At 36.5% G+C, this 72,089-nt stretch overlaps 1 protein-coding gene across 2 annotated transcripts; it reads right to left on the minus strand.

Moving 5' to 3' along the window:
• Positions 1–632: 632 nt before the first annotated feature.
• Far1 (fatty acyl CoA reductase 1) lies at positions 633–56,931 on the minus strand. Of its 2 annotated transcripts, none has more exons than XM_013034136.1 (13): positions 56,842–56,931; positions 40,535–40,661; positions 32,315–32,510; positions 29,538–29,713; positions 22,353–22,532; positions 20,228–20,405; positions 19,298–19,342; positions 19,050–19,168; positions 18,101–18,168; positions 15,787–15,958; positions 7,568–7,697; positions 4,727–4,854; positions 633–2,735 (listed from the first exon to the last, which is right to left on the minus strand). In XM_013034136.1, the coding sequence occupies exons 3-13, from the start codon at positions 32,501–32,503 to the stop codon at positions 2,573–2,575; spliced, it is 1,548 nt and encodes a 515-aa protein (XP_012889590.1). In that variant the 5' UTR covers positions 32,504–32,510; positions 40,535–40,661; positions 56,842–56,931; the 3' UTR covers positions 633–2,572. The 2 variants fall into 2 exon arrangements, with proteins under 2 accessions (XP_012889590.1, XP_012889589.1); XM_013034135.1 differs by lacking the exon at positions 15,787–15,958 and adding an exon at positions 16,275–16,446.
• Between the last annotated feature and the right edge of the window lie 15,158 nt (positions 56,932–72,089).

Genomic DNA, 72,089 nt, shown 5'->3' on the forward strand with positions numbered 1-72,089 from the left:
TTTAGATCATAAAAATAAATACTATAATGGGAATATAGGGATTCATTTGTTACTTTTTGGTTTAGAAAGGCACCCAATAAAGCTTCTATTTACTTCTTATAAAAATTATTGGTTTATATTTAAAGCAAACACACATACACACATACACACACACACACACACACACACACACACACAAATGAAAAATCCTGAACCAGTTCCTACAAACACAAAGAAGGGAGAAACAAGATTTCTTTTCCTCCCTGATTTCAAGTTTTATTACACAGATTCAAAGAATGCTTAGTCTATGCCAGCTTTAAGTCAAAGAACGTGTTGTGTTGCAATGCTTCTCTGCATTGAGATTTAGGACATATTGCCAAGTCACATTTAAATACAGTTATAAGGTCATCAGTTTACAAATGTATTTACCAGAGTTAAGAGTGAACGGGGGTGGGAACCCAAATGTTTTAGAATATAATTTTATCAAAAGGATTAAATGGAACAATTTTATAGGCTATCCTGCTATAGATAGTCATACAGAACTAAAAGTACTTCTGGAAAATGATACAGAATAGATTTCCAAATTCTTTGGTTCTACGAGGTGGGAATGAATGATCCATATATATTCTTTACACTACTTTTAGAACTGTAAATGCCAGGCTGACACAATTTATTCATTGCCTTTCTTTTGCAACAGAATCCTAAACAAACACAAAAATAATGCATGGCCTCAGCACCCACCTAGTGGCACTTCTATAATTTACATTACAACATCAATGAACAGTTTAGAGGATACATTCCCTCTGCACTTCATAGGCCTGCCCAATGTGTATATGATTTTTTAGCAAGACACAAAGACAATTCATCTGATTCTAGGTGGGGTTTTCTTGGCAGAAGTATAAAATCATACAAATATTAGCATGTTTCCAATATGTCATAGAACTCTAGTTTGATGGAGTAGTCACTGTCTATTATGTAGGCTACCTTAAATGGAATCCTCATTTAATCCATTTTACACACTGTTGTGGTCTCTCACACCTTTATACAAGGTATGGTCCTAGACCAGAGATTTTTTAGTATCATTCTAAAGAATACAGAGAATATATTTATATACATACTTTTTAAAAATAATGTTTTAAAGATTTACTATGCAAAATCTGACTTTGGCTTCAACATGGAAGCATTTTTTCTTTTTAAATATTTTACACCTGCATGGACAAAAGTGATTTCCTTTACATTTTGTTTTTTCACAATAGCAAAATAAACTTCTTATACACTGCATTTAACTTGACAAAATTAAGATGTAAAGTTACATGTAACTTCTTTTACTGTGAACTGACTTCTTTAAACATATTTAAGATACATTGCTGATGATTTAAATATAGTACAACTTGATCAGCTTATTTAGAACAGTGTTATGCTAAACAATCCATTAAAACAAATGTTAAAACAGTAAGTAAACTACTATTAAGATTTAAAGGGAATTATAATGTCTTATTAAAATATACATCAATGTTCTTGCTATTACTTGTTTCTATAATGCATTTCTTCCTAATGCTATTACTACATGCAGAGAAAATAAATGATATCTTTAAACTCATTGAATCATTTGCTACTTTATATGGTAAATAAAGTCTTTAATTTTATACATTATGCAGTATTTTATTTTTCTTGAAGGAGTTCAGCTTTCAAGGTCAAAATTAGTATGTGTTTACACACATAAGGACATGTTATTATTAGCTGCAAATACATTCTTCCATAGTAATGTACTTTCAGATTTAATTTGAAAGACAGTACAAGCTTTCTGAAAGTTCTGCTAAAATTTATAAAGGTAAGAAAGCCCAAGCATGGTGAATCCTTCCCCACTCCCTCCTCCAACAAAAGTCTCAAGAAATCCTGGCTCAAAACATGAACACAATCTCACAGGACTGATCAAAATGTTGTAAAGAAAAATTCTTATTTTTTATACTAACACAGTTGTATTGTATATATTTGATATGGATTCTTAAAAGCAATTTTGATCCAGAATAGCCTCTTTAGAATAGTTATTAAAGTGAGGAAAATGATATGTACCCAACATTTAATAAGAAAAAGAAAAATGAGAACATGTTGAACATGTTTTCCATGTCTGATACTATTCAGTAACTTACAAGATGAAGAGAAAGCAGTTAAATATTGAAGAATCAAATTCCTACCTAACTAATATTCCTATCCTACTGCTTTCCATTGCACTGATCATTAGAACTATATGTTAAGGCATATTTAATATGTTCCAGAATTGCACAGTTATACTGGTCAGTATTCTATCCCAACTTTTGCCCTTACACTACACCTTTCTTCCAAGGGATCAAAATGCTAAATCATGGTTTTGGTGGCTATTGTAGATTTGAGCTGGCATACCACAGTGTGTTCACTAGATTTATGAACATAAACATTAACACGTTACATAAAATGTACCATAATTTACTCCACGCTCAATCTTAAGAAGGTTTAATGTCTTGACAAAAAGTGAGATGATGACTTAAGTACATTTTACATTTTGTGCATTTAGACCACCATATGCATAGATGTTCTAATGCTAATTTCTTGGTCTTCAGTATCTCATAGTGCTGGATGCCCGGAAGTATGACAGAAACTTGTAACACAGACTAACCACAAAGTACCAGATGTTTCTTGCCATTTGCGATCTTGCAATAAAAATGCGCCAGATCAGAATCACAAGGATAGTGTTGAAACCATAACGTATGTTCCGCAACCTGAAAAGCAAATCAAGAAACATACTAAACAGTATTTTCTAGAATAAAATATTTTTGAATAGTAGTTGATATTCAGTTTTAAACTTAATCATAGTTCAGAATCATTCTGTAACTTGAAACACAAAAATAAAACTAAAATACATAAGTTAGAAAATTAATAAAATTCAACCAAATTTATGTGTGATCTGAACTGTGAACCATCAAATAATATACCTCAATAGCAAAGTCTTTTCATAACTGTATATTTGAAATACAAATTTATTCACTCAACAAATATTACTGGGCATCCTTTTGTACCCAGTACAATGATAGATAATATGAAATTGTAGGTAAGCTAAGTGGTGGTGGCTCATGCCTATAATCTTAGCTACTCATGAGTCTGAGATCTTAGGATTAGGGCTGAGCAGCCTGGGCAGAGAAATCCACCAGATTTTCATCTCCAATTAAGCAGCAAAAAGCCAGAGTGGAGCTATGGCTCAAGTGGTAGAGCACTAGCCTTGAACAAAAGAAAACTAAGGGATAATGCCCAGGCACTAAGACCTAGCCCTAGTACCAGTACACACACATGGGGAAAAAAATGGTAGGAAGGAAGGAAGGAAGGAAGGAAGGAAGGAAGGAAGGAAGGAAGGAAGAGAAGGAAGGAGGGAGGAAGGAAGGGAGGGAGGGAGGGAGGGAACTGCATGCCTTGAATTTCTGGAGTTTACCATCTAAAAGGTCATTTTAGACTGCTGACAATCACATGATAAAGCCTACTGATAAGTCCTCATTCAAGAGTGAAATATGTAATTAACTCTATAAAGGGAAGCTTTCTGTTCTTAAAAACACATCTTGCTCAGGATTCCAAACTTTTTTTCCTTTCTCAGGGATCAAACTCAGAACTTCAAACATTTCAAGTACACCCCTAAGTTCTTTTGCTTTCAGATTCTTTGTCATAGGTTTCAATACTAACTCTGCCCAGTCTGCCCTCAAACTTCAATCCTTCTGTCTCTGCTTTTGACCAGCTGGGGTTATAAGTATGGATCACCACAATCTGGCATTTTAATTTTTTGAGACAGAGTCTCCCTATGTAACACAACCTGGACTGAATTGGCAATTCTTCTATCTCTACCTCTTGAATATTTGGATTATAAGCACATGCTATCATGACCAGAAACAAAACAAAACTCTCTTTTAGTGGTTCTGAGGATCAAAATCAGAGCTTTACATATGCAAGGTAGGCACTTTAATAACTGAGCTACACCCTTGCCCCTTTGAATGGTTTGTGATGGTGTTTGAAAGAAATACAAATCTTGAAATATGTAATAATGCTATATAAATTCCACTAGTTTGGCCAAGTAGTTCAAGATAGAATACAATACAGAGACAACAGTGTAAAGAGCTCTGAATAGGGGGTCAATAGTTTATTTTTGCCAACTAATACAATATAACCTTGGCAAACCAACTTTCCTAACCTAAATATCCTCATTTATACGAGATCCTCACCTAAGAAAAAATACTACAAAGAAATAACCATTAAATTAACTTGCATCACTGAATAATGGATTATCAATGATTTTGAGACGTCTGTTTTCTGACCTTATTTTAACTCAGTATGTATTACATCTATAAAGAGATTAAGGAAATTCAAACTATTTTACAAAGAAAAAATTCTATGCTGAATGATGTAATGTTACATCTTTTCCAAAGAATATTTGAGAAGGGTTTAAAAATTCTTTAAATAGGTATCTTTTTCTTTTCTGCTAGTATCTTTACTTTTTCAATACCAACATATGGGAAGATTAGTGATTTTTAAACTAAAATTTATCTGAGCTTCATAATAAATATCAACAATTTTCAGCTAAATCAATACTGCCATAATTGCAATTCAAACAAAAGCACTTTTCCTAAATGTAGCAGATTAATACACTTTATTCAATATAAACATTTATCAAAAACAATTGTGCGATATTTCACAAGCAAGACAAGATGTAATAAAAGTGCATGAAACTTACTTGTTCAAATGTTTTCTAGCTGCAGGGAGGCCAGACATTTCTTCATTCAATACATATTTCTTAGTTCCCATGCAGTAGTTCTCTATATATTCTGCCCAATGCAATTGCCGTACATCAATATTGAAGGTCTACATCAACAAACAAAAAAATTACTTCCCTAATTTTTCTCACAACTTTTCAAAAATTCACTTTTTCTGAAAGAGAATCCCAAATGAACAATACTATAAAATATTTAAATGTTAACTTTTCCTACTGTACTCCTACTGTCCTAATCTATTGCAGATCTATAAATTCCATGCTACCTTATAAACATATTGATGTGTCTGCTTTTTAATTTATAGCCTTTCTTCTCTTCCTTTATTTCTTTGTGTATAATACAAATTATTTTTCCTACATAATAGTTTTAACATCAAGAGAAAAAAATTTATGAAAGTTAGCTTACAATTTTGGATAAGAGCTATTTGATCAATTGGTAGATAAAGTAGATAGATCCAGAAATCTTATAGAAATAACAACTCATGTCAAAATCAGAAAACTATCTAAAATGAACTATACAACTTGAGGGGGAAGAGAGTCCAGAGGAGAAAAACTTGAAGAAAATGAAGGAGGGGGTAACACTGTTCAGAAAGAAATATACTCATTACCTGACTTAGGTAACTGTAATCCCTCCTCTATATATCATGTTTACAATAAAAGAGAGAGAACTATCTATTACTTAGTACCACTGATCAATTGTGTAGTCAAATGATTTCTTGAGTGACAAGATTATTAGCTACATGCCATCATTTAAAGACAGCAAGTTCTAGGGGGAAATGCTATTATAAACATGAAAACACCAACATTGAACCAAGAAGGAGACTTGAATAAGCTGGGGATGTAGATTGGGGGCAGAGTACTTGATTAGCAAATCCAAGACCTTGAATTTGATTCCTTAGGTCTTCTATTAGGTCTTTTTCTCTTTTTATAATTTCATGTTTTCCCATTTACCTTAGCTGCAAAGAAATATATACTTTTGGAATTGTTTTATTAAGTTACTCTAGAGGTTATAGTATTTTTTCTTATAAATTGATATTTCATCTTTTCTTAGGTGCTATTATTATATATTTTAATTTTACTGAATGTTATGTCTATGTTGTTATATGCCATATGTGACATGCATTAATTCTGTGTACATATGTATCACGTTACATACACTTATATAGTACATACAAATTAATACTATCATACATAAAATTAATAATAGCTTCATAAGCCATTATTTTTATCAGTCTGTTTTAGTCTGCTTTGTGCTACTATTGCAGAAATTTATATATTTTTTATTATGAAGATACTGTACAGAGGAATTACAGTTACATGAGTAAGGTAATGCTTGAGATAGGTAATTTATAATGAACAGAAGTTAGCTCATAGTCCTAAAGTACATTGAGCTGACAGCAAAGCCTTTTATAACCAGCATTAATCCTATTCATGAAGGTAGAACCTCCTGTTAGGCCCTACTTCCAAAGCTTTGCATTAAGGATTAAGCCTCTACCATATTCAGAAAAAAAAAAATCAATAGTTTTTTTAAACCCAAACAAAACACATACACAAACACACACACACACACACACACAGACACAAACAGACACAAACAGACACACACACACACACACACACACATACACGACCAAGATTCTATGAGAATCAGATACTGGCAATCCTTTCGGCTTGAATTATCAAGAGAGAAATTTAGAACATTTATGTTTGGGGTTTCTGTTTTTGGTTGTTGTTGTTTATTTTTGCTGGTACTAAGATTTGAAGTCAAGACCTGAGTGCATTTCCTGAGCTTTTATGCACAAGGTTAGTGCTCTACCACTTTAAGACATAGCTCCATTTCTAGCTTTGTGGTAGTTAGTTGGAGGTAAGAGTCTCACAGACTTTCCTTCCTGGGGCTGGCTTTGAACTGTGATCCTCAGATCTCAGCCTCCTAAATAGCTACGATTATAACACCCAGCCAGGAAGATAGGTTTTTAAAAATCACATCCTGACACATTCATAGAGAAATAAAAGTATCAATCAAAGGAAAATCTAAAAAGATGCCAGGAATAAAGTTCTCTTTTAAAGAAAGGGAAAATTATTGACTTCCCAATTGCAACAATATAGATAAAACAAAAAATATCTTTAGTGTGCTGAAGTCATGTTAAAAAATCTAAGGTGAAATAAGAACATATCAATCAAAATCTGAGAAGTATGACTAACAATCCCAACTACTAAACCATATTGTAGTATTCTAGATATATTTTAGGTAGAAATAAAATGATCATAAAGAAGATCAGAGAGTAAAAACATTAGTAAATATATAATTTAAATAAAAAGTGAAGGAATAAAAAATTTCTAATTATAGGGCTTAAGAGAATTATAAACAATGTATATATACAAGGTTGACAGTGATAATTACAGAGAGAACATGTTGAGTTTTAAATATTACTCAGAAGACTACATTAGTACATATATTCAAATATCTAGGATAACTTCAAAAGGCACACCACATAGAGTTTAACTTTAAAATGGACAGAGTAAAATGGATGACAGAGTAAAAATGTTTACTAGACATCTTGAGGGTTTTTTTCCCCCAAAAGCTCAGAAAAAATGAGACATATGAAAGAAAAATACATAAAGATGTGTTTTGCCTTTGACACTCAAATACTTTATAAATTCTATGACAAAATAATTGTTATCTTCTCACCAATAATTATAAATGAAGATTTAATGAGAGATTACAAATAGATTAACTTTTTGTTGCAAAATAGTTGTGGAAAATCTTTCTGGTATGCTATTTATTTTCTAACAGAAAACACTTGCCTTTTTATCTTCAGGGTTTAGTTGATTCATCAACATATTGACATTATCAGTATTCCAAACCCAAGAATTACTTGTGAAATATTCAAGAAATACCATAGCTTTGTGAAGGCGAGTTATTGCTTTCATCATCCTGTATTGTAAGAAAAATTTACAGATTTATACAGTGTACATTTAGGAAGAATCCCATCACCACCCAGTTTACCAGTTTCTCCCATGTAGACATTAACATTAAAATCATTAACATATAATTCATTTTGTGTACCAAACCAGCAGGAAATACGAATATTTCTGCATCTTGGGAGGCCATCTTATAAATCCAAAATGAAAAAAATTAGAAGGTAGCAGCAAATGAATACTGCCTAGAGTTCTGCTGACATTTGGAATTCTCAAAGGATATATAATACCTTTAAGGTCAAATTTGCTATATGCTAATAAATGGATTCAATTAATTTTTCCTTGTTTTGTTTTCCTTAAACTATTTTAGTTAACATGAATTTACCAAGATTTCCTATGAGTTCATAACACACTTTGTTATAATCTGAAATCATCAGTATTACTGAAGCAAAGTATACAGAAATATTCGTTTGCCATTTAATCAATTCCATTTCAAAGGGGAATAAAAAAAAAACCCAAAAACCTCTTTAACTCCAATGGGTGTCACTCTCAATAATTGGATGTGCTTTGAAATCAATGACTCATGCTGAAAATTTTCTGAAATAGCTATTCACTCAATTTTCTACATCCCACCCAGATCCCTCCTTTCAGAAATAAGAGACTATAAAAGCTTTTTTTTTTTTTAAAGGGCAAGAGGCCTTAATCTTTTCCTTGGTCATTCACTGTAAGTCACTGAAATCATAACACTAATCCAAGCAGTGACATCTACACAATAGTGATTACTTATGACTAAGTAGGAATAGGACAGAAAAGACTTTTTGAAACTATATACATCAAAACAAATTAAAAAAAAAAACACCCAACTTCTGAAAACAGAAAAATAATTTGTGGAGAAATACTTTTTAAGGAATTTTGTTTACAATCTCACATTAATAATTAGCATGATATGTAGTCTGGACAGACCTCAACTCAGGGTCTTTAGAAATAGGAAACATGGAAGAAAATTAGAAATAGGGCACATTATGAGCTAAGCAACTCTGACAGGACATCAGTACATTAGAAACTCTCAACTAGAATATTTGAAGAAAACAAGACAATATGGACTATGTAAAGACAAAATATTTCCTCAAATAAAGTAATTGCAAAATAAAACTTCCAGTAAACATGAAAAGAATGATCGAATATCAAAAACTGAATCTGAACAGGAAAAATACATTTAGAGAGAAATTGGGATGGGAAAGCTGCATATATTTACAACTAAATTATACCATCACAGCCAATATAGTACATTTGAATCCCATCACAAACACAGATTTATTAACTAACTCCTTTTTCACTGACAATTTTCACCTCTTATCTAAAATTGAATGATAAAATTACTTTAAAATCAATCTGATTCAGTCATTCTGAGAGTAACTACAATTACAAAATAAGGTATTTTCAATCTGTAAAGCAAAACACAAGGGGGGAAATTGAAAGGATATATGTTTATCTATCTAAGAAATTTACAGTATATTTAATAGGCAATAAAAAGTACTAAACTGAATACTACAGGGATAAAAATATTTTCCTTTAGGGGCTGGGAATGTGGACTAGTGGCTGAGTGCTTGCCTAGCATGCATGAAGCCTTGGGTTCAATTCCTCAGTACCACATAAACAGAAAAAGCTGGAAGTGACATTGTGGCTCAAATGGTAGAGTACTAGCCTTGAGCAAATGAGCCCAAGCCCAGGACTGGAAAAAAAATAATTTCCTTTAGAGGAAGGTAATATCTTACTGACCATCTAATCTAGTTTATCAATCTCAGTTACAACAGAGATGCTGAGATAGATAATTCTTCGTTGTGAGAAGTTACCTTCTGCACTAAAAATGCTTCTAGCATCCATGGCCTCTATCCACTAGACAAGTAAAGGGAAGCCAGGAGCCAGCCCATCATTGGGATAATAAATAGCTCCAAATTTGTCAATTTTCCTCAATTGAGAACTGTATCATTAAACAATATCAGGTACAGAGAATTTAGGATATAGAATTTAAACTAGACAACCAAAGAACAGGGCCACAAAGTTTTTATTTTTTTTTAAAGTTTTTAACAGTGATGAAATGTTACATGGATTTCAAAACCTAGAAGTGCTAATTCTAGTATTTCAAGAACTATACTACCTTTTCATACATCCTGGTCTCCATTATTAATCAAGAATCCACATGATAGGTGGAAACCTATAGGTGTTTCATGCCTGTAATCCTAATTACTCAGAAGACTGAAACCTGGATGATTGTGGTTTGAAGCAAGCCTAGACAGAAAAGTCCACAAGACTCTATTTCTAAAATAAACAACAAAAAAGACCAAACTGGAGATGGGATCAAGTGGTAGAATGCCAGGAGTAAGCAAGCAAGCTAAGCAAGAACATGATACCCTGAGTTCAAACCCTGATACTGGCACACCAAAAACAAAACAAAACAAAACAAAAAACCACCAGGCTGGGGGTGTGGCGCAGGAGGTAGAACCAACTTAGCAATCTTGAAGTTCAGAACCCAAACCCTAGCACCACTTTAAAAAACATTAAAAATATGAGTAAAGTGGATTACATTAGTTTAAGTATAATGAGGTATTTTTAAAGATCCCAATGTAAGATATAAAGTCCACTACCTTGGATCAGCAAATATGTGAAAAAATTAAATAAATCATGAAGATTTTATACTTGAACGTTTGTAAAACTAGCTAAGTAAAAAAAAATATGTTCCTTGTTGCTTGTAAACGATAGGTCAAAATGACCCTGCTTTTAGAAAGCTTTAGGACAAATCTCAGGCAAGGTATTTTTTACTTGCTGTTTTCTATTTGAGGATGTGTTTCATTTCCAGATGTAACTATGGTTTTATCTCATCCTACATGCTTATCTAGCATGCCATGTAGGTTTCTGTCTCATTAAGAGTAGAAGGTAATATATCCATTGGAATGAAGCAAAAGTGACACTTGACTCTTCCGAGGTTTGGTCAGAAAAGCTGATAGGAGTTTTCTGCCTTACTCACTGGAATACTCACCCTTGAAGACTTCAGTCACCTTGTATGCTGTCCAACTCCCCCTGAGGCTGCCATGCTGTGAGGAAGCGTAAGCTAGTCCATGTGCAGACAACACACATGGAAAAAGCTCTCAGACTACATGAAGAAAGAAAGTTGCCTGTCCATCCAAGTTGCTTTGTACCTTTCTTCCTTACCAATCTATCCATAGCATACCTGCCCCAGTTCCTATCTAACTATATCCACTTACTGGATTTCTCAGCCAGAATCACCTAGCCAAATCCTTCTCAAATCCTGACCCAAAGAAATTATGACACATAAACACAATAATGGTTGTTTTAAGATACTGTGGTTGTGATGATTTGTCAAGTAGTAAACAGTAACAGATCTTAGTACTAGCAATGAGAGGGCACTCTACAAAAGAAATCTACAGTGAGAATACTAGCTCAAATTGTGTAAGGTCCTTGAATAGCTCATTTTTGAAATCTGGAAGGAACAGGAAAAGTGTTAGCGGAAGGTTTATAGGGCTTTAAGGAGGTTGTTGATGAAGGCTTCAAGTGTAAATAGGACAGGGGCTATGGTTCAGTGATAGAGTGCTTGCCTAGATAAAGTACTGAGTTCCACTTTTAGCAATGCATACAATGCACATGCACACACAGAGAAATATTGTTGGAAACTGGGAGAAAAACCCCAACTGTCACCCATGATAATATGGGAAATAGTAGAAACCATACTGATAAAACTTTACTTAGTGAAGATATACTGATATAATACAAATGCTCTTTAAAAATAAACTATTTGTTTGCATATATGTTTTTCATATAGATTTAACTTCATGAAATTTTGAGGAAGTATAAAATGCCAGCCAGGAATGCCTTAGAAATGGTTCTGAAAGCGGTGTGCACTGGTTGCACATGTGTATACATGTTTGTCCACATAGCCTAAGCTTTCCACTGGCAATGGTGCATTGAGATGAAGCAGATGAGTGGAGTTGTAATGCTTGGTGGTGCTGAACAGCAGCAGCATAGTTCACTTCCATCATTTCATAGGGCTTTGTTGAGATAAATATGTGAGAATACCAGAGAACTGCCCAGATTCTCACTTGGAAAAATTATTCTTTTCCTGTGTGGACTGCAACATTGACACTACTCTTGTCATCATCAGTCAGTTTGCCAAGACTGCACAGAAAAAGGTGAGTCAGTAAGCTATCTCAGGGAAGAATGACAGAAGCAACGGATTTGTCACTAAGCATATTGAAGGGCCATTTAGGGGAAGGTCATCAACCCACTGTTGGGTCAGTATTGAGCTATTTACCAAGTCTGTTGGTGTTAAAAGTAACAGATAAAATGTTCAAAAATTTTTATTCATTTGGGATTCAGAAACTCTAGGTTGTATCACATCAATTATTCAATATTCAATATGTGAAATTCCAAGCAGGGAGGGAGGGAGGCAGAGAGGGGTTTCTGAGCACAAATCAAATTCAAGGTAAGGATGTAAGACTCTTTTAAGATTTAGGATGACCAATGGTAGTGCCTCGTAGAAACTTTCAGACACACAAAAGGCTATCTCCGGCATGTAAAAACACAGCAAGCCAGGTATCAGTGACATACACCTATAATCCTAGCTACTCCAGGAGGCTGAGATTTGAGAATCATGGTCCGAAGCCAGTCAGGCAGAAAAGTCCATGAGACTCACATCCAATAAACTACTCAAAAAAAGTCAGAAATGGAGCTGTGGCTCAAATGGTAGGGCACTAGCCTTGAGCACAAAAAGGCTCAAGGGCAGCACCAAGGCCATGAGTTCAAGCCCCAGGACTGGCAAAAAATAAAAATAATCATACAGCAAAGAATCTTTATTTGAAAGGCAGGCTCTAAGGAGGCAAGCATTTTTGATCTAAAGGTGCTTTCCCATAGCAACCTTATAGGAGACCCAAGATGAAGAAATGTTCTCAAAAAGAATATGGCTTTGGTTTAATGGGATGTATTGCTTTAAAACAGATATACTAGAAACTCACATAAATGTCAAAGCAACAAAATTAATTTATATGTAAAGTAGAAAAGTGTACAAAAATAAAAGGGCTCTGTATCAGAAATCAGCAAACTTGTGTCTATACACTATAGCTAGACTAACATCTGTTTTGATAAAAGTTTTACCAGAACACTATCATGCTTATCATGTTGTATATGGCTGCTTTCATTTTTAACAGCAGAGTTGAAAACTAGTAATGGAAATAATATGACCATAAAGTATTTACTACATAGCCTTCTACAAAAAAAATAAAAATAAAAGTTTACTGACCCTTGTCCTAGACGCTAACTTTTTTATGGCAAGAATCAGAGTAAGTAGCCTATTTAGTTTTACACATAGACCATGTTCTTTTAATGGGAAGAGGGGGAAAAAACATAAATAGAGGCTGGGAAGGTGGCTCAGTGGTAGAGCGCTTGCCTTGCATGCATGAGGCCCTGGGTTCGATTCCTCAGCACCACATAAGCAAAAAGAAAAAAGCCGGTAGTGGTGCTGTGGCTCAAGTGGTAGAGCGCTAGCCTTGAGCTGAAGCGCTGAGGGACAGTGCCCAGGCCCAGAATTCAGGCCCCATGACCGGACCCCCCCCAAAAAAAAACCCCATAAATAGGGAAGAGCCAAGAGCCTTTAGAAACCCAGAGAGTAGGAGCCCCATTCTAGAAATTCAGACTCGACTTTAGAATTGTTATAGATCCGTGTTTACTGTGTGCCTCATACTTTCTTCATTTTGCAACAACATTGTCTGATGCCAATATCTTTCATTATATAGAAAGCATACGGACAGCTGGTAACTTGCTTTGAGTTAACAGATTTTCCAATTAATACTTGGAAACTATATTTGTACTACCACTCCTAAACAGCTTTATTTTCATCTGGATCTAACTTAAATAACAAAAACACTGTCCTCAAGCTGATGATGCAGGTATGTGGGTGGAGAAGCAACTGTATTTTCAAAGTGGGAGAAATGTGAATTCTGTGGGACAGACAGAAGTTTGACTGTAATTGACTGCAGCCTCCAATAATGTCTGAAATTACATTATCTGCTCATTTAAAACATGACCTTGACTGTTGTCTATATCATCTTTCCTGAAATCTAGGATTTAAAATATACTTACTACTAAGAAACAATGCAAAAGTGAAAATACGTAACTTTCTTAAGTAGGTCAAAAGAAGCACTGTAGTTTCTACTTTATTTGCTGAAGGTATCCCTTCCCCCATCCCTTCGACTGCCTTCTGAAGCCTTCTGCTGCCATTGAAGACATTTATTCCCTTTAAAGCTACCACTAGGCTTTGTAAAGAGCCTACATGGGGTAATCTTGACGCAACATAAGGAAATAAGTACAGCTGATTCCTTTCCAAATTCCTGAGAATAATAAAATGACCATTGTGATTTTAAGCACTAAGGTTGAGATAATTTGTTATGCAGGAATAGACTCCAACTCATTTAGTGGACTCTGGCTATTTTTTTTTTATTTACTGATAAGCTTTCTCTTAAAAGCATTGTGATATGCTAATCTATCTTACTTGTTTGACTTTTCTGTTTTACACTGTACTATTAACACAAAGACTATACACTGCTATCATTCACTAATCTTCATCTGATTGTTAGCTACAAAACAATGCTACTGATGAAAAATGTTGTTTTTTCAGAGCATTGTAGAAAAGTTTGAAAATGCTTTCTTTAAAGCTATTTGATTCAGTATTTGTCAATGTTAGTCATCAGCTCCAGAAGAAACAATCTTTGCCCATGCTCCTGACCTGATGCTCTCATCCAATTATTACACTAAAGAGTGGGGAATGTTAGCCCAATAGGCTCCCCTCTCATAGCTTAGCATGCTCTTTCCCTAGGCAACACTAGGTCCATTTAGTAAAGGCAGTAAATGATTAGCCTCTACCCACTAATCTGAGAAGGCTCTCCTTTGGGATAGCTATAACAATATAAGGCAGCAAGATCCCCTAAATCTCACAAGTTGTACAGGTCACCAGTAAGGGCACTCTTTTGGGGCAGCTATAACCATATAAGGCAGCAAGATTCCCAAAACCTTGTAGATTATAAAAGGTCACCTGAGACAATAGCTGGCACTTCTTCTCCCTTGTGAGAAGGGGTCTCGCCTGCCTCTTTACTGGCAATAAACGTTTTCTTTGTGCTTTATACCTGGATATGTGAGTGGTTTTTCTAGTAAAGTTTAATTTACTCTAACAATCAAATATTTCAATCAGTAACAAATAGGGTTAGGGACATGAACAAGTGAATCCACAAAAAATCCCTACAATTAACTCAAATCCTAATATATTTTAAGTGGCAGATAACTCACTTCTATTTTGTGAGCTGTTGATAAAAGTTTTATAATCAGCATCTTTATACATATTCAAATCCTGAACTCTCCAACTAACAGCAACACTGTAATGCCAATGTAGTTATAAAAATAAATGTTTTTGTAGCAGGTTTTTCCTATAATTGTGTGATTAAAACAGCAGAACTTTTTATATGAGGTTCCAATGGAAAAAAGTAAAAAAGAAAAAAGAAATAATGACTATTACAATGATAAGAAAATAACAAGTTTTCTGTTTAGCTTTTTTTTCTAACTATGCCATTCCCAATTTGGAAAATTAGTCAAAAACTGTAATTACCATATTATAAGCTGAATAGGCAGCTAAGATATTTCAAGATATTAATCTAGAACCATCCTTTTTTTTTCATATAAACTATGCCATCCACTTAAAGTGTAACAGTTTACCCTTAATCCCCTGTAAAAACTCATCCCTAGATTTTTAAGAGTGATAGGAAAAGGACTCAATTTCAGCTTATAATAACAATGACAACCCTGATGTAGGATATTTCTTATTTTTATGGGATTTTGGAGAAATTAATGACTCAATAAATTCACATCCATAATTAGTCTCCCCAAATATCTCCCATTTCTAAGAAATGTCCTAACATCCTGATTGTAATTGTGATTAATCAGGTTAGTAATGCTACAGGTAAAGCTCATGCTAGCGACATTTTGTCTCTCCAGCAAGCTTCTACCACCTTACCAATACATAGGGCATTTACTGCTATTCTTCTTACCACGGTTTCTGACCTGTCAACCTGAGTGCAAGATCGAGCAATAATGCAGGTACTGTATGTCTGACACCCTTCCAATAATGAAGCAATAGGTTGTTGGTATAGAATTTAATATTGGGGTGCCTGACCACTTGGTTTAAAGGATTCATCTTGAAGGAATGGTTTAGATAATAGCCTGTAGGAAAAATAAGCGTCAAAGCACTTTGAATATTATTCATTATTGGGAAAAGCACCTAAAGTTAAACCTAGAATTCAAACACATGACAATAGTTTATCATCCAAACTTTAGAATAAATTAGTGACTTACAACACTACCTTTGTTTTTGTGACAAAGCCTTAAATTCAAGTCTTCTCATTCACGAAAGGCCATTAAGCCTTATCATAAGCATAAACAGATATAGAGTTAATGTGCATTTTAGTGTAAGCATGGTTGTTTTAACAGTTGTTTTAACAGTCAGAGGAACAGATAAGACAGAGCTAGTCACCATTACCTTGGGCTTCTTCCAGTCATCCTGAGGTAGATATCATACAGGAATGCTGGGGCCTTATGGCTTACAGCAATCCAGTAATGATATAAAAGGTGATTGGAGGTTAGATTTACATTGGGCCGTCTGAAGGCCTGTTCGAGAGGATTCCTCTTGAAAGTGGAAATTACATGGTATTCTGGGGAAGAAAAGTTGTGTAACAGCTTTGATAATAACCATGTAATCAAGTTTTGAAAAAAAAAAAGTCATGTTTTTACACTGCAAAATATTTTCACCAAAGATGCCAGAAGGCAATCATTAAAAAAATAAACTTTTCTACTCTCTGTTGTAGCTAAGAGAATATGGGTATTTGATACTGACTCAAGAAGTCTTTGAACTACCACTATTTTAATTTGTTGAATGAATTTTTTCTAAAATTCACTCTTAAAAAATCTTTTTAATGTTTTACCTATGTCAGTTTACAATGTCACTCTCTATATTTCACTTTTCACGGGAGCTTCTTTCTTTCTGTTCCTCTTTCCAGATTCTTATTACTGTACTCACTTAAAAAGAAAAGGAAATTACCATCCTTTGCTTATGAATGATTAATTTGCTTAATTTTGCATACATCAAACAAGCTTAAAACAACCCAAAACTAAACTACTGTAATTTATTCAGGTTATTTAATGCCAACACAATCAAACTTGGTATCTTCTATGGTAGTACTTTAATGGACACATATATCGAGATATTCTCTAAAAAATAATGGTAAATTTGATTTTTCACAAGACTTTACAGCATAATAAACTCAAAGTATTTCAATATTCTTGAAATAATATTACTTAAAATAGTATAAAAGTACACTTTTCTTTTTCTTACATTCTCTAATAGTCAAAAATGCCATGGAAAAACCCTAGGAAAAATGTTATTAAATATTTACTTTTAAGAGAGCTGTGCATGGTGGCCCACGCAAGTAATCCTAACACTTGGGAGGCACAGGTCAGAAGATTACAAATTTGAGGCCAGCCTGAGTTACATGTCGAGACCAGCCCGAGCTACATAGTTTGACCCTGTCTCAAAAAAACACATAGGCTAGGGATGTAGCTCAGTGCAGCTTGCCTGCCATCTGTTAAGCCTTGGGTTCAAGTCCCAGTTTTTAGCTTGAAATTGTTCTGCAGGGATAACAAAAATTATTCAATTAGAAGTAAAATGAGAGCTAAATAAATTACCAAATAATTGATTTAGCAACTGACAATGATTACTAAATATTATAGATTTCACTTTAAATTTGAGTCACCATCCAACAATTAAAAGCGATTCTACTGAACACTCTTAAATTATTTTATCTTTATTTAAGAACTAGTTAACATATACACACTACTGCTGCAGATCTGTGAATCTAAACAGATTAATAAATGTCACCAGAATATATTCTGAAAAAATGTATTCCACTTCCTAACTCCTCTATTTATAACTTTATTGACCACTTGATATACAAACTCCTGTAGATGGAAGTGATATTGCCTACAAATTGGCACAATCAAGTTTCAGGCTGCTCACAAGGGAGAATAAAGCACTGTTCCCATGCCATAGACAATCTATGAGGTTGCTGCAGATGGCAAAAGGGTATAGTGGATAGGAATATACAGGATATTTTTATGAAATATTATGAAAATGTACCACAAAGCAGTGCTGCAGTGTAGCTTATTACTTCTAAAATGACTATTACAATTAAAACAAAAGGGTAATTTAGTGGCCTAAATGCCTCAAGGGTATTCTAGTACTAAAAACTCAATGATCATTTTAAATTGTTTAAGATACATTCTAACATTCAAAAACAGATAAAATCATACCAACTTCACCCCAGTGGAAAGGATTGGTGCTGCCTGTTGTACAATTATACACCATGATGTTTCTTGGTCTGCAAAAACAAAGATGAAAGTAATGAAACATAGAAGCAGACAAACTTGTCCAATCTAACTCTTACATAATATTAAAGTAGGAAAACACAAGGATGATGGGTACCGTTTCACTATTACATAAAAAAACTATCCTTTAAGGATTAGTTTTTATTTGATGACTATAACTGCCCTTTATCCCTCTTGTGCCCTAAAAAATAATAAATGCAGATTTTTTTCTTCCCACACTTTTCTTCCTTGCATTGTTATTAGTAGTGTGTTTCATTTATAAAAATAACAAATCAGAAATTTATAAAAATAAATCAGCTTTTCCTGTTTAATTTTCCTTGGAGACTAAGTCCCCTTTTACCAAAAATAAATATTCATAGGTTCATTTTCCTCCTTTTTTATTATTTAGTGACTTCAAAAATAAGTTTAGTAAGTTAATGGGAAACAAAGTTTAGTTATTACTTGCAAATGCTACTACTACCTCTTAGAAGGATTTTTAGGGGATAACAAAAGATCATAATTAAATGATGATTAAAGCTTCTCTAACTAGCTAACACATGTAACCATTGTCTATGAATTTCAATTCTTTATAAATGTCAAATTTATACCAAGTTTATATCACCCTTGGTGAGAACTTATTTTTCATTTTTAATTCTAATTAACTTGTGTATTCTTTCTTATAGTTTATGAAAATTAAGATTAATTCATTACTATCGATAGGCTGACTTGCTATTATTGCCTGTGATATACCAACCTGTACAGGTGGCAGTGATACTGCCTAGAATTATATAACTGTATGGTACTATCAGGACTAATGGGTTAATTAACATTAGTAGCTTCTTTTTCCCTTCTCAGTTACTATATATTTAATAAGCGACATTGTCACTTTATATACCTATTAACTCCGGAATACCAGGCTGCCGCAAGACTCGTGTTGACAACTACATCTACAGGAACAAGATCTGCAAGGGCATTGTTGGAGGCACGCATTGTTCGAAGAATTCCTTTCCCTGCCTTTGTTGAAATTAAAAACAACACCTTAAGATATATACGCCAAAGTGCGTGTGTGTATATATACATTCATATATATATACACACATATAAAGTTATACAAATATCAAATAAATCATGAAGTTTCCTTACCGCAATAAAGAGACCACTTGGTCCATTAAAGTTATCAATCCATCCCTAATGCCAAAAATTGAAAAAAAAGGGGAGGGAACTTAGAATTAATATAAACTTAGATTTATTGTTTGAAATCCAAACCTCAAATATACACTTAGTTTTCTTCCGTAAACCAGAAAAATCTAGATGTAGTCTATAACACTGTTTCTAGTAACAAATAGAAGTAGTTTTCTTTTGTGAATATAAATGATTAAATAGGGATTACCTACTCTTTCCTAACTACAAAAGGAATTTCAAAAGGACTGTATACCATCAATTACCTTTGCTAAATGAAGCTTATTTACATTTGGTTTTATGCTATTTATTAATACAGTACCCTGACTAGGAAAAAATGGTAGTAAACCCTCTGCCAATTTGCTGAAGAAAAGAGGAAACAGAATAATTATCAAAGCAACAAGAGATGCTATCATTTACTATCATTATATAGACCTAAGTATTTCCTGTATCTATTTATGCATTCATTTATATTTCTGCTTTCTTTTATTGTAGGAATTTTCAAATACCATAACATCTTGTTTCTTCTTAAGAGCAAGTTATCAAAAACAATCTCTTATACCTTTCTTGGCTTTTTGAGCAGAACAGGGAGAGATCTACCTCTTAGAGGGCCTACCTCTTTTCGGTAATAAAAAGAAAATGAAATCATGGTCTCTGCTACTTAAGACATCCCAATTTTTTCAATTTATCTTTAAAATGCTGCTCTATAATTCTATAAGCTCAAGACAGCATTAAAAATAAAAGCATTAATAATACTATGTCTTCCTATGATCAGTTTTTCTACAGTAAGCCACATTCAGCAGTACCTCTCTGAAATCAAACCACTAACTCTTTTTATTCAGTTATGATTTAAAGTTTTCAATTCCAATTATTTAAAGGTTTCTAATAACTTACTGGAAAAGGTTCTTTCCAACTGGCACCAACAATCGACGGTCTTACAATTGCCACATTTAGCTTCGCTCCTTCTTGTTGTACAACGTATTCTGCCAATGCTTTCGTGTATATGTATGTATTAGGTCTATCTCCTATCAATTTTGGTGTGATATCATTTACTAGGCCATCATCCATCCATCTGGTGAACAAAAAAAATGTATATAAAAGTATTTCCAGATGTTTTATTAAACAATAAAAAATACTTCATTGAACATTGCACCTCCAAACCCATCGTTGCACTGATTCAATGATTTAACAGTAACTTTCATTATCTTTAAAAATAGAAGATAGTTTCATTAAGCATCAATTTACAGGTATTTCTTCCACAAATCCTTATCTGCAAGTTCAATATCTGAAAACATCTGAAAATTGTTCTTTCATAAATCATATGATAATGTCAAAACCTTATCTCAACTGATTTAGGGAAGATTAAAAATACTATTTAGAGCTTAAATATTCATAAACTTCTTATGTGTTTGAACAGAAATGGCACCCCAGGCTAAACTGAAGTTATTTCATATTGTATCTTTCAAACTTACATATTACAGAGTACATAAATTTCCTTTACAAAGTTGAAATAAATCCCAAAATATATCTTGTCTCAATGTTTCAGATTAGGAATTTTAGATTTATAGATAACCACTTAACACAAAGTAACATGATAATTATATACATTTGCAATCAATATTCATAGTTAATATAAAAGGCCTAATAATCTACATAGTAAACCATTGAAATTGTATATCCCCACAAGTGAGACTTAACTAATAGCATAAACAAGAACAAAAATATTAATTAAACTGAAGGGAGAAAGCTATTCAATTCAGGAAAAATTCTACAGAAGAGAAAAGTTTTACAAACATGGATAGTTGAAAGGTGGGTAAACAACTTTGTGGGAGATTTTGGTCAGTAAGTATTATCACTAGAATTACAGAGCAAATCCATGAATTATCCAAGGTTATCTTTTAGTTAGAGAGATTCTTGTAAGTAAGGAATGAAGGAAGAGAGATTTCGTTTACAAGCTCTTTTTCATTTCCTTGCATATGCCAAGAAAAACAATATGCATTCATTAATGTCTACACTAACTTTCTCCCAGAGATGGTAAACACTCTGTCTACTAACCTGTGAGGAAAATGAAGTATATATTTAGGACCATCTGAGAAATAGAAAATAGAAGCCAGAGAATTGCTAAAAGAATTTTCAGTAATCTCAATTGTTTTTATAATCTGCCTCTTCATAATGATTAACAGGAAAGTCTTCTTTAATTTTTTTTAAAGGACTTGTGTGCTTATTTCAGAGAAAGCAGAGGATGGTAGGTTCAAAAGTGAATAGAATGTCTGAGAACAAAGGAACCTAAGGAGAGACAGAATAAGAGGAAAAACATCCCATGCAGAGATATAAAGATTAACAAATATGTCAAGATATAAAGAATGCTGGAAATATTTTTATAATTGTAGCCTATACAAAAGAACTTCTTTTTCTTTTTTTCTTTCTTCATTTTTTTTCTCTTCTAATGTTGTTTGTTTCACATGGAAAAAAAGCATAGATTGGAGCAAATGAGAACTAGGACCATGGTGTATGCATACTTCATTTAACCCCCATTTGTCAAATATCAATTTATATAGTAATTACTGAAAGTAAAATGTACTTAACAGTATACTGTAGGGACAATGAATTAACCTCTAGGGACATGAATGAAAGGACTATAGCTCTTTTTCCCTAATAATTAAAAAGCTCTCTATAGATACTGAAGTGGTACTATAATAAATTAGAATCTTGCTATTAAATACTTGGTCTCCATAAGAAAGTATGACTTGCTGACCTGGAAAATAAAACCCCTAAAATCATGAAAATGATTGTAAAAAATAAAAGCCCTACATTGACATCACCAGCAAACAGATATAAATCTATACAATAAGAACACAGGTTAACAATAACTTATTGAATAAAGGAAGGTATAAATTGTAAGTTCTGGGTGCATATGTGTCAGTATCTGTATGTGTTGACGAAGAGAATGAAAAACAGATGAATGAAAAACTTGGATCCAAAGTTTTAAAAAATGTTTAAAATCGTAAAACAAACATACTCTAAAGAATCAATCAGCTTCTTGGGATCTACAGGGGGTGGATAGACTACTTCATCAATATGCTTCCGATTGCAGTAGGCATATGCTGTTGACACATGCATGAATACTTCCAGATTCTTCATTTGTTGTGCAAGGAGAATAAGCTGTCGCGTAGCAATCACGTTTAACTGAACAGCATCTCTATAAAAGGAAATAACAATGAAATATTGACAACCTATTTTAGTACTTGTTTAAAAATCTTATTTCCAGGGCTGGGAAGGTGGCTCAGTGGTAGAGTGCTTGCCTTGCATGCATGAGGCCCTGGGTTTGATTCCTCAGCACCACATAAGCAGAAAAAGCCAGAAGTGGTGCTGTGATTCAAGTGGTGGAGGGCTAGCCTTGAGCTGAGAGCTTAGGGACAGCGCCCAGGCTCAGAGTTCAGGCCTTACAACCGACAAAAAATAAATTAACTAAATAAATAAATCTATTTTCAGTAAAAGAGATAGAAACAGAGGGATGTTTGTATCCTCCACCTGTTACTTTTGGAGCAGTTTGCGCTTTGAACTCAGAGCCTTTGTTTGCTAGGCAAGTGCTCTACCACTGGAGCCACACCTCCTGTTCTTCTGTTTTTAATAGCTTGTTTTTCAAATAGGGTCTCACACATTTACAAGATGTTGGTGCTAGAGTGCAATCATCCTGCCTTCATCTTCTGAGTAGTTGGTATTAGATGTACACCACCATTCCTAGTTAATTGAGATATGATCTTTCTATTACATAAGCTGGCCACAAACTGTGATCCTACTATTTCCTCCTCCCAAGTAGCTGTGATCATAGGCTGGCAGGTTTTTGATTCTTTACAATTTAGCCTTTAGCTCTGACTTGTGTATTTTATTTCAAAATAAGTATATTTATTCTACTAGTTGTGTATAAAAACAAATGTTTTATTATAAAATAAAACTGCACTGTAGGAATTAGAAAATAAAAATACAAGCTGTGTGCTAGTGGCTTACATCTGTAATACTACCTACTTAGGAGGCAAAGACCTGGCACATGGTAGTTCAAAGCTAGCCTGGGCAGAAAAATCTGTTATATTCTGTCTCCAATTAATCAGAAAAATGGTGGCCTAGATGTGCCTCAAGTAGTAGAATGTCAGCCGTGAGCAAGACAGTTGAGAGAAATCATAAGGCTTTGAGTTCAAGTCTTGGTGCTGGCTCAAATGATAGATAGATAGATAGATAGATAGATAGATAGATAGATAGATAGATAGATAGATAGATAGATAGATAGACAGACAGATAGATCTACATAGAGAGATAAAAATAGATATATAGATCTACATCTACATCTACATCTCTCTAGATATATATCTAATTAGATCTATATTTAGATATATAGCCATAGCTTTATTTCTGGTATATATACCCTTAGATAATTTCAGTCTTTTGCTTTTATGTTTGCATCCTGAAATCACACTGCGTTTCTTTTACATCTTTTTAAAAGATGTAAAAGTGAGAAAAAGCCAGGTACCAATGGCTCACGCCTGTAATCCTGGCTACTCAGGAGGCTGAGATCTGAGGATCACTGTTCAAAAACAGCCTTGGCAGGAAAGTCCATGAGACTCTTATCTCCAATAAACCACCAGAAAACCTGAGGTGGCACTGTGGCTCAAGTGGTGGAGCACTAGCCTTGAGCTGAACAGCTGAGGGACAGCACCCAGGCCCAGAGTTCAAGCCCCAGGACTGACAGAAAAAAAAAAAAGTGAGAGATTTACAGAGATTAGTACAATAAATCTGTTAAAACAGTATGTGTAAGATCCAAAATGATCTACACATTCCCTTCTGGGAATTCATTTAAAGTAAATTTTACAAAAGCAGGAACATATATTCAGGAAAGAATTCAATGAAGCATTCTATTAATAACAAAAGCACAGAGAGTCCAAATATTCACCATGAACGAACAGGTTAAATAAAGAATACAGCCATTCAAATAATCCTATAAAAACTATGAAAAGGTGGAAATCTTTATGAATAATACAAAAATGCTTACACTGTGATGTAAAGCAGGATTATGAAGAAAGCTCTAGAATCAGACTGAGTTTAAATGTTGGTGTGATCTACCTAAGAGCTAAAGTATAAAGCTTTTCAATCACTTGGAGCCTCAGTTTCCTCACCTATAAATGGAAACAGTACTTGCTTGTAATCTCAGCTTCTTAGAAAATAAATTTAAGAGGACTGCAGTTTGAGACAAGCCCTGGCAAAAGTCAGTAAGACCTTACCCCCAAAAAACAAGCTACATATTGTGTGTGGTTCATGTCTATAATCTCAGCTACAGGAAAGGTACAGGTAGAGTGATTGAGGAGGAGGTCCAAAGCTGGCTCTCAGGCAATAGTACAAAACACTATCTGAAAAATAACTAAAGCAAAAAGGCTGAAGACAGAGTCCAAGTAGCAGAACATGTACCTAACTAGTAAGTGCAACTTTCTGGTACAAGCTCCAGCAAGACTGGAAAATAAAAATAAAAATAAAATAGCAAGCAAGTACTTAGTATTATTCCTAATAGTCTCCAAAGAAGCAGCCAATGAATACTAAGATAAAGAATGAGTGAGTAGTTTTGTTTCTTATTTTGTAATGGTTGATTAAGAAATCTTTTGCACCACATGGTAACCATAGTTGTTAATGTTGTATTATAGAAAATCACTAAAAGCAGATTTTAAATGTTGTACAGCAAAAATGTGAGGCTATGCATATATTAGCTCAATTTAGTCATTCCATGTATTTCAAGACACCATGTGTTCTACACAATAAACATAAAACTTTGATTAATTAAAAATTAATAAAAAGGGGGATATAATACAAATAATAAAACAGGAAGACTGTTACATTCCTGGTGATACTGCAAATTAATATTACTCATCTAAAACGAACTGTGAAAAAGTATCTGAATTACAGAGGTGCTGTATATCTAATTAGCCTAATTTTCAAAGAAATAACTTACTTGGACTCAAATTTTTCAAAAAAGAAATTAAAATTCAGTAAGTTCATTATACAAAGTCAAAGTTACAGACTGTTATATATCAACATGACAATATCATGTCATTAAAATACTCAAATTATACACATTAAAAATTGAAAATATGGCTGGGCATTGGTGGGTCGTGCCTATAATCCTAGCTCCTCAGGAGGCTGAGATCTGAGGATCACGGTTCAAAGCCAGCCCGGGCAGGAGAGACCGTGAGACTCCTATCTCCAATAAACCACAACCGGAAGTGCGCTGTAGCTCAAGTGGTAGAGCGCTCACCCTGAGCTGAAGAGCTAAGGGACAGCACCCAGGCCCAGAGTTCAAGCCCCAAGACCGACCAAAAAAAAAAAAATTGAAAATATGGAAGTTGTTTTTTTATAAAAAGAAAAACTAGAAAGTTTATGTTCACAGTTAGGTAAAAACAATATACATTAACACAGAAATCAAAAAGAAGTTTTTATAAAAACTGAAAATAAGCTATGAGTACTTTTCTGAAATACTTATATTAACAATAGTTAGACAGGAAAAAAAAAACACCAAAACTATTCTTTTGAAAGGCCAGGATATGGCAGATAGAATCTAGCCCATCTGATTTTATAGCAGTACTTTGATGTCTATCTTGTTTGCAAAACAATTAGAATGGGGAGGATACTGTTTGGGAAGAGGTATACTGAGAATATTTTGTTACAAGTTCCCTAGAACTGGACAGTGAGTTCTGGGTCACCAGAAACAAAGAGTAATTCATGAAAGAACACACACACACACACACACACACCAGAGTTCTCTTGTACCTTTTTTTTTTTCCTTTTAATAGTATCTGAGGTACTATTAAAAAAAAATCACTAGAAGAAAATTTTAACTGAAATTGAAGTGGTGGACTTAAAATCATGTGTGTACTTTCTTTTCCCTAGTAAGTATGTGTGTGTTTGGGGGTGGGGGTGGAAGGATGGTGATCTGCTCAAATGGATAGCCAGTAAGAAAGACATTTCAGAGAGAAAACTAGCTATAGGAAGATTAGGGAATGTGCTATTTTCTTTTGCATTTGCAAAACAATGGGGATAGAGCAATGCTTTGGTCCAAGTTCACAAGGGATACTCTATTACTTATCTTGAGGATGGTGATAGTGTTTCTGGGTCATTTGAAAAGAAAAGAACCACTTGAGACACACACACGCCTGTGCCTTGCTTCTCTCTACTTCATTTGTACCTAACAGCCCAAATCTGAAGCCACTTTTGTACTCAGTTAACCTTACTCCATTTTGCAAGTTAATTTTTTCAGGCTCTTAAGTGTTAGATCAGAAAGTATTTAGTACTAAACAAAAATAATACTATCATTATATTTTGGCTACAGTGAATCATGAAAGCATTTTAAGACAGGCTTTTGGTAAATGATAGGTTGAGCAAATTATAATATAGTCCCATGCTAAAGTAGAAAGAAACCACTCCTTCCCTCCCAAACCCCCCCCCCAAAAAAAAGAAAAATAAGCAACTTGAACTGCCAATCAATTTTTTTTGTCCTCTACAGATAACCCAAGTTCTTCAAAAACCACTCCTGGGTCATATCATCAGATTCTTAACAAGATTTGAAAAGACTTCTTGCAAAGTACATTTCAATTAAGTTCCTTAAGCTATTTGTTTTATGGGATTTTTGTTTTGTTTTGTTTGCCAGTACTGGGGCTTGAACTCAGGGCCTGGGCACAATCCCCGAGCTTCTTTTGCTCAAGGTTAGCACTCTACCACTTGAACCACAGCATCATTTTTGGCCTTTCCTGTTTATGTGGTACTGGAGAATCGAACCCAGGGCTTCATGCATACTAGGCAAGCACTCTACCACTAAGCTACATTCCCAGCCCCCTCAAGCTATTTTGATGTCTTTTTCCCACTCTTTTCATCCCAGAGAAAAATGACTGATCCTATCACTGTTGTAAAGCCTGCTTAAAACAAACCAACAGCAAGCCTCAATACAGTAACATAACAGTAATGGAGGTATGAAATCAATCTCAAGGAAGAACAGTATCTTTTGGGGGGGAAGGGGAGGGAATAGTTGTGGGGCTTGAACTTAGGGCTTGAGTGCTGTCTCTGTGCTTTTTCACTCAAGGCTAGCACTCTACCAACTTTGAGCCGCAGCACCATTTCTGGTTTCCTGGGGGTTAATTGGAGATAAGTATCAGGGACTCTCCTGACTGGCAGGATTCAAACTATGATCTCAGCCTCCTGAGTAGCAGGTGTGAGCCACCAGTGCCCCAAAGCGGTACTTTTAAAGATGTTTCTAAAGCCTATTCTCAGAGTACTTGTTCTAAAAGTACAATCAAAATAAAGTCCAACAGCGACTCATCACACACACCCAATACTCTTGTTAGAAATGAGGATTCCAGGGTGTTATTCCACATATAGAAAGTCAGAATTTGGCAAGTACAGCCCAAGAGTCTGTATTTTAAAACATTTTCCAGTTATTTATTTAATTTTATTTTGAGGATAGAAAAGGGCAGGTAATAGCTGTAATACTTTTGTTTTTATGCTAGACTTTTCTATGCCAATACTGAAGACAAGTTCGCAGGCCAAAAAAGAACCAGAACAACCAGTCAACACAAAATTACCACCAAAAACTAGGATTGGGTCTATGCCCTTCCTTGCATTTTCAAGTAAATCTTAAGATTTAACACATTCTAAAGTTTGTAAAGCATTTCCTTAATCTTAATCTTTTCTAATCATAAATATTTACTTCTGTTTCTTTTGGAAACCTTCATCCATATACATGTTCTGGGCCTTTATAACCCAGACTTACCCCCATTTCTTTTGTTTTGGGGGGGAGGGGTTTAGTTGTTGGTTTGTTTGGGGTTTTTTTGGTCAGTCATGGGGCTTGAACTCTGGGCCTGGGCACTGTCCTGAGCTCTTCAGCTCAAGGCTAGCACTCTACCACTTGAGCCACAGTGCCACTTCTGGCCTTTTCTGTTTATGTGGTGCCAAGGAATCAAACCCAGGGCCTCATGTGTGCAAGGCATGCACTCTACCACTGAGCCACCTTCGCAGCCCAACTAACTCCATTTCTAAAACCTCAGATATAGTTTTCCCTAAACCATCCAAGCTTTCCTTAGACTATTTTTTTTGTCCTCATTATGGTATGCAGTTTCCTGTTACATCTCTACTCTCAATGGTACTGCTCCTGCCCTACCTTAGGAATACAAGACCTCATTACTACTTAAATAACTCTATTACCCTCACTTTTTGATAGTATGATTATCATTCTTGCTACCAATTTTTTACTATTTCAATATGTGTGTAACTTCTCTTGGTTTCTTTCTAAGACATTGTACATGATGTAGTAAAATCTGAATGTGCCCCCAACCTAACAGTACAAGTTTGTGGTTTTGTGCCATTTTATATTTGTGGGTTAACTGAACATAGTTATGAAGAGTAACTGTTCTGAGAGTAACTATTATAGACCTACCTCCGGTATTTTAGAATGTCTAGCCCAAATCTATTGTTGTCCTATTACCATTCAGATGTCAATACTCATTAAAATTGCTTTACAGAAACAGTAATTTTGATGTACTATCTAGAGGTAGGTCACTGAATATGCATGTTTCACAAGGAAGAGAAAAATAGTTCATATCTATCCCTTTCCCTATGATCTTTTCAATAAAACAAGAAATAATGAAAGAGGCCCACTTAATTGCAGCTTTGCTCATTACCTAAGGGGACCATTCACTACATTCCTACAAGTACTGTAATGTGGTCCTTCTTGTAAAGGTTACTTAGGTGAGTTTCACTCTAATTAATTCTGTCTATTAACAAGTCAAATTCCCCTTTAAGAGCATCTAATTTTCTCCTTTAAGTCAATGATGCCTAGACCACAATTAAATCTTTTTTTTCTCAAAATCACACTAAGCTTTATATAGCCATGTGAATTCTTCTTTTGATTATGGAAAAAATAATGAAAGATGGAAATATGGGAGGAAAATCTGTTACAGTGACCATTTAGTATTAATTAATTTTAGGAAAAAATAATGTACTGGCTAAAATTGCAGACTACCATGTGTGGTGGTCTACATCCATCATCTCAGGACTTGGGTGGACAGTTTTAAATCACTTCCACTAAAATATAAAATTAAATATAGAATATACCTATTTCATTAAAATTAAATTTTCTAGTATGAAGTTCAAATATTACATAAATATCTGTACTTACCTTAAATTTTCATTAAATCTTACTGTAGCTGCACAGTGGAATATAATATTGGTGGAATCTATGATGGCCTCTTTATCTTCCTCACTAAGAGCCAGTTTAGGTTGGGTGAGTTCACTGTTGATTGCTATAATTTTCTCTCTAAAATCTGAATTTTCATCTCTCAATCTGTCAAAGAGCTTTCAAAGAAGAAAAGTACATTTTTGGAATATTGTTTTTCCACTTTCTAGCATACATTACATATCCTCTCCTCTTTTACCTACCAAGAAATACTATTTAAAAAAAAAAAAAACAACTTACCAAAATACAATTCCTAAGTGCTTTTCTTAGAAAAAACACCCATTATCCAAACTTTATAGCTATGGAATTTTGAGACTTAAAGATCTCAGGCAATATGCCACCAAGCCAGTTGTCTGCAAATCAATATGAACTATAAAGGCCTTGAGTAATAATATTATTCCTCAAAACAGACATCATTGTAGACATTAGGATAAACTTTTAAAATGTTCACTCAGATTTCTAAATTCCAAACCTTAATTTATCACTTTATGTAATACTTACTTTGCTTTTATTCTCCAAAGTACATCTATATACATATCTTTAGTATCTATCTTCCCTCTAACATTCCTCACTATTTCACTCCTCACTGGGTCCTTCTTAAATAGAAAAAGATTTAACTAAGTATTTAAGAAAACAAGGAAATGGACTTTCCCTCAAGTTTAGATGTTGGTGGTAAAAAGTATATGAGTGCCTGGACAATGGCAATGCAGTGTTATAAGATATAAAAAGAGGACTAACACATAGCAGTTAACTAACTTAATACTTATTAAATGGAATAGGAAAAAATTATTTATCCAGCTTAAGAACACTACATATAGGTTGTTCTCAGAAGAAACATTCAAGCTGAGATCTGGTGAGGGAAAAGGGGCCTTGAGATTATATAGTTAGAGGCAACAACACCTGGACTTGACCAATTACTGGATTTGAAGGATAAGAAATACAGAAAATTGTGTTAGGGCAGGAAGTACATCTATTTTGCTAACTAAATTATCATATATCAGAAAACCTGGCAAGGCAGTCTTTATAAATATTTGTTAAGTGAATAAATTCACTAGATTGGAAACACTGTAAAAAAGTCAGTACAGTTTTGAAGATTCAAGTTCAGTCTTAGAAACGGTTGAGTTGGTTCATATAGTGCCTATATGAAACCTCAGAAGAAAGGTCTAAGTAGAAATGATTGACTTTCCAAAGTAGAATTAACTTCCTTATTCCCTTTTAGTTGTGAAATCAAAGCCACTTGGGGGGAAAGAAATGCAATAAGCAAAGCACATAGCTCCTTGACTTAGCTGAAGATGAAAACCAAACACCTGCTGGGATGTGAGAGAACACTATACTTAATATCGATGGTGACAAGATGGTGGTGTTTGGCCACTCTGGGAAGTGACACGAGAAACTATATCTTGCACTTGGTCCTTGGGCCACAAATGAAGATGTGTGAGCAATAAAAAAAAAAAAAAAAGAAATGATTGACTTTGTAGGTCTGGAATTCTGAGGGGAGAGAGAAAGACACACCAACATAAATGGTACTAATCACAGAGTAGAAGAGATCATCCAGATAGCAACAGCAATGAAAACCTAAGATTGAAACTAGCTATTTTCAAGGACTAGCATGGTGCCACAAGCCTCTAATCCCAGCTATGTATGTAGTGGTTTAAGGATCGCCTGGGTAAAAAGGTTAGAAAGACCTTGTCTCAAAAGATCAGGCTGGGGTAATATATGCTTATAATTCCAGAGGCTAGAGACAAATCAGGAGGTTCAAGACTAGATCAGGAAAAAAAGTTATGTAAGACTCCATTTCAACAAATAAGCAGTGTTGTGTCTGTCATCCCACTAGTCAGAAGATAGAGGTTGGAGAATCCTAGCGCAAAGATGGCTTCCAGAAAAAGCAGGAGAGACTATCCCTGAAAAATAAACTGAGAAAAGGGCTGAAGGTATGGTTCAAGTGGCAAAGTACTTGCCTCATGAGTTCAAATCTAACTTAAAGCCAGCCATTCAACTCACATAAAACAAAGCAGGTTTTGTAAGCACCTCACTGGACCTAGTAAGAAGAGATCAAGGCCTAGGATAGAAACACAGTGGGTTTTTTGTAAGTACTAATTGAGCTTAGAGCTTTCTAATTCAAGCTTACAGTCAATGAATGTCAGATGAATGCACTCATTTTGAGAGAATTTACAAGCAAGCATATTTTAATGTTAAGATAATTTTATTCTAGCTTATTTTGTTTTTCTTATCAGCTTTTCTAAAGGTATGAAATGTGCTATTTTATATAACCTCTTTGTCATCTGTGAAAAGGGAGTAATGTCTTCTTTACCCCCAATACTGTTATGAGGGGCAATTCTGGTTCTTAGAAATTTTGAAACAAATCAAGCATAATTTCACATACAACAGGTGGTTCAAAACTACCTAATTATTACCTGAAGACTACTATCCAGTAATAACAAATAACCTACCTTAAATATTCTAAAACCATACTTTAAATGTTTTTAAGCAAAAGGTTATTAAAACTTATTAGAAAATGTTTCCCATTATAGAAGCTTTTTTTCCTACTGTTTTGTAAATTGTATCCAATTTATTGCCATCTTTTAACAATTTAGCTACAATGTTTTTCAATAATGATTTTAGGATACTGAAGAAATAAAACCAAGCTGGTGATGTTTACCATAATCACATGCACAAGCACCTGCTTTTTACTCCTGCCAATGATCATTTTCCACACTTACCTTGCTACTAAGGATCTCTTCTACCCGCTCCTGGGGTGTCTGTCCAGCTTTCTGCCTCACCAAAACGTATACTGAATTCACCTTAGGACAAGACCTCAGTAACTTTTCCAAAAGCACCTTTCCTAGGAAACCAGTAGCTCCTGTGAGGAGGACATTCTTGCCTTCATAGTATTCTGGAATTGAAACCATTTTTACCCTAAGAGAAACAAGACAACTTCACATTAGTTAAAGGATTTATGTTCAATCTCACAAAAAGAAAAAAATCTCGTTAGTCACATATTTTAAAAGAATGACATAAGTCAAGATTGACTATTAGCAAGATAGGACTCTAACCTCTGATTCATTGTAGTACAGTGCTAAGAAAGAAGAAACTGCAGCTTATTCTAACCTTGTTTATCTCATGGGTTACCTTGGACAAGTCACCTTTTCTGGGCCGATGTTTCTTTGATGTACTAAATGTTGTCAAAAATGCCTTCTAACAATAAGAATCCAAATCTTTATTCAATCTCAGTTAAGCCCTAAAAACAATGGAATGGTGTTCTTCTCTTCCCTAAGGAATTTAGAACAGAATAACACTGAATAGAAATCAGCAGTAAGACTCAATTGTCTGGCTAGTATACACTGGAGGTGTTATGTATACCTATGATTATCAGTCCTTTCTCCTACATGTTTATTGGTGACAATAAATCCAAAATGGTATTTTATTTCTCTTCTGTAAATAAGGCATAATACATAGGCTAACTTAACCTTCCAATCCAAATCCCACTGAAACAGTAGAAAGGATCCACTAACAAAATAAATGAACAGCTATGACAAATGGGGTGGGGGAGGGAGGCAGGATACATGCAGTTAGCCAAAAATTAAGTGCTTGTTAACAGTATAAGCTGCTATATTTATACAACAGAATATCTGGAAGCAATGAAAATGAAGGAACTATTGCTACATACAACATAAATATATCTCACAAAAAGAAGACTGGACCATCGTCTGACTATCCAAAGCCAAAATCTCTCCCACCTAGCCTCTGGGAGGAGTTGATGACCCATAATCCTCTTGTTTTTCCACCAAAAAACTTTACTGGCGCTAAATATTTTTAAAACCCAGTTTCTAGAGGTTAATGACACACTATTCCAGTTTCTTGGGAAATCCTTCCTTTCAGACTCCAATCAAAGTCTGAGGGCTTGGGACTCTCAGGGCAGCCATTCTTTCTTGAGATGCCTGCCAAGTGTCCCCTCTCAAGTGTGTACTTTCACTTTGTTCTGTAGTAATAAACATGTTCCTGTTAAGTCAAAAACAAAATAAAACAAAACAAATTAAAAACCAAATAGGTTGACTATATGTCCTGCTCTGCTTAGAACTAGATTGAGTTATGGCCAGTATGATGGTAATTGCTTATATTTCCAGCACTCAAACTTAATTTTTAATAGAGTCCTCTTTTCACAAAAAAAAGTCTCAATTACAAGAATACTCTAGTTGTAAACTGCTTCAGTTTACAACTTCAATAACTGAAGGCCTAATTAGAGCTACATAATATTAAAGTTAAAATGCTAAGAACTTCATATGAGAGATATGAAAACTAATTCTACAATACAAGTAAAATCTGATAGCTATTAATGAAAATTACATACTAGATTTGTTTGTTATAGCTAACTTCCTGAGCATTTTCTTTGTTGTTGTTGCTGTCTGTCATGGGACTTGAACTCAGAGCCTGGACACTGTCCTTGAGCTTTTTCACTCAATGTTAGCACTCTACCACTTTTGAGCTACAATGCCACTTCTAGTTTTTGAGTGGCTAATTGGAGATAAGAGTCTCACAGGGACTTTCATGCCCAGGCTGGCTTTGAACAGTGATCCTCAGATCTCCATCTTCTGAAGAGCTAGGATTACAGGCATAAGCCACCAGTGTCCAGCTTCCTAAACATTTTCTGGTATGAATTTTTTACAACAAATATTAAGCACAAATGAGTTACCATACTTCATGAGTGGAAATAGAGTTCTTATAAAAGGGACTCTAAGCCAGGGTAGTGGCTCACACCTATAATCCTAGCTACTCAGGATGCTGAGATCTTGAAAATTGTAGTTCAAGGTCAGCCCAGGCAGGAAAGTCCATGAGACTCTCATCTCCAAGTAACCATCAGAAAACCAAAAGTAGAGCTGTGGCTCAAAGTGGTAGAGCCCTAGCCTTAAGCAAAAAAAGCTCAAGGACCATGCCTAGGTTCTGAGTTCAAGCCCCAGGACAACCAAATAATAATAATAGTAATCAGTGATAACTTCAGCAGAACAGACATAGACCAAGCAATATGACAGACAGGTGCTGACACAACATCATTCATGATACCAGCAGTAAATGAGATGAAGTTCTATAGGTGCATCAATAATCTCATTCATGCTAACAGAACACATACAATATACAACAAACATTCAAACTATCATCAGAATTAGAACAGCTAGAAAGATACTGTTCTACACAGAAAACAAATCTCATCTCAGTACTGAAAGATCAGGTTCTGCCAATATATAAACTGCTTCCTGATAAATAAGGTATGCTTGGTTGAAACAAACTTTCTAGCTTACTTAGTTAATAGCAAAAGATAAACCTTAGGGCTGAACCTAGAAGGTCAGAGTTGGACGCATAATTCCTTCATCTCCAAAGTACATAGATCCATACACCTCTATCTCAGAGCATTTGTGTGAGAATTAAGTGTCACAAATATGCTAAAAACAAAAACAAGACTAATTGGTTGCTGGTGGCTCAGCACCTATAATCCTAGCAACTCAGGAGGCTGAGATTTGAGAATTGCAGATCAAAACCAGCCAGGCAGAAATATCCCCATGAGACTCCTAACCACTTAGAAACTGGAAGTGGACTTGGTTCTAAGTGGTTGAGTACTAGGCCTTGAGCAAAAGAGCTCAGTGATAGCACCCATACCCTGAGTTCAAGCCCCACACTGACAAAAAACAAAAAACAAAAAACAAAACTCTCAAAACTAGAAACATGATTAAAATGCCATACTCATTTTCTCTTTATATCTGTGACAGTGTGATCTTTCAGCAAATGGTATAATCCACAATATTTCCAAAATAGTCTGAAAAAAAATGTCTCCCTCTTTCCCTCTCTACTTTCCTGATAAAAGTTTTAATTCTTTCTTAGCCAAGAATTATTTAGGCTCAAAAAAATAAAGTATTATCCAAGTAGGATCAAAAGCTATTTTGTCTCTGGATTGACATGCACACATACTCTTACTGACTGGAAGTCTTCAAATTTACTTATCAGTATTGTGAGAAATACCTAACCATTACCTAAGTTAGGAAATCAGGTTTTATCGTCACAGAGCAATTTTAGAGGTACAACATATGCATGAAATCCCTCTAACCACTGTTGTTCTTAAACTTGTAGTCAATAATACAGAGCAACTAGAGACATCATAATGTTACTAACACAATAGAAATGTATGTAATCATTTACAAAAACTATTTCTTCTTGGGAATACAAGATACAAACATACACAGACATAAGTGTTAATGTCATGATAAAATCTCCCCCATATCAAATATATTGGCACCAAAATTTCAAGGAAGTATTATTTGCAACATTCTAAAAGTAGAAAAGCATCAACAACCCATCAGCTATATAACATATAAATTCTACACGACAATGAACTTAAAAGAGGTCTCAAATATTAGCTAAAGAACCCAGATATAAAGGTATATTTATTTTTATTATAATATTTAATATTATACCTCACACCTTACCCTACTGAAGAGCTAGGATTATAGAGGTGAGCCAGCAAGAAGTTTATTTATTTATTTATTTATTTTGTTGGTTATGGGGCTTGAACTCTGGGCCTGGGCACTGGCCCTCAGCTCTTCAGCTCAAGGCTAGCACTCTACCACTTGAGCCACAGCACCACTTCTAGCTTTCTGAGTGGTTATTGGAGAAAAGAGTTTCACGGACTTTCCTGCCTGGGCTGGCTTTGAACCATGATCCTAAGATCTCACCCTTCTGAGTAGCTAGGATTACAGGCATGAGCCACCGGCACCCGGCAAGAAGTTTATTTTTTAAAGATGTTATTTCCTACATTAAAAAGTGCTATATCATAATGCCCTTTCCTGAACCCATTATTTATAGTCTTATAAGAAGCAATCCAATTTTTACTCCTTTTTTATTAGTTTATTAACTGAACAAAAGGATTTCACTGATATTTCCATACATGCACATAATATACTTTTTTCACTACAAATTTACTTGTTTATTAGTATTGTGAGAAACACCTAATTATCACCAACAAATAAATATATAAAATTATAAACATTTTATACTTCATAAAATGATCTAAAATAACGCATATTTATAAAAGACTATTTGTTCAGGTGCACAGTAGAGAATGATTTTATAATTTCAAGTAGGTTATTCAAATGTTTTCATTTCAATGTATATAAAAATATTCCCAATGTATAGAAACTGGATTTACTAATGGTTGTACATGTTATCTATTTGAAAAACATGTGAAGTAGATATGGATTCCCACTATTACTTTCTTATTCTATCTCTCCCCCCTTTTAAAGTAAAAGGAGGGATTAAAAAGATAAAAACAAAGAACAACCAAAAGTACTTGAAAGTACAAATTTTTCTCTCAATTAGCCATTCTTTACTACCTGTCTTAACAACTCACTTTCAGCCTTACTTAGAAAAAAAATTGACAAATAAGACAAAATTGTAGTAAGGGTACTCCTTCTGCTAATCTTGCTAAACATATTCTATTTCTTTATTAGATTACAAGCATTTTAGATTAAAAGCCATATAGTTACTTATATATAAAAGTATTGATGAATAAGCTTTGAGTTTTCTTAGTGAAGTTTGACAGGTTTCCCTCCTTGGAATAATGTTGAGATTGACATGGGATGTACTTCTCTTCCATGTCCTGAGGGACTGCTTCCTTAGCAATGTTTTCATGTTCATAAAGTAGTCAAGTGCCCAGAACTACCCAATATAGTACTGTACTCAAGTGGAGACTGGTGATCTATATGTAGCTTCCTATATTGTGATTTACTACACACAATAACTGAGAAAAGATCTTTATTTTTTTCCATTTCGATGCATACTATTTAATATGATCAGAGGCCAACAAAGGATCTTTATAAAGACTCAGTTTCACGTTTTAGCTGCTTTAAATTTATTTAGAGAATCTAAGCACTGAATATGAAAGTCTCAAATTGGGTATCTAGTCATTCAATCTAGCTTTCTATAAATATTGACTACCTATAGCTATTCCTAAAAGTAGCTTCTATTGTTTTCTTTTTATTAATACTAGCTCCTCTACATCTTTAGCATGCGAACGAATTCATAGCCAAAGCCCATTTCATGGACATTATAAGGTCAACAAATGAACAAAGAATAAAATATTTTGCCTATCTTGTAAAATTTTATTTAACTTTTTATTTAACACAGCCACATGCAATTCTGCTGTCATTGATTTTCTAATTCTGTTTATCTTATTCTATACCTCAGCTGGAAAACTACTTGGCAGGAACACCGAAGAGAAATCAAACAGTAGAAAATTAAGCTAAATGATTTCTTACTGCCCCTTAGAGGCATGACTTAAATAAAAGAAAAATAACTTGAAATACCTTTCTAAAGAGAAGATTAAGGCCATGATATTCTAAACTAGAAGTTGGCAAAAGTTTCTGAAAATGTCTAAATAGTAAGCATTCTTAATTTTGTGGGCTTTTCTCAGTACCAACTTCTCAACTCTACTATTATAGCATAAAGGCAGTTTCTGTGGTTCCAAAATGTTTGGCCCTACCAAAATTCCTGCTAAAGTTAAATCCCCGTGTGAGTTACTGAGTAAAAAGTAATCTATTATGCTTAGAGGTGGGGACTTCAGGAACTGAGGATTAGAGTCATCAAGGGAGAAACCCCATGATTGATTAAGACAGAAAGATAATGGAGGATAAGAAATTCACGTACACTTCCTGTCTCTTGTTAGGTGATGGCTTGCACTGTATCACCTTGAGACTCTGCCTACAAAAGACCATCACCAGATGCAGTCCCTTGAGCCTTACAACTGTGAGATAAATAGTTCCTTTATGAAGTCACCCAGTGTGAATTTACAATAACATTTCATTTATAATATAATTTCATTTATAATAACACAAACAGACTAACATAGGGACCACAGACAACAAATGGGCATGGCTATGTTCCAATAAAACTTTAAATACAGGGGCTAGGAAGGTGTCTCAGTGGTAGAGCGCTTGCCTTGCATGCATGAGGCCCTGGGTTTGATTCCTCAGCACCACATAAGCAAAAAGAAAAAAGCTGGAAGTGGCGCTGTGGCTCAAGTGGTAGAGCACTAGCCTTGAGCTGAAGAGCTGAGGGACAGCACCCAGGCCCAGAGTTCAGGCCCCACGACTGGACCCAAAAAAACACACACACACACACACAAAAAAAAACTTTAAATACAGGAAGCCAGTTTGTAGGACATAGTTCGCCAATTCCATTCTCAATAATGACTTCCAATATTCTGCATTCAGAAAAAAGCATCAATGGAAAACCAGTGCTGTCTAAAAACACATTGTGATTTAACTACTACTATTTTTACAAGACAATATACAGGAAGATGAACATGTGACAATAACAGCAATGATTGTTCCCAGCTACAATGCTGGAAACAAAGACTGACCTGGCCTGGCACCAGTGGCTCACTCCTGTAATCCTAGAGACTCAGGAGGCTGAGATCTGAGGATCCAAGTTCAAAGCCAACCTGGGCAATAAAGTATGTGAGATTCTTATCTCAAATTAATCACTAGAAAAGGCTCTGTGGTTCTAAGTGGTAGAGTGCTAGCCTTGAGCAAAAAAGTAAATAAAAAGCTCAGGGACAATGACACCTTGATTTCTATCATCTACAGTCTCGAGACAACAAATTTCTGTAATCTTGTTTTCATTCTAGTCCTGGGGCTTGAACTCAGAGCCTATGTGCTGTTTTGAGCTTCTTTTGCTCAAGGCTAGAGCTCTACCACTTGAGGAGGAGCTCCATTTTTGGCTTTTGTTGTTGTTCTTAGTTTACTGGTGATAACAGTCTCATGAACTTTCCTGGCTGTGCTTGCTTCAAACCTCAATACTCTGATCTCAGCCACCTGAGTTGTGTGAGTCATTAGTGCCTGGCAAACTTCTGTAATGTAAAGTAGTCAAATTTGTAGAAACGTTGTTAAAACTTCTCTAGGAAACTATCAGAAGGCCAAATACCATAGGGACTACAATTATGGCCCAGAACAAAAGGATTTCTAAAGATGATTCATACACTTTTTAAAATTATATACATATATAATAAATATACACAAAGACATTTGTAGTTACAAAAAATGCACTATTAAATGGAAGAACTTTCAAATGGGTACAAGAAATAGCATAAAGTTTTTCAGGATGGCTTATGAACATGTACTGATTACATATCTATATATTTACAAATCTCAATATGTAATGGCAGATGCAGGCAAAGTAGTATTCTGGTTATCTATCACTATACAACAAAATTACTCAAGTCTTTTGCCTCTCCCAATGAGGTATTTTGAGCTTTCTTATACAGAGTAATTACAAGCTAAAGTTAATGACTTAAACATCAGAATTCCAATAAGCTAGTAGAAGCTCTTTAACCTTTTCTGACCTAGTCTTGAAAGTCATCACAGTGTAACTTTTATCATGTTCTATTGCCTCTAAGAGATCTGAAGATAGGCCAAATTCAAGAGACCATAAACCTTACCTCAGGATGGTTGAGTACCCTGGTGGCTTTTAAATAGTACAACTGTGCCTCTAATTTGTATCTCTTGGTGCTGACTACTCTTGAGTAATGGACTAATAGGTTTTTTGTATAAGAGTTTACAAGAAAAATAAATGAAGACAGATCTTCATACCTTTGAATTCTGAAAGCTAGAGTTCATACCCCTGTAGTACTATAGCTGCTGACAGTTACCTTGAAGCCTTGAAAACCAGCCTTTTCTTCAGGGCTGGGAGGTGTAGCTAGCTCAGTGATAGAGAACTTGCTCAGTATGCACAAGAGCATGTTTTCCAACAAAAAGCTTTGCAGTTTTTCCCAGTAACCTGTATACCATAATAAATCTGAAGTTTGTGTAGTCTTTCACAATGCACACCAATCATTGTAACCATGAAACCAAATATCATGAGCCCAATACAAAAAGATGTTTGGCCAAAGTAGGACTTACTTAGAACCCTCTGGGCTCCTTAAGGAAGACAGACCACTTCAAAAGGATCAGCACTCCCTCTCCTGTGCTCCTCAAGGTGACGTGGGAGTAATCAGTAGTCTCTGGGTCTCTTCTTCAGTCACCAAATCTGTGAAAGGACAATAGTGTCATTTAGTTTAACAATCATAATTGGTTTTATTTCCTATTCTATAAAACAACACTTCATTCTATAAAACAAAACAAGTACTTCCATAGACTGAGCAAAAGAGGCTCTGTTTGTTTCTCTCTCAGTAGTTTTCTGCTTTTATTTATTTATTTTTCTTTCCCTTGAGATGAGTTCTGACTATGTAATACAGGCTGGCATTCAACTCAAGAACTTCCTGCTTGGAGGACTTAGTACAGGTGTAATGCCCAGCTTAAGAGGTCAGGTACTTTTGGGATTTTCTTTTCAAGTAGTACTAAGCTTAAGTCTAGGAGGTTACACTGTCTAGTAACACTCCAAGGCACACCCATAGCAGTTTTTTGCTTTTAGTCATTTTTTTTACAAAGATGTTGTGATTTTGCCCAGGGCCAGCTTCAGACCTATCATATGATAGGTCTCTCATATAGATAAGGCTATAAGTGCCAGCTACCCTTGGCACTAGCTTATTTAGATTGGGTTTGCTAATTTTTTGCCTTAGCTGGCCTCAAATCTTGATCTTTCTGCACTGTGTATTTGGGATTACAGATTTCCCCCAGAATCAAGAGTTTGATTTTATAAAAGAAAGAAAAAAAGAAAGAAAGAAAGAAAGAAAGGAAGGAAGGAAGGAAGGAAGGAAAGACAGAAAGAAGGAAAGAAAGAGAAAGAGAAAAAGAAAGAGAAAAAAAGAGTGAAAGAAAGAGGAAGGAAGGGAGGAAGAAAGGGAGGGAAGGAGAGAGGGAGGCAGGAAGGGAAAGAAAATGAAAAGATGGATGAAGCAGAAACACAGAATGTGATTGGTGATTTTAATAAAGTTACTTTCCTTGTAAAGTGGAAAAGGTAAATAGATTAGAAAAATAACTGATTGGCTAACATCAGGTTACTTAGAGAGTCAGGGGTATGGCTCAGTGGTAAGAATGCTAGCCTAGCATTCATGAGTCCCTGGGTTCAATCTCTAGCACTACAAAATAAATCAGGCTAGTTAATGTTTTCCTTATTTGTATTAAGGCAGAGATAACTTTACTATCATATCAAATGAAACTAGGCTATTTGGGAAATATGACTGTTACTGGTCTAATCCAGATTTCTCAGAAATCACACAAGCAGCTTAGTTTCTGCTTGGTGCTATGGAACTATTATATGAGTGATTCCACTTTGATTTTCAGTCTGGTATGTTAGGGCATAGTATAAGACCTTAATCCAAACAGTGACCTCCTGTGAATTTTTTTAACAAACAAGACTGATACAAAAAAAAAAAAAACTAGCCAGGCGCTGGTGGCTCACGCCTGTAATCCTAGCTATTCAGGAGGCTGAGATCTGAGGATCACGGTTCAAAGCCAGCCCGGGCAGGAAAGACCATGAGACTCCTATCTCCAATAAACCACCAGAGAACCGGAAGTGGCGCTGTAGCTCAAGTGGTAGAGCGCGCGCCTTGAGCTGAAGAGCTGAGGGACAGAGCCCAGGCCCAGAGTTCAAGCCCCACGACCAACAAAAAAAAAACAAAAACTGTTTCTTTTAATTAAGACTGTTAAGTACCCTCTCTGTTAGTATACACTGTTAAGATTTCCTCCTTGGAGCCGGGAGCTGGAGGCTCAAGCCTGTAATCCTAGCTACTCAGGAGGCTGAGATCTGAGGATCACAGTTTAAAGCCAGCCTGGGCAGGAAAGTCTGTGAGACTCTTATCTCCAATAAACCACTAAAAAACCGGAAGTGGTACTGTGGCTCAAGTGGTAGAGCACTCGCCTTGAGCTGAAGAGCATAGGGACAAGTGCCCAGACCCAGAGTTCAAGCCCCACGACAGACCAAAAAAAAAAAAAAAAAAAGATTTCCTCCTTGGGGGCATATCTGGAACCAGAGGTCCAGTTAATGTCTTTTCTACTATATTTTGATAACTACAGATTTTTTAAATTAATGACAAATAAAATTGCATATGTTTATTATATGCCAATAAATGTTTCAAACCATATACACCATGGATTCTTTAGATAGTGTTTTGGTTAAGGCTCAACATAAAACTTCTTATGAAAATAAGCAACAAATAAAAATCCTAAATGCAAACTCGAAGTATACAAACTACTTACTGTAGTTAAGTACAAATAATGGATGATTTTTTTCTTTTTTCAAAAATTAAGGCTTATCAGGCATTTTTCCACAAACAAAAGAATAGCTCTAGCGTCTTGGTTAACATTGCTTTCTTCAATAAAAGATGCTAGTGTCCAACACTGTTCTAAGCACCCATTGAAGTAGATATAATGGCCACTCTGTTTGCCTACACAGGCACTGATAGAACAATATCTAACTGCCCTATTTTCACCAATGTCTAAGGTATTTCTTCTTAGTGAGTTCATTAGTTCTCAGGCCACTGCATAACTATTTTGTACATTAATGTACAAAACTGTTGCTCCATAGCATGGTACTTTCACAGGCCTAAAATATGCCTATGACATTATTCTAAAAAATGTTATGTTTTATATGTTCAGCTCCTGTATCAGGGAAGGGAAAGGAAAAAGAAAGAAAGAGGAAACAAAGGAAAAGGAAAGCGAAAAGGGAAAGGGAAAGGGAAAATGATAGGGATGGAAAGGAAATGGAAGGAAAAAGGGAGAGAGAAGAAGGAGGGAAGAGGAAGGAGAAGAGAAAGGATGGGAAAGGAGAAATCAACTTCATCTAAGAGGAAATTTTAATATGGCATTAAAATCACATGCTTTGCAGAAATCTTAAAAATTGCAGTAATATCAATTTTCTTTTGTTCCTGTTTCTAAAGTTCAAGGCCCAAACTGATAGGCTAATAATTTCTCTACTATAAAGCCTATCAGAAAGGGCTATGTTCACTTTACACATAGCTTGTTAATACAGAATAATAAATAGGAAAAAATGTTCATAATAGCTCACGTAATTATATTACTGAGATTGGGGGAGGAGGTATCCCACTGTTTGGAAAAATACATTTCATTTTAGGGAGAATACATTCATTTAAAGAGTGTTTCCCTTTATTTTTTAAGATAAAACTATTATTCTATCTTTACTCCTTACCTTAATAAAAATGTTTTCATATTAAGATAAAAAAATTTATCATAGCTGGGCATCTGTGGCTCATGCTTGTAATCCTAGCTACTTAGGAGGCTGAGATTTGAGGATCAGGGTTCAAAGCCATACTGGGCAGGAAACTGGGAGACTCTTATCTCCAATAAACCACCAGAAAATCGGAAGTGGCACTGTGGCTCATGTGGTAGAACACTGGCCTTGAACTGAAGAGCTGAGGGACAGTACCCAGGCCCAGAGTCCAAGCCCCACAACTGACCAAAAAAACAACAACAAAAAAATGAATCCTAGTATTATTATAGTATTATCAGAATGAAAGTGTTCAGGTCACACTAAACTTTTAAGTATATTACTAAATATGGATCTTTCAAATTTTGCAAACACAGCAATCAAATATCCTGTTTTACTTAAAAATCCATAAAAGTAAATAATTCAAATTACTCAGTAAAACTGATGTTACATTAAAATGTATCTTGTTTATCTGGAATAGACTATACATAGATTATAGGTTTGCTCAAAAACTGCCTCATGTAAATTACTAAGTTTATATCACATGTAGTTTAATTCAAGTCCAATTCACCAAAAGTAACCTCTCAAAAATAAGTAAAATTAGAATTTTGCTAAGGTATGAAGTGCTCTGAAGATCCTGCTTCATTGATATTCTATATTACCTCTCTAATTCTGTTGTGTATCCTTTTTCAGGTACCTTCTGAATCTGTTCTTAATAGGGAAACTAAAAACAGTCCTTCAGTCCTCCAAGGAAATTTTGAGGTAAATGGGACAGGGAACTCTATACTTCATATCTAATCAGATTAGCAAGGCATATTAGCATATCAATGACAAAAGGTACAGGTAAAGAAACTCAAGAGAACTCTAAAGCCCTTAGCCATGCTGAAAGAGTCTCTACCACACATTCACACTCAAAAGTTACAATTTTTTTTTAAGCACTGGGGATTGAACTAAGGGCCTACCACGTGAGCCACATTCCCAGTCTTTTTGCTTATTAGTGTACTTTCAGATAGGGTCTTGCACTTTTGTCAGGACTAGACTTTGACCCTTCCTCTTCTTTCTACCTCCCAAGTAGCTAGTATTGCAGGTTAGGACAGTATGGCAGTTTTCTGTGAGAAGGAATAGCTTCAGGAATGTCTTTAAATGACTAAATCCCACCACAAACCCTCTTGTCAAAAGTATTTTCTTATATAGAAACAACCCAGATGCCCCACAACAGATAAGTAAACCCAAAAATGTGGGTACCTATGCACAATGGTATTTTACACAGCCACCAGAAAGAATAAAATAATGCCATTTGCAGGGAAATGGATGGAACTAGAACAAATCATGTTAAATGAGGTAAGCTAAGATCAGAGAGACAAAACAGTGCATGTTCTCCCCAATATGCAGAAGTTAGATCTAAAATGCATTGGAATATGACAAATGACACAGGATTCTAGATACTCACATACAGTGAGACCAAAAGAGGAAATGTTAGGAGAAAAATCAAAAAAGTGCAATACCCGAAAGCCTCTTCACATGCAAATAAAATAATATATATTTACTGAAATGAATGCCAAAGATATGAAAACAAGGGACTTTTTTCTTAAATTTTTTTTCTTTTTCTGATGACTCTGTATTCTTTACCTTATATACAGGGTGTTTATGTGCACATCTGTGGGAGAGTGAGGGGAGGTACTGAGTCCGAGGAATAAGAAAAGTGCAGCAATGGAGTGCACTAGAAATTGATGAAAGTGAACTATTCATGGGTGGAGAAGAGAGGTAGGGAATGGAGAGAATGGAGGAATATTTAATGCTGTACACAAATTTACATACCCAACATATGTAAATGTAACCGTGCTGTATATCACCTCTAAAATAACAATAAAGTAAATTTAAAAAAATAAACCTACTTAAAAGGCAGAAAAAAAAACATTTTCTTAGTTTATCTTTAAAACTTTTCAAAGTTCATAGTCACATCATGCAACTAAATACTATCAAGCAGATAATCAAACCAAAAAGATATAAAAATGAGAGTAGTGTTAATAAGCCCTGAAATTGTGGGCTATTACACTAAGGATGGGGTGAAAGTATGGCAACATAAACATCGGGGTATAAAAATTCAAGAAATTCTTAGTCAATTTATCAAAGTCACAGTGCTAAAAACTTAAGCAATTTCCTCTTGTGGATACTGAGATCTAGACTGGAGATGCCAAATTTTTCAAACACATAAAAAGACTAAAAAATTCAAAGCAATGAATTACTACACTGTTGATATAACCAAGTGACTTTGTGGCAAGCAAAATAACTTTTCTAGTCACTTTCTTAATTCACTGAAGAGGAAGGAGGCTCCAGGCTCTTAAGTATGTACTTCTACCACTATCCATTAGAATGAGTTGTTTCCAGGTCTTACAATACTTACGGAATTATTAACTCAAAAGGTTATCACTAACTCAACGAATATTTATCATTTTTAGGCTAGCTCTGCAGTTATAAGTCCCACTATCAGCTAATTTTCAGGATTCTTACTCTGTATTCTGTTTATGCTAATAAACATTACCATGGCTATAATATAAATACAATCCAAAAGTTTTCAAAACCCTATTTTCTTTAGCAACACTGAGATTTGAATTCAGGGCCTTGTTAGGCAGGTGTTCTACCACTTGTGCCACAACCCAGACATTTTGCTTTTAGGTATTTTTTACAATATGATATTGTGTTTATGCCCAGGGCTAGCCTGGATCTTGATCCTATTTATGCTTCACCAGTAGCTGGAATGACAGATGTAGACCACACGTTGGCTTTTTTTTTTTCATTGATTAAGATGGGCATTTCAACTTCTTTCTCAGGTAGCCCTTGAACCACAATCTTCCATATCCTAGACTACCTAGCAGCTATAATTACAAATATGAAACCTTATACCCAAACTAAAAAACACATTTTCAAAGTAACTTATTTAAGACTATCCTTCCAAACTAAGTTGATGATGATTCTCAGGGGTTCCTGAGAATGACCACTGAGAACCAATTCTTTGCCCGCCAAAAACCCTGTATTATTTGTAGAGGTTATTTCAACACAAATCTAAACCTCAAGATGCTTTAACAAATCCTTCCCTCCAGACATCTTAACTGTTTAGTAGCAAGGTATGTCAAAGAATATTCTTCCTTTATCTCTTGGAGAAAATAAACTATTTAAGCATTTATCCATTCTTAAATATTATTCTTCCTATGAATTCAGATAGACAGTAACCATATCTCATGTATATAAAGTACCATAAATCTACTCCAAAATATTTTGTAAAATCATTCCTATGTATTTATTAAACTGGCTTTATTTCCAAGCATGGTGGTACACACTTGTAATCTGAGTGTGCTTAGACAGGTCTGAAAATTCAAGGCCAGTCTGAACTACAGAGCAATATTTTAGTCTCCAAAAATACAAAAATAAAATAAAATGGCTATGGCTTGTTTTGCCCTAAGAATCCAATTAAGAACTGGGCTAATTTGCCAGGTGCTGATGGCTCACACCTGTTATCCTAGCTACTTGGGAGGCTGAGATCCAGAGGATCAAGGTTTGAAGCTGGATGAAGCAGAAAGTCCATGAGATTGCCTCCAAAATAACTAGCAAAAAGCAGGATTTGAAGTATGGCTCCAATGATAGAGCATCTATTTAGCAAGTCATGGAACTCCAAGTCCAAACCTCAATACCTGAAAGATTATTAGACTTTGCCAGAGAACCACACAGACATCCAAGTACAGAGAACAAAGAAAGGTTTATTGCTGGGAAAGGGGGCCAGTAAGTGCCCTTCTCACAAGGGAGAAGTGAGAAGAAGCACTGGCTATTGTCTACGGTGACCTATATAACCTAGGAGGTTTAGGAGGGGCTAGATGGGGCTAGGAGGCAGAGACCCTGGTGTGGATGTGTGGGCCAGGGGCTTCATCATGGCGGACTAGGATTTATGGCTGCTATCCAAATAATAGATAAGGGGTCCTGCAGCTGCCCAGATCTGAAGGTCACTCTAAGGGGCTCTTGCTGCCTTAGATGGTGGCAGCTGCCCCAGAGAAGTGCCATCCCAAGGTAAAGGGGATTGGAAGTTGATTATTTACTGCCTTTACTACATGGGCCTAGTGTTGCCTAGGAAGGGAGCATGCTAAGCTGTGGAGAAGGGAAGGAGTATGCTAAGCTATGGGAAGAGAGCTAACAGTACTGGAAAAAAAGCAAACAAAAAAATGTAAAAGATCTGCATTATGGAATATACTTTAAGATTTTATTATTAGAATACTTCATAATAAGATATAACAGAAACTAAATCCAAAGAGTTTCTAAATCCAAAGAGATCTCAAAAACTGAAATAAACAACATATTTCAAATTAATGTTAAAATTGTCACATGGTTGTCAAATGCTTAGTACTTACTAAGTTAAATGCTTGTGTATTCACAAAAAAAGCTACCACTTAGTTTCAAAGTGACTTATATTTGAGAGCTAATTGGCAGATACCCATGTTCTAGCCAAAGTAGATCTGTTTTTACATATGGTGTAAGATATTTAGAAGACATTGATACTTTTTAACAGAATGTGCCACATAGTTCACCAGGGCCAATGATATAATCACAAAGTGCACTAGTTTTTAATACAGCAACTGGCTTTTATCAAGAACTGAGGTAAGACCACTACCATGCCAATATTTGTACAGGTCTAAAAAATGAAAAGGTACAGATTTACATAGAACTTATTCTGTTGAGTTAAAGTTGGATTTTTTCCTAACTATATCCTTTATCCATGTGATCACCATCACTTCCCTCCCTAAATGTCCTTTCTCATGTCTACAGCTATCAATACAACTTACATTTCAAAACAATGCCAATTTCCAATTAAAAGTCTCTCTCTACCAATATAACACTACATTCTGTTTCGTAATCATACCTTGTATATTCAGTGTCCACCCTTATATAGCTGTCAAAATACATAAGTAAAATGTACAAGTCTTATGAGATGAGAAATACTTTTAGAAAATGCAAATGAGTGACTCTTAAGAAAAAACAGATAAAGTGTTCAAGTCTCAAACTATGCTAACATGAACAAATTTTCATCTCACTTGGTAATCAAGTGTCTACAATCAGCTGTATTGTCATAACTGCTTTTATTAATGCCCAGTATATACTACATTATATGGTAACACTTAAAAAAAATCTGTTTCAAACTAAAGAGGAAAGAGGTAGAAGCAAGACTGGCCACAAGCTCACAATTGATAAGGTTGGTGATGTATGCACTGTTAGCAATTTTAACCTATTTATTTTTGTGCCAGTTCTACAGGGTGTGGACACTGTCCTTAAGTATTTTTGCTCAAGTCTAGAGCTTTACCACTTGAGCCAAAGCTCCATTTCTGGCTTTTGAAACTTAAGAGATACTTGTACATTCCTGCCCCAGCAGTCTTCAAACTGTAATCCTCAGATCTCAACCTCCTGAATAGCAAGGATTATAGGCATGACCCAACAGCATCTAGCTTTTAATAGCAATTTTTATTAATACAAGTTTACAGAAGAAGTTTACCTTTAACAGCTTCTTAAGATAGGTCCAGGGGCTGGGAAGTTGGCTCAGTGGTAGAGTGTTTGCCTTGCATGCCTGAGGCTCTGGGTTTGATTCCTCAGCACCATATAAGCAGAAAAAAGCCAGAAGTGGCACTGTGGCTCAAGTGGTAGGGCACTAGCCTTGAGCTGAAGAGCTGAGGGACAACGCCCAGGCCCAGAGTTCAGCCCCCACAACCGACAAAAAAAAAAAAAAAAGATAGGTCCAGTAGTTTTCTTCTTTAAATTGCCCAGAATAGAGCAAAAGAGTTTAAATTTACTAAACACAATTCATTCTTTAGGCACCAACTACTTTCAATAAAATATCAATTTTTTTATTTTGCAGTGCATGCTATAAAAGTACTCTGTAACTCAGGAATATTCCCAGACCTATATGGTTTCTTATAAGCTGAAATAAAACATCAATTATTCATTTATTCACTAATGATTTAATGGGTACCTGCTTTCTAAGACAACTCTGTCAAAGTAAATGTAGGATATTAAAAATAATACATCCTCTCTAATACATCAAAAATCTAACTATACCCTCAGGGATCAATGACAAGTATGGCAGGCAGAGAAGACAAAGAGCAAGAAGTAATGATACAAATTTAAAGAAAGGCACTTAACCTAAGGTATACATGGTCTTAACTAGAAGAGAGGGCAGACTTGCTCAAGTTCAACTGTCTTAAAAGTTCTCCCCTTTTCACCATGAAGCCCAATGAGGGGACCTGACTTACCCATAGTTATATACCAACTTGCTAACAAACTCAACATTAAAACTCAAATCTGCTGATTCACAATTCAATATCAATTTCCTACATTATTTCACTTTTTTCTATACCATATTAACTAATGACAATGAAAAATCTTATTAATATTTTCTGTTAATTCTAGATCCTATAAGTGATAGGATAATTAAGAGGAGGGGACTGGGAAGAAAATGAACACAACAAATTTCTGAGAATGTTATACATATGTACATCCACCACATTTCAATTCTGAGCTATATTTGACTTTAAGACAGTATCCATTTCATAAACATTTTGAAACAAACACTATAAAATCACTATCACTTATTTAGAGGCAATCACAAAGCAACAAACACTTTGAGTAGGAATCCCATCTTCTAACCTATTCAAGAAGCATTTTTTTAGTTTTAAGTATTAATATAAAAAAATCCTTATTTGTCTCATATGCCTGAGTTCTGAGTTAGAAAATGTAAGGTTTGATAGGTTGGGTTTGTTTTTTTGTTTGTTTTTTTTGGCAGGGGGGATTGGAGGATGGTGGGGCAGAGTACCATTAATGTAGCCCAAGCTGGCCTGGATTTTGTGATCTTCCTGCCTCAGCTACCAAAGCCTGCGATTACAGGTGAGTACTACACAGCCTGACAATGTTTTAGCCTAGTTCTGCCACTTTGCTCTCAACCTTTGAAAAGTTACTAATTTCTGACCCTCACTTTCTTTGTCTGTGAAATGGGATAAGGTATAAGTATTCAATGCAATCCTTTACCTAAGGAACACAGTACAGTCTAAAAAGAGCCTAACAAGCAGAAATCACATTAATATTAAGCTTCCTTTCATAATCCCTATGGGCCAAATGAATTTTAAACTAAAAACAAGATTGCTTTAAAAGTTTCTTTCTCCTTCATTTAGAAAATTGGAATCAAACTGTTTTGGTCCCTAGAGAAAATCCTACTAGTTTATTTGAGGAATAATTACCTGATAAGACAGGCTTATTTTCTTAATATTTGTTTGAGAATAAAACACTGATAAATTTCTAGCCATTTAAATTGATTAGTTACATATAAATTATGCCCATAATACTTTCATACTATTTAATTTTTTTATTGTGAAAATACTGTACAGAGGGGTTACAATTACATGGGCAAGATAATGAGTACATTTCTTATCAAGCATTGTAGCGTCCTCCTTTGTTTCCCCTTCCCATCCCTTCCCATCCTCCCCCCCCCCTCCTTCCCCCCCCCAATCCTCCCTGCCTCCCTCCTCCCCCCTCCATGAAAGTTGTAAAGTTTGTTTTCCACATAACGACTTGTACATCTCATTGTTGCAATGGGCCCACCTGTATCCCTATTTAAACAATTTGTTTTTCCCCTTCCCCTCCACAAATTATACTGATATCAAATACAGTGAAAGCAGGGGTTATACTGTGGGGGAGGGGCATACAAAGCAACAAAGAAATAATCTTATAAATGCGTTAGAAACAATCGCATGAAAGAAAAAAAAACATTTGAGTACATATCTTAGGGTTCATTTCCCTAACATCACCTTATCTGACCTTTTCTGCTTGACTCAGACATATACTAGATATTGCAAATAAGGGAAACCATGGGACCTATGTTTCTTAATATAATTTTTTCCAAGTCTTTCCATTTCCTAACAAATGGGGCAATGTCATTCTTTCTGTTGGAGGCATAGAATTACATTGTGTCATATACCACATTTTCTTCATCCATTCATCTACTGAGGGGCATCTGGGTTGGTTCCATATCTTAGCTATAATAAATAGTGCTGCAATAAACATAGTCGTGCTGGTAGCTTCAGTGTGGTCTTGTTTGTGAACATTTGGGTAAATGCCCAAAAGTGGGATTGCTGGGTCATGGGGGAGCTCTATGTGGAGTCTTTTGAGGAACCTCCATACTACTTTCGAAAGTGGTTGAACAAGTTTACACTCCCACCAACAATGCAGTAAGGTTCCCTTCTGTCCACATCCCCTCCAGCTTTCATACTATTTATACTGAACTAAAAACTAAGCCCCTTACAAACCCACTAAAGAGAAGAACTACAAAAACAATGTATGGAAAGAAGAAAGGGTATTTAGGCAAAAGAGTCAAAGGACTCAATTCTATGCGTAGTTCCTGGTTTTAACCTTAAACTCTAAGAAAACAAATATTGAAGTCCAGACCACACCTTTAGTAACCTGATCCTGCAGATTAAACAAATCTCATGTTTCAATGTGTTCCCACCATTACAACCTCATCATTTCCAACATGGGTATAAGGCCTTCCCATGGGGTTCATATAGAGTTGGTACTGAAATAAGGCTATCTTTTCTATCACCCCAAATTCCAACCTACATATTCCTCCACTGTTTGCTTATTTCTCTTAGTTGGCTTTCACCCAATTGCTTTTATACAAATATCATGCTTATTTTTAAAAACATTTTAACAGGTGTGTATCTGTTAAAATTCACAGGCCATTCAGGATCTTTATAGCCCAATTAAAGCATTACAAGGAGCCCTGTCATCATCCATTCTGTGATTTGATCATAATTATGATTACACCACAAATTTAAATTTGTACAATACCTGCCATTAAGCATAATTATCAGCCCATATTTTAATTTATGTTGGCTTTCTGGACACTAAATTCACATTTTTTTCTTATCTAACTCAATTGTTTCTTCTCAATCATGTTCTTCTGAGTCTTAAGCACTTCTGAACGTTTTCTTCTGTCTTAAAAATTTCCAAATAGTAAATTCCTCAGTAGCTCTTAAAATCTCTACAAGTAAACTTTTTCCTTCATCACTTGCTCTTCTTCTATAACAGGTCTGGCTGAGACCTGACCTTTATATTTTCTTGTCAACTTCGAATCCTTAGCATTTAACAAAATGCCTGGTATCAAGCCAATACTTTTTTTTTGGGGGGGGGGGGATGGGGTGGGTCCGGTCATGGGGCCTGAACTCTGGACCTGGGCGCTGTCCCTCAGCTCTTCAGCTCAAGGCTAGCACTCTACCACTTGAGCCACAGCCCCACTTCCGGCTTTTTTCATTTGGCTTATATGGTGCTGAGGAATCGAACCCAGGGCCTCAGGCATGCAAGGCAAGCGCTCTACCACTGAGCTACCTTCCCAGCCCTCAAGCCAATACTTGATTTAACATTATTGCTCATTTTTGCTAATCCTGACCTGTCATTTACTAGCTAATATGCCTTTAGGTAGGCTAAATCTGTCTTGAGCTCTCTCACCCATAAAATAGATAATCAAAAGATGATACATGCAAAGAATATCTGGCACAACAGTGTCAAATAAAATTTGCCACTATCACTACACTCTAATGTAAAACTCAAAAAAAGGTTGATGATCAAATCTACCTCAAAATGACTATTTTCACTACATTCTCTTGACTATCCAAAAAATGTTTTTGTGCACTTCCCTTTATTATCTTCAATCCATCAAATAATTCTCTCCTAGCTACCACCCAGAACTATTATATATCAACTAAACTGCGTTTAGAGGCTTAGTTGATTTCTGCACTCCAAATGTTCATTTAAATCTTTCTCCTTAAAAACTCTTTTTAAGGGCTGGGAAGGTGGCTCAGTGGTAGAGTGCTTGCCTTGCATGCATGAGGCCCTGGGTTCAATTCCTCAGCACTACATAAACAGAAAAAGCTGGAAGTAGCACTATGGCTCAAGTGGTAAAGAGGTAGCCTTGAGCTGAAGAGCTGAGGGACAGAGCCCAGGCCCAGAGTTCAAGCCCCACAACTGACAAAAACAAACAACTCTTTTAAGCCAGGCACCAGTGACTCATACCTATAATCCTAGCTACCCAGGAGGCTGAGATCTGAGAATCTTTGTTCAAAGCCAGCTAAGGGCAGGAAAATCTGTGAGAGTCTTAACACCAATAATCTACTCAGAAAAAGCTGAAGTGGTGCTGTGGTTCAAGTAGTAGAGCTTTAGCCTTGAGCACAGAGAGGTACAGGGACAGTGCCCAGGCCCTGAGTTCAAGCCCCAGGACTGGCAAAAAAAGAAAAAACAAAAAATATAAACCTTTTAAATTCATGGTTCTTCTTGTTAATGAGGTAAGCCATCTCTCAGATGTTCTCTCTGATATGCAGAAGTTAGATCTAAAATGCACTGGGATATGACAAATTATACAGGATCCTTGACACACACAGTGAGACCAAAAGAAGATATTCCTAAGAAGAAACAAAGGCACAATGCTTAAGTGCCTCATCATATTTATATAAAATAATATACATACTAAAACAAATTCCATGCTATAGAAACAAAATACTTTCTTTTTTAAATTAGTTTTTAGTTTTTTTATGGTTCTGTTTTCTTTACATGTATGGTGTATTCACACGTATATCTTTGGGACGGTGGGGGAGAGGGCACAGAATTCAAGGGAAAAGGGGCAAAAAAGTCCAGTAGTGAAGCTCACTGGACATTGATGAAAGTGAACTGTACATCTCTGTGGGTGGAGATGGGAGGGAGGGACTGAGAGAAAATGAGGCGACAGATGACAATTACTAAAGGAAATGTACTCATTACCTGACCCATATAACTGTAAGCCCTCTGTACATCACTTCTATAGCAACATAATAAATTAATTTAAAAATACATTTGTGATTCTTGTCCAGAGCTGCTTATAACTAAACTCAAATTACTGGATTTTCATTCTTGTATCTTCTAATAATCCAGACTCCCATCTCCTACTTTAAGTGATGGCTGAAAACTCACCTTTTCCAGGAAACTTTTCCTAACTCCACATCACTTAAATTAATTCTCTTCTCTGAGGGTCATCAGTGCTTAAGTATTTATTCTATTACTAAAGACGGTCCTCAGTGCTTAAATATTCTATTACTACAGTAAAATGTGATCACAGTGAATAGTGTTATCAAGAAATAACTTCTACAAAATAATTTCTACCTCTTAAAGAATGATGATTCATTAGTTACAATGCTTTGTTGATCTGGTGAACAAGGAAACAGCCTATAACAACTGTTCTTGTTGCTCTGTCCTGTACACTGTAACTCTTCACAATCCTTTTGTGCTTCCCCACAAACAGAAATTATCTCTTTCACCCAAATATACTGGATGTGGCCACCTTTTTATCACTTCTCTGTCTTCAAACTCTTCCAATACTTCACAAATAAAAATTCCAAAAACTTCAAACAAAAAGGCAGTAACAGTAATTGATATGTGTGTGTGTGTGTGTGTGTGTGTGTGTGTGTGTGTGTACACACACATACCAGGTCTTTCTTTCCTGCCTTTTATTGTTCAGTGCTAGGATGGAACCCAGAGTCCCATACATGCTACCACTGTACATGACTCTTTCCCAAGTGAGAAGAATTTTAAACCTTTTTTTTGCTACAAAACTGTTCTCTTATCAGGGCTGAAATTTTCCCAAGAAGTGAAAGACATAATCAAATTTCACTACATTAAACTGATGCATTTTCAAGACACAATGTTGAAAACGAACTTTACAACTTTGGACAGGGGGAGGGAGGAGTTGAGGAGGTGGGAAGGGAAGGAATGGTAGGAGAAAAACAAAGGAGTGGGTAACAATGCTCCTAGGAAATGTACTCATTACCTTACTCATGTAACTGTAACCCCTCTGGTACGGTATCTTTACAATAAAAATATATTAAAAATAAATTGATGCATTTTTATAGAAAACTATACTTACACATTAAGCCTCATTGGTGTTACTGTATAGAGATCTTGCATCATTTTTATGCTGTATTACACACGCCCAACAAGATAATTGAGAAACAACCCTCTAGGGCAGATTTTCCAATAGTTTCTTCCCATGTTGCCATTAAACTATCATTCTACTTAACTATTAAAGAAGGAAGCGATTCACCTAAAGTAAACGGTATGCCCATTACTGCAGACAGGGTACGTTTGTGCTGCAAAATAATCGGCATGGAAAGAGGAAGAAGGTGCAAAGTATGACCAGCCTCAGGATCGTGAGAGTTAACAAGTCTGATTGTTCAGTCCCTCATGAGTAGTGAATGAACCCTATGAACCTGAGACATTTGGCTCTCCTGACTCCGCCGTTGCTCGTTACTCATAAAAGATTTACAGCCTTTCAGCTACCATACATATATCTACCTCAACTATTCCTGTATACTTTTTCAGCAGGCCAAGTAACGTCTTCTGGTCAAGCAGTCTCCTTCCATATATCACACTAAAAGAACACCTCTCCCGGCAGTCACCTTCTGGTTTCAGTCCACGTGTCTCCCATATGGGTAGCGATCTTAACCTTCAGAACCCAAACCTACTTCCCCTTCCTTCTCAGCTGATCCCTCCCGAACCCCGACCTCCTACCAACGGCCTCCTGGCCCGCGCCTTCTTCACAGGATACCCTTTTTCTGAGCATCATCCCTTTCCCCATCACTTTCTCCCTCCCCTGGGCCTGGAATCCCTCAAGCAGGGCCCTGCTTTTGCCACCACCCTCCCTCCAGCACCGGAGCCCGCTCCTCTGTCAACTATCCGCCCCACCTTCCCCACCACTCCGCGGCCTCCCACCCGGAGCGGCGCCCCCGGCTCCGCCCCCGACTCCGCCGAGGCAAACCAGGCCTGTCCGTCCGGCCCCCTCAGGAAGCCGGCCCTCCAGAGGGCGGTGGCCCGGCCACGCCGCGCAGGGACCATCCCGGCTGAAGTAAGCGCCCCGTTCCCCGGACGGACACGGTGGGGGCGGGGTGGGCCGACGGCCCCACCTCAGCCCAGCCAGCCCTCAGGGAGCCTCAGCAAGGGCAGGGCAAAGAGGAGGCTCCCGGCTCAGGCCTCTAGTAGCGTCCCTGCCTCTCACCTAGACGCAGAGGAGGGGCCTCGCTCTCTCTCCCAGGCAGTCCAGCGATGGCTACGCCGCCACAGCCGCCGTCGCGCTCTCTTCACCGCCCCCGGCCGGCTGCCGAAGAGCGGACGCACAGCGGCACGCCCATTGGCTGCAGCAGCATTCACGTCAGCGGGTCCCAACCGCACCTCGGAAGATGATTGGTTGGCCCTGCGCCTCTTTTCCACATAGGCTTCTGATTGGCTCTCGAGGAAACCCTTACCGGGAGGACCACTCATCCTCCTCCCCTGTTCAGCCTCCTAACCTCCACCTCCCCCAACACACACACACACACACACACGCACACACACACACACACGCACACCAGGTTTCCATCAGGAAGGGAGTGGGGCGGGAGCGGCGCCAGTGGGACTCCAACGGCCAATGGGGGCGCGGAGAGAGGGCCTGGGGCTGGCCCACAGGAAAGCTCAGCCAATAAGAGAGTGCCTCACATCCTAGCTCGGCAGCGCCGCCCCCGGCAGATCGCATTCCAGCAGGTCGCGCCCAGGGCCACGCCCGGCTGCCCAACACCCGAGACCGGTGCCCACGCGAAAGGTGCAGAGCTTGGGGTGAGCCCGCGCTGGAGTCGGCTGAACAACCATTGTGGCGTGAAGCCCGGCCATTTGCTAGGTGTGAGGGACCCTCTTCAAGAACTACCAGCCTCGGTGGGGTCAAAAAGAGCCCTGTGTACCCCCAGGAATGTACGGGGTGCCCAATAAAGGAGATCGCCAAGCCCGGGTCTCCGAGCGCAGATCATCTACCACTTCCTCCAAGATAATTCCGCACAAGACGCAGGGGTGCTAGAGTAGTTAATAATGGGTACCTCTGAGGGATGGCGGGCATGTTGGTTCGGTGGGAAGGTTCTGAGCTGGAAACGTTCTTTTTCCTGATCTGAATGCTGGTTGCAGTGCTGTGTGAATGTGTGAAGATCCTTCCAGCTTTTCATACACAGTACACTGTGCTCCGTTTATGAATGACAACTGAAATTTTAAAATAATAAGAGGATTGTGACAATTGCACTGTAATAGACAATCTCCACCATTCAAAAATTACGAACCATTTTAAGTAAAGGGAAGAAGTAAAAATGACCAAAAGTTTTTGGCATGGTGAACTTTCAAGGACGTGCCTAGATGAATGCAGGTGATTTTTACCCCTCTTGTGGGGGATTTGAAGTTAGTAGCATGAAATCACTGGTAGTAGTCCCAGTTAGGAACCTTAAAAAAAAAAAAAAAGCTACTGAGTTTGCCTACTTTGTGGCAGACCTAAATTCTGAGCCCAGGAAATGAATACTGTGGCTTCTTTCTGCTCTGGAGGAACTCAATCCAGCACAAATAAAAGATTACAGAAACACAAAGCTGACAGCTGCTTACTTACATTCAGGTATGACTCAGTCTGTGTTAGGCAAAGCAACGGTGGCCTAAAACCCATTCAGTCCAGTAGCAGAATTCTCAAATAGCCAGTGGGGTGATTGACATCACTAAAACAAACATAAGAACTTGGCCGTGCCAGGTACTACCCATCCCAAATGATTTGAGAAGCTACACTGGGAGGAAGAACCCTTGAGCCCAGGAGTTCAGCTTGAGGCCAGCCTGGGCAACACAGCAAATCCCATCTCAGAACAGAACAACAAAAAGATCTCTGGGCCAGTTTCTTAAACTCCAGAAGAATGCCAGAATAAAGTTGAAATGCAGTGTAAATGTAACAATCAACCCCCCCATATAACTAATATAAGCTAATATTAAAAATATTACAGTTTTCATATATATTGATCCAGTGATTAATTTAATTGATTCAGACATGCCTTTGTACAAAGTCTCTAAACTGGGCACATGAAGTTATGTATGCCGATATTTTTCACAGAGATAGGTTAAATGAAACAACTTCAATATAATGAAGTAATACACAGAATAAGAGACTGGGAGACTTGGGAGCTAAGTTATCCACTGATAAGTTTTAGCAGCAAATTATGCAGTTAGGCATTATTTCTAGAAAATACTTTCTTATAGAACTTTTACCACTTGTGCAAATAGCTTTAAGAAATATCTGTATATAAGTGCAAAAATGAGTGCTTAGTTTTAGCCAAGTGCTGATTGCTCATGCCTGGGATCCTAGTTAGTCAGAAAGCTTTGATTTGGAAGATTGGAATAGAAGCCAGAAAAGTACACAAGACTCCACAACAACCAGCAAAAAAAGCATGTGGGGCATAGATTTAGTGATAGAATGCTGGACCAAGAAGCAAACTGAATGAACTCGAGGCCCTGAATTCAAACTCTAGCATGCCTTCAGAAACAAATGAATGAAACTTATTTCTGGGTAAAACATAATGGAATCATGTATTGTTATTATGTATTTGCTTAATGAGTACATTAGTTTAAACTGTAAAGGCATCTCAAATGGACTCAAATCAATGTGTTTTAGTGTGTGCCTCCACAGAGGTCCTACACAGATGAGTGGAGAGCTTTCCAGAGGAAGATTTTAAAATAAAATTTTCACTCTCAAAGATGGCACTATCGAGCTGGGTGCTGGTGTAATCCTAGCCTGTAATCCTAGCTACTCAGGAGGCTGAGGTATGACTATTGTGGTTCAAAGCCAGCCCTGGCAGGAAAGTCTGTGAGACTCTTATCTTCAATAAACCACTAAAAACCTGGAAGTGGCATTGTGGCTTAAGCAGTAGAGTGCTCACCTTGTGCTAAAGAACGCAGGGACAGTGCCCAAGCCCAGAGTTCAAACCCTATGACTGACAAAAAAAAAATGGCACTATCCCATTGAAAGGATATGTTATATGGCCAGAATCTCCTATGAGGAACAATCAATGTTAAATGCAGATTTTCATATAGCTATAAAATGTAATTAATAATATTCACAAAAAGTAATGAAGTATTTTGCTCCAGAATTTTTTCTAGAAAAAAAGTAATAATTCTGCTACAGTTTGGGTCTGGATTGTTCCCCAAAGACTTGTGTTTATTTTAAAGGCTTGATCCTCAGCTTGGTACTATGGGAAGCTGTATAACCATTAAGACATGAGGCCTGGTGGGAAGTCTTAGGTCATGGGGGTATGTTCTCAAAAGGAACTATGGGACACAGACCTTTTTCTCTTTTATTCTTCACAGTCACCATAAGATGAGCAGCTTGCTCCACCACAGGCTCCCTGCCATGATTTGCTGGCTTGCTAGAGGAGACAAGAAATGGATCCAGAGGTGATGGATCCACCTAACTATGGACTGAAATCTTGAAAACTATAAGCTAATGTAAACCTTTCTTCTTTTATGCTAATTATCTTAGGTATTTGTTACTGTAGGGAAAAATGAATTAACACATGCACATATGCACACATCCACAAAAGACAACTTTCATTTTACTCTTTTCCATCTTTTTTTTTTTTTTTTTGCCAGTCATGGAGATTGAACTCAGGGCCTGTGCACTGTCCCTGAGCTTCTTTTGCTCAAGGCTATCATTCTACCACTTGAGCCACTACACCATTTCTGGCTTTTTTTTGTTTATGTGGTACTGAAGAATTGACCCAGGGCTTCATGCATGCTAGGCAAGTACTCTACCACTAAGCCACATTCCCATCTTTCCCATCATTCTTCAAAGGGTCCTGGGCTGCTAGATATTGGGTTCTACTACATTGCCATTTTTTTTCAACTATGAAACACCTGTACCTGCTTTTGATCTATGCAATAGGAAAATAAATCAGTAAATTACACCAAGGAAAAACTGATGCTATTACTGTTTCCAGACTAAAGATTGACACCAAATATTTACATGAGAGAAAATACATAGAAGAAAAAAAACAACCAAAACCACATCTGCTACATGTAGTAGTTATGGCCCTCTCAAGAGTTCATAACCTCTTAGAAATTAAAAACACATAAAATCAAACATTAAGTTTATGCAAATACCATCTCTTCCTACTCCAAGGAACTATTTTTCTTACAGTCTGTATTATTTTCTAGCTCATAACATAGTTTTCTATTAATGTCTTATTGAGCATAGTTTTGATGTTCTCATTAAAACTTCACTTCATTCTCACAGCAACTCACAGAAGTGTTCTCTAAGTTATTTCTAATAAGGAATTGAAGCTTAAAAGACAAGTAATAAAGTTGCTTGGTTGCAGGACTAAAATCTGTCTACTTAATGGAAATGTCATAGTCTTCCTACCATATTCCATTTCCCTACTCCAAACCAACATCAAGTCTTTTGTCTACTGTATTCCCCACAGTCTTATATATGTCTTTGATGGAATCCAGCAGGTTAACAATTATTTTCTTCATGCTTTAGCTTTACAGATTTCTTGACAGTTTAAAAGCAGGTATTGCACATTAAAAAATGTTTGGCAATGGGCTGGGAAGGTGGCTCAGTGGTAGAGCGCTTGCCTTGCATGCATGAGGCCCTGGGTTCGATTCCCCAGCACCACGTAAGCAAAAAGAAAAAAGCCAGAAGTGGCGCTATGGCTCAAGTGGTAGAGCACTAGCCTTGAGCTGAAGAGCCGAGGGACAGCGCCCAGGCCCAGAGTTCAGGCCCCACAACCAGACCCAAAAAAAAAAAAAGTTTGGCAAAACTGAAGGTAATTAACTCTCCATAGTTATAGTGGAAAACCCATTGGACCTACCTGGAATTCATCAGAGATGGTCACCCTCATAACAAAGTTTCATGCAAGCAAAATTCTCTATAAGATAGCTATTCTCTACAGTTTGTTTAGTAAGCTCTGCCTTGTGCCAAATTATAATATCCAGAATTTATCTGTTTTCAAAAATGTTTTTGTGATGGTGGGGTTTGAATTCTAGGGACTTGCACATTCTAGGCAAGTGTTTTGCCACTGAGCTACATCCTCAACCCTTTAAAAATAGTTTAAAGGCTATCTATCAGTGGAAATGCAAAACAACAACAATAAAAATACTGTTAATTTTCTATATAATTTCCCCGGACACAATTGCCAGTCTGGGCAAGTATAAACAGATTCTTGTGGCTTCATTTCCTCATCTATAAAAAGGAGAGTTAAAAATCCAGTGTCTGTATTGAGTATTTGAGAGAGCCATAAAATACAGTCTGTTTTTATCCGGGGGTGAATGATTTGATCTTCAGATATTCTAAACTAGAGCATAAACTGCTATATTCCTGGCTCATCAAGGTACTCTTTGTGTTCTGGTCATTGATTTTCTGGTTCTCATCTGTCTCCTCTAGAAATAGAGTTTGTTTGTAGATAAAGATATCCTGGTGTTATGTAGCTCAGAGGTCTTTAAAGAAAAAGGTACTTTTTCTTTTCCTTTTTTCTTTTTTTGGTTTTGCAAGAAAAGATTTATTTTGGCTCACAGATTTGGAGTTTCTGGTCTGTGAGAAGGTTTCACATTTGTAACATTTCTTTAGATCCCATCATTTTTATCAATTTTCCAGTCATCATTGTGACAAGAAAAAACTACCTTGCTGGCCAAGTTCTTTCTATATCTGATTACCTAATTTGGGCCATTGTTTTGTGGTTACAGTGTTTTTCCCATCTTTTGTGGTTGGCATTGTCATAGTTTCGGCTTTAATCTTGAGATAGTAGTCATTGAATAAAAACTCAGAGAACTGGAAATTCTATTTTTCCCCCTCTGTTCTGCTTTTTATTTCTTTCCTAGGGATTTACTCCCTTTGTGTATGAGTCAGAACAGAACTGCTGTAGATTGCCAAAAACAAGAATCACTTCTTTGTCATCTTTTTTTTTCTAACAACATAGCATGCCCAAAGTGTAAGCCATAGGCTCTGACCAGTCCATTTCCTGTTCTTTGGATGATGCCTTTTGAGAACAGAGCCTGAACTCTCCAAGGTTAGTAGTTACACGCCTTTGAACTACTAATGTAGGCTTTCTCTCAGGCATATGTGCAAAGAAAGACCTCAAAGTAGAAAAACCTCAGCAGCGAATCATACTTCCATGTTAAAAAAAAAAAAAAAAAAAGGTTGCCGGTGGCAGGTGGCTCACACCTGTAATCCTAGCTACTCAGGCTCAGATCTGAAGATCCAAATTCAAAGCCAGCTTGGAGCAGAAAAGTCCCCCAAGAGACTCTTATCTCCAATTAACCACTCAAAAACTGGAAGTGGAGCTGTGGTTCAAAGTGGTAGAGCACTAGCCTTGAGCAAAAGAGCTCAGGGACAATGCCCTTGCCCTGAGTTCAAGCCTCACAATGGACAAAAGAAAAAAAAATTGCTGTGCTCCAAAGGTTTGACTCTTGGAGGAAATAAAAATTGTTAACCTCACAGATTGATTTATTCATAAGCACCACCATTTAATCACTTCAATATGCCACGTCTTAGAGCCAGTTGTAGATTTCTTTTTTCTAATGAAATCAGCAGATAACTTGGTTTGAGAAGACTAGAAGAAGGAGCCTGATCCAAGAACTGAATCCTTAATGTAGACTAGCACTGTGATTTACTACTTACGTGATCTTGGGCTAGTTGTTTAACTACTATACCACAATTTCTTGAAGCTAAAAAACAAATGACTGTAAAAATACCTACTAATAGAGTGCATGAAGTGAAGCTGAATGTTTTAAACCTCTTAGTATGAATTTCTAGCATATGGTAAACTCTATTTAAGAGTTTTGGTAAAACTTACGAAAAAATTAAGTAAAAGACTTTCCATAGCCAGTAATAATCTCTCTGCTATTTTCTTTTTAACATGCTTGTTCATAGATATTATTTTGGAGGGGGCAGGAGTATGGGATTTGAATGCAAGACCTTGCTTGTACTTTCTAGACAAATACTCTTACCAGTGGAGTTATGCCCCCAGCCCATCTGTGTTTTAGTCATTTTTCGCATAGGATCTCAAAATTTTGCCTGGGGCATAATCACCCAATCCTCAGACAATAATCCTACTGCCTGCGCCTCTTACTTACCTAGTATTGCAGACATGTCTTACCACCTCCAGCTTGTCAGTTGGGTGTCTTGCTAACTTTTGCCCCGGATGCAATAGAATAGGGAGCCTCTTTATCTAGGCCACCAAAGCAGCTGCGATTACAGGTTGCATCATCATACCTGGCATAGGTATAAATTTTAAGCCTCATAACAAGGTCAGTACTACTACTTCCATTTTACTTACAAGTAAAGAAGAATTTAGTCAAATTGCCTAAAGGCATAGAACTGAGAAATATACTTGAACATTCTATTACTTAATTCCAAAATATTGCCCTCCCACCATACAACATTACATCTTAAAACATCCACCCATCTAATGTTTCTCAATAACTTTGTCCTAAATACTCTATGTTCAGATAAAGCCATAGTATTTTAGAGACCATCTTAAGTTACTTTTCCATTTACAAAGAAGCAAACTGACAGCATAAGGATTAGGTGATTTTCCCCAGACTCCCTAATTACTTATTAGTTATCAAGTTGTTGAATATTAGCTAACCATTTTCTGGTAAGAAATAAACATTTGTATTTTTTGTTGTTGTTGTTGGTCCTGGGGCTTGAACTCTGGGCCGGGGTGCTGTCCCTGAGCTCTTCAGCTCAAGGCCAGTGCTCTTCCACTTGAGCCACAGTACCACTTCCGACATTTGTATTTCTTATCAGAGAAACATTCATATAGTACAAAATCAATATTAGCTTTTTTATCATTGTTCACCTAGTCATTCATCCATTTAAGCAACATTTCTTTTTAATTCAGGGAACTGAGAATATAAAAATGAACAAAATATTCCCTTTAAAGTTCACAGTAGCAGTTGAATATAGGACCCAATAGAAACAGCTATTGAATACTTGAAGATTATGATGATTTTAAGTATAATAATGTATAAAGCTTACTAAAAATAAGTGAGATAAAATACCTCAGTAGTAAATGTTCATATGTTCATTTCATTATGAAATTATATTTGGGGTATATTGGGTTAAGTAAAATACATTATTAAGGTGTTTTGTTTTGGTTTTTACTAGTATTAAAGTTTGGACTCAGAGCCTCATGAATATTAAAGTGCCCAGCCATTTGAACTAGACCATCAGTCTTTATTTTTTTAACCTCAGTTTTGGATAAGTTCTCACATTTTTGCCAAAGCTAGCTTCAGACTATGGTTCTTCTTGTAGCTTGTGAGAATTACAGACATGTACCATCATGCCTAAATTGGTTGAGATGAGAGTCTTGCTAACTTTTTGACAAGGTTGTTCTTGAACTGTGAACTTCTCAATTTCCCCCTCCAAAGTATCTAGGAGTAGAGACATTTACCATCATGTCTGGCCTAAAATTATCTTTTTATTTTAATTATTTAATGTAGCTACTAGAGAACTTAATATTACACATGGCTTATGTTTCTGTTGGACAGACTTGTCCCATGACAAAAAGGATACAAAATACAAATGCTATATTGAAAGTCAATAGAAAGTTCTGTGGGCACACAGGATCATCTATGCAGAGAATTCAAGGGAGGCCTCAAAGAAGTAGTAATATTTTGTTTGAATTCCAAAGGATGAGTAAAGATATTGTCAGATATTGCCAAGGCAGAAATTGAGCATCTACAATGTTTCCATAAACTTAAAAGAATAACTAGCAAGACAAAATACAGAAGTACCTGATGCCAGAATTATTAAGAACTAAAACTGGAAAAATTGAAACAAGAAATAAGATTTTGAAAAGCTTTGTAAGGCATGCACTATTGATAATTTTTATAAAGAGGAATTGTTTTATTGAGCTTTAGAAAGGTAGCACCAGTGGCCATATATAAATTGGACTGAAAGAAGAAAGAAGACTCTGAGTGGAAAAAAGGGGGGGAAATAGGTGATTTAAATGACCTTAAATAATTCGGAGGAAATGGTATTGGGACTGGAACAAAAACCAAGGCAACAAAAAAATAACTTGAGGTAGAACTGATGAGAACAATAAAGAGGTAGGATTAAGAAAGACAGTAAATCTCATTTCCACTGACTTGCATGACTACACAGTGCCAATTTTCTGTGTTCATTTAACAAATATTTACTGAAGGCCTTATATATGTATATATAGGTGGTAAGATACTAATGTTTATGAACTCCCCAGAGACAATATTTTGATGTGTGGTTAAATTCAAAACATTTATTCAGAAAAGGGTAAAAGATTAAATCTATACTTAATTTGGTCCAAATTAGTGAAACCTTTCTTTTATTTCTGTATCTTATTCTCAAGGACTCTAAAGGGTCAAAAGCTTTGTAGTATGTACTAATGAGCATGTCTTGACTTGTAAAATAGCAAGTTAAAGCAAGTTTCTCCCTTAAGGAAGAAGTCAACTCACAGACCAGTAGATCTAAAGACCAATAATAGAAATTTTAGGGAAGGATATGAAGAAACAGGAACTCCTTTGCAAACTAGCATTTTGAGCTTTGTAGAACACTTTGACAGTTTGTAGTAGAATTGAAAATGTGCTTGAATAGAATTCAACTGTTGGGCTTTTGAATTCTAAACCTTTTTGAAATTCTAAACTCCAGGACATTTGTTGGAAGAAAATGATCACAGCTTCTAATTGTAGGCATTTAAAAAACCTATTGTTTCTGAAATGGAAAAGAAATTGAGGTTAGTATATAAGGATTAAGGCTGTCACTGTGACAAACTGCCTAAAAGAATCAACAAAAAAGCCAGGCGCCGGTGGCTCACGCCTATAATCCTAGCTACTCAGGAGGCTGAGATCTGAGGATCATGGTTCAAAGCTAGCCGAGGTAAGAAAGTCCGTGAGACTCTTATCTCCCATAAACCACTAGAAAACCGGAAGTGGCGATGTGGCTCAAGCGGTAGAGTGCTTGCCTTGAGCTGAAGAGCGCAGGGACAGTGCCCATGTCCAGAGTTCAAGCCCCACGACCGACCATAAAAAAGAATCAACAAAAAAAAAAAGAAAAGGGTGAGGTAATAGCTCAATGGTAAAGCATCTTTATAGCATAAATAAGTCCCTAGGTTTGATCCCTGTAATATACACACATATACACATACAGACACACACACACACACACACACACACACACACACACACACACATCATTTAAGTCATTGGTTTATACTTATGGAGGTTTCAGTCCATGATCAGACCCATCACTTAGGGCCTATGAAGAGGTAGTTCATTGGCAGGGAGTACATGACAAAGGAAGCTATACCTCTCATGATAGGCATGTATGTATATAAGCATATACATACATACATACATACATATTTTTCATTGAAACATGGAAATATTAAGAGGTTAAAAGATAATTTACTACTAAAACAGATGAACCAAGAAAGTAGTACATTCATATTACTTAGGATTATAAAAATAAATGATATATTTATGTAATGAGATACCAAAGACATAAGGACACTGATAGTAGACTATTCCTGGTGTAAAGCCACTGACATGAATGCAACAAAAACCAGTACAGGAAACAGAATTGGGTAAGTGTTGCTGAGGAGTGTAGCACATGGGCTTTGTGGCTAAGGAACATCTGGCCAGAGGCCAGACATGAAATTAGAGAAACAGTATGTGAGGGAGTGGAATTTGCCCTTTCTTACCTTTTCATAAAATGTTAACTAGAAAATTCAAGTCCAACTACCCTTTCTTGTTGGGCACAATTGCTCATGCCTATGATCCTAGATATCTGGAGGGCAGAAATCAGGATAACCAAGGGTCAAGACTAGCTCAGGCTGAAAGCTCCTAAATCCCCATCTCAACTAATAAAACATAGCATAGTGTCATTTGCCTGTCACCCAGCTACACAGGAGGATTGTAGCTGTGCACTGATGGCTTACATTTGTACCCCTACCTACTCAGGACACTGAGATCTGAGGATCATGGTTTGAAGCCAGCCCTAACAGACAGATCTTCAAAGCTCTTATCTCTAGTTAGCCAGCAAAAAGCTAGAATTAGACATGTGACAAAGCTGAATAAGAACATGAAGTCCTATGTTCAAGCATCATTACCAACATGAGCACACACACATACAAAAAGGACAAGTATAAAGCAGTAGAAAAGGACATAGTGTAAAGCATGGCAACAGCAGAATGGTCATTTGCTTTCATTTCTTGCATTCTCGCTTACTTCATTTGTCTTTAGCAAAGAAGAGAAATAAGGACAAAATATAAAGGGAAGCTGAGTCAAGGTCTTGAGATCCTGGTAGAGGTGGTAGTTTCCAAAGAAAATAGTAATGAGAGATTAACTGGTAATATACAATGTATGTGGAAGAAAATTCCTCACTGTTTACCCAGTCCAGAAAAAGGAGTACACTGAAGTTGGCCTCCTATAAATGTAGGCATGTCTGTAGTAATAAAGCAAATGTTTTGTCAGTTAAAATTGTCCTTTGAATGTTCTTAAAGTAAAAAAAGAGAGAATTGTTTGCTACAGTAAAAAAAAAGCAAGCTATATGTAATAAGGTTTGAAAAATAAAAAGGAAACAAATATGTCACACACCATTTTTCATTCTGATTTAACATAATGTCTCTAGGCTTTACAATCTAATCACTAACACAAGACATTTTGGTGGAGTTTGAGCAGTAAAACTCCCAGTAACCATCATTAATTATTAAAAGTAGTTAGTTATTGACATCCAGTAGAACTTGAAGTTCATAACAACGTCTTTGAAATGATTTAAAAAAATAAAGTGAGAAAGAAGTACTTAGTAATTGAAATACAAATAAAATGTATGTTTCAGACTTCATTTCCAAGAAGGAAAAGTGGCAGTTCAGGTTACCCAGGCCTTCATGAATAAAGAACGACAAGGAAAAGTACAAGGAAGGGACACAGAGATTTTTTGAAAGTTATACAGGATGGCTTTTCTTTCTACATATTAATCTTGTTATGGCAAAATTCTAGAGTGAGTTTTTTTGTGCTGAAATTTTGTTCTGAGGTTTAGCAAGGGTTTATTTTAATGTGACAGGATAGAAAAATATAAAAAGATCAGAGAAACATCTCCTGCTTTACATGAATGAAAACTTCAAATGGTGGTTAATTAATAATTTGTTTTATTTTACTTATATAGTTTTCTGGTTCTGAGGCTTGAACTCATGGCCTGAATGTTATCCCTGAGCTCTTTCACTTGAGGCAAAAACACTCTATCACTTGAGCCACACCTTGGTGGTTAATTGGAGATGAGTCTCATAGCTTTCTGCCTGGGCTGGCTTTGAACCTCAATCCTCAGATCTCAGCCTCCTGTGGGCTTGTGTGTTAGGATGATGAGTCCAGCCTGGCCTCATGCTCACCATGTAGCCCACACTGGCCTCAAACTCATGGTCTTCCTGCCACAGCCTTCTTGTTGAGCTTTGTTGTGTTCTAGTTTTTCCAAGAATATACCACAGCCTTTACTTTATAAAGGGGGAAAGAAATACTATTCTAAAACATGACCGAGACTGATATTCCATTGTCCAAGAAAGTAAAAGAAACACCAAGGTATCAGAAATAGTTTTATCATATATATTGCTATGGGTATTTCTGAAAAACGAAACAAAACTAACTGCCAGGAGGCATGGGCTAGAACAACTGTGGGGAGAAATAGGTGAATGGACAAGGACAGTAGAGAGGAGTTGGGGATCCCTCCACACTGTAGGATCTCTTTTTGAACTTTGTGGTCTGGAAATTTGACTTTGATCCTATGATAGGCAAGTCTCAGTGAGAGACTCAGTAATCAAATTATTTGAGATTGGTACAATTGATTTGAATGCAGAAAATTTACTTACATGTAAGGGCTATCTTTTTTCCAAGAGGATGCTACATGTGTGCTCTTCAAAGCTTTATTTTTTTCTCAGGACCATACTGTTATGGGCTGAATTTCAAAGGTTACTGGGTCACCTGGGTATATTAGTCTCTTTTTGTCACTGACAAATACCTGAGAGAAACAGTTCAAAGACTTACTTTGGTTCACCATTTCAGAAGCTTCAGACTGTGCTTGTTTGCTCCATTGTTTATGTGCCTGATGAGTCAGAACATCATGATAGCAAGAGTGTATGGTAGAGCCAGAGGCATTTACTTCATGACACCCAGGAAGCAGAGAGAATGATAGGAACAGGCCTATTAAAGTCATATACTCAGTGACTTGCTTCTTCCAACCAGGCTTAATCTCCTAGCTTCTGATAGAAATAATTCAGTCCCTGAACTAAATGCCAATTCACAAACAGTGAGAGTGTTGTAAGATAAATTTCAGTTGTGTATCCAGTCAGGAGAAAAGAAAGAAGCCACATTTTGAGAAGTTGAATCTGGAGTCTTTATTAGAAAGCCAGCATCTGCAGGTGGACTCTTGTCACAAAGACAAGATACAGCAACTGCACCAAGCTTTTAAAGACAAAAACCACATGCTTGGGTGGGGACAAAGCTTCCTTGTCTGGGTCTAAACAACATGACACATTTGCATATCCTTTCTGGGGCTAAACAACATTATGCATCTTCACATTATCTAAAACAGAGCCCTCCTTGCTCTACCAACTGAGCTAGGCATCTTCAATTCAAAGGATGGCTTATCTTACCTCTAGGCCTTTGAAGCTGGGTGAAAAGCCCCCATCACCCAGCTAGGCCAGGATGTCTGTGAGAACAAGATGGCAGCATCTAGACCTGGTCTCCCTACTTCAAGAGCAGGGTTTTGGAGAAAAATAACAACTGTGTTAATTTTGCTACGCAAAATGGGGACCATCTATGAGGTCTGAACAGGAACACCTCCCTCCCTCTTGGCTAAGTTTCTACCCAGTATCTGTTACCTAGGTAACTGGCAGACCTGGAAGCAGTTACCTTCCTCTCCTGCTACGTCATATCCTGGGCCACCTCTGGTCACATGCCTCCCACCTTAGGAGGGTCCCAGACCCTGAAGTCACGTCCAGATGCAGTGTGGCCACTGTCCCTGGCCTAGATAAGTTCTGGCCCAGGGGTGGATCACCCCCCTTTCCTTTTCAGCCATGCCTCTCCACAATGCAGGGTGGGGGGGCAGCAGTTCAGTAAATAAACTTCTCCTGCCTGAATAGTTCATGGTGTTCTCTTCATCGGCTACCTAATGGGGAGACATACAGTCCTGTCCTGGGAGAGATGGAGGTAGTGAGTGAAGGATGGGCTTTTAAATGAAAGCCCAGTAGCATATAAGTATGTGCTTAAGACACAATTTCAAGCCAAATGGTGGCCATAAGTCCACTTATTTTCCAACATGCTGGCATTAGTCTCCAGAGATGAATTCCTTGCTATTCTGAGTGTTACTTTATTCCTGTAGTCAGCAAGATAAGGTAAGAAACATTGTGATCTTACCTGGAACTGGAAAGACATTTTTGAGTTCCCTCATGTGGGGAAATGGTGGTGGTAGGTGCAGTGTGTGTGTGTGTGTGTGTGTGTGTGTGTGTGTGTGTGGATAATGAGAATGGAAAGAAGAAAAGTCATTTTTTAGAACTTGCATAAATAGAGCCTGGGAATGTGGCTTGGTGGTAAAGTGCTTGCCTAGCATGCATGAAGCCCTGGCTTTGATTCCTCATTACCACATGAACAGAAAAACCCAGAAGTGGTGCTCTGGCTCAAGTGGTAGAATGCTAGCCTTGAGCAAAAGTAGCTCAGGGACTGTGCCCAGGCCCGGAGTTCAAGGCCCTGATGGCAAAAAAACAAAAACAAAAAAAAAAACAAAACTTACATAACTAGAAGCAGTCTAGTCAGTAAAGTGAGTTATTGAGCTGAACTGTAATTGTGAACATACTGATGAAGTTTTTCTTCCATTCCTATGGCAACAAGGGCATTATAATAATCTGCTTCCTGATGAAGTCAGACAATGATAAGGGATGCTTCTAATGGAAAGAATGAACCTGTCTCTACCAATTATCCTTATGGGCCTTGACTGTGGTTTTGCATATGTAGGGTATGCAATAAAGTGCTAAGAGGAAAAATAGGTATACTGATCCTATAATGAATGTGATGTTCACACCAAAATGGAAGACACCTAACAGAACACTTTACCTTCATTAGGGATCTGGTAAGATAAGCTAGAAAATCAATGTGTCAGTTTTGCCCCAAGTCAAATCACATTTGTGATACTTATGTTTGTTGTAACCTAATAGTTTGTTATCTGATTTTTTTCTATATTAGTTTCTACTGGGGATGAATTACTAATATGGTAAAACTAGACATATTAGAAGAACCAAAAACTGAGAAGTCACATATACTACAATGGACTGCCCCAATGTAAACTTTTCACACTCTTGGAGCAGGTCATAAAGACCAGCAACAGTCTCTAAACAGGCCTGCCATCTTTTCACTGTGATTTTTCAAGTTGTTTTGAGGAGACACAATCAGTTAGGGTATACTTCC

The sequence above is a fragment of the Dipodomys ordii genome, unplaced genomic scaffold (assembly GCF_000151885.1).
Source record: "Dipodomys ordii isolate 6190 unplaced genomic scaffold, Dord_2.0 Scaffold183, whole genome shotgun sequence".
NCBI classification, from domain to species: Eukaryota; Metazoa; Chordata; class Mammalia; order Rodentia; family Heteromyidae; genus Dipodomys; species Dipodomys ordii.

Excerpts from the sequence above, each read along its gene's own strand:
- Far1 (XM_013034136.1), bottom strand. The coding sequence starts at position 32,503 with ATGGTTTCAATTCCAGAATACTATGAAGGCAAGAATGTCCTCCTCACA. Across the intron at positions 4,855-7,567 it reads TAAACCCTGAAGATAAAAAG|ACCTTCAATATTGATGTACG; the intron begins GCAAGTGTTTTC and ends TTGTTGATGTAG. Across the intron at positions 2,736-4,726 it reads GCTAGAAAACATTTGAACAA|GTTGCGGAACATACGTTATG; the intron begins GTAAGTTTCATG and ends TTTGCTTTTCAG.